The following is a 72089-nucleotide window of genomic DNA, read 5'->3' as shown; positions in this document are numbered from 1 at the left end:
TATGACTTGTTGCACTATGTATGCACAAAGCCAACATCTCGATGATATTGTCATATTACTAAATTAACAGTTTACAAAACGTTTTGATTTTTTGAAATACTAAGGCTTTTCTCCCTCGGGAATAGATTAACCTAGCTGTATTTAAAAAAACCCAACTTTTTTTGAATTTTGGTCCTCAATGCTCTTCAACTTCATACTTTATTTGGCCCTTTTGAATATTTTGGATTCTAGCGTCACTGATGAGTCTTTTGTACACGAAACGCGCATCTGGCGTAAATATAACATTAATCCTGGTATCTATGATGAGTTTATTGCATGAGGCCAACATCACGATATTGGCAAATTATACTTATACTATTTCTTAATCGAAATATGTCTAAGATGTGGGTAAGTATTATTGACAGATGTAGATCGATTGTAGTTGATTAATTATATTTCAGACCAAGGCTCCCAAATAGCTTGATTATATAGCATCACATGAAATTGGAACTCATTGCTTTTCAAAATAAGTTTTTTGTAAAATGTATATTCCGTTCGATCTATAAATGCCAATGTGCATGTGTGTATATATTGCAATTACATCTTAGGGAATTAGTTTGCAGCTATGCGAATGCGCGTTTTGCTTTATCTTATAGGTAGAACTGTTTAGGTCTTAGTGTTAAGTTATTGTTCCCTCAATAAAAGTTTTAATATTTAGTCTACAATTTGTTCAATCCTCTAGATCGAGAATTGTGTGTATTGGTTATATGTCAATTACTGATAAATCTCCGGTCTTTATCGACTCAAATTCTAGTGTTATAGATAGAGGTTTGGTACATGTGTCCTTGATTAGAATCTTTGAATGCACTATCGAAGTATATAAGTATGAAAATTAATTTCTTTATTTTCAGATAATATATTAACGATCCTTGAAATAGATTCACTGATTTTCTGTGTTGTATGATTTACTTTCTTGTAGTGATTACTGTTTAAGTGATTAGTTTCTGCATTTATACAATTTAATGTGTTAACCACCACAGGGGTGATATATTATCTGTCTAAGATTTGTAGATGCAGTCATTGTGTATACGATTATTGAACACTTTCTCCTCTGAAAGTATTAGTTTATGTCTGAACTGTGTAACCTTCAATTAGGAATTTGCTAAAAAAAATATCAATAATGTAATATCCAAGATCATTGTGTGTCTCGTTGTCAAATATAAATCCTGATTATTCGTATTGTTATTAGTTCTACCTGCATTGTTTTTTTCTAATTGAAACTGAACACCTTCAGATCGGTAATTTGATAAAAAGAAAATATTTTCATAACACAACACTAAAACAAAATGATAATCTCAATTTCTTTATTTTCTGATAATATTTTTACAATCCTTGAAATAGATGTACTGATTGTCTATGTTCTATTATTTATTTTCTTGTACATTTGTAGTGATCACTGCATTAATACAATTTGTTGTGTTAAGCATCACAGAGGTGTTATCTTATCTGTCTAAGATATGTAGATGCAGTCATTGTGTATACAATTTCTCCTCTGCTAATGTTATTTTGTGTCTGAACTGTTTAACCTGCCATTTTGGAAGTTGCAAGTTAAGTATCAATTATGTAATATTCAAGATCATTGTGTGTGTTTCGTTCTCAAATATAAATCCTGAATATTCGTATTGTTAATAGAGGTCGGTCATTTACACACGTATCAACCGAATCCTATACGTTGACGTATCCGCATCTGCAGATATATCAAAAAACAGTATGTGATCCCGAGCTTATAAATAAGACCATGCTTCATTTTAAAAAAAATAAATGGAATCTCTTCGAAACAATTAAACATACACTTTCAATATTTGTTATAGTGGTGTTTTGTACAAAAATAACGGGTTCTATCAACTTCTTTTACATGCCCTTAAAAAGTAGCCGATGTAGGGCAGGTTCACGAATATCGTACACAATCCTTTAAAAATTCAGTTAAAAAAATATTTCAAGATCTTACATGAAGAAACATAAAAAAATCAAATGTACTACTTATATACTTGTAAGGAACTTGAATATTGTTCATTTGCGATTTTATCATAAAGGGTAATAGAAAAGTACTGAGTATCACTCTATTTGTCAAATAACAATTTGGTTCTACGTGTTATACGTGAGCACTAGTTCATAGACAAACAAACGATTTTACCGTATTAACTCCTGTCATGCCTGTAAACTGTTCAAACTATCCGGAATATCTTTCAAAGTCGGGTTACATGTTCCAAAAACAATCGATATTTCCTAATTGTTTTGTAAATTTCTGCATTAGAAATTAATCAGTCGCCAATTTACATTATTGAAAGTACATAAAATTAAAACTCGGGATCACATACTGTTTTTTTGGTATATCTGCAGATGCGGAAACGTCCACGCATATGATACGGTTGATACGTCTTTAAATGACCGACCTCTATTATTACTACCTGTATTGTTTTTTTTCTAATTGACACTGAACACTTCAAGATCGGTAATTTGATAAAAAGGAAATATTTTCATAACACAACACTTAAACAAAGTGATATACTTATCTCAATTTCTTTATTTTCGGATAATATATTAACAATCTATGAAACAGATTTAGTGATAATTTCTGTGCTGTATTCTTTATTTTCTTGAAATGATCACTGTTTAAGTGGTTAGTTTCTGCATTCATACAATTTAATGTGTTAACCACCACAGGGATGTTATCTTATCTGTCTAAGATATGTAGATGCAGTCATTGTGTATACGATTATTGAACGCTTTCTCCTCTGCTAGTATTAGTTCGTGTATGAACTGTTTAACCTTCAATTAAGACTTTGCAAGTTATGTATCAATAATATAACGTTCAATGCCTTGTCTATGTTACGTTCTTAACTACAATTCCTGATTATTTGTAGTGTTTCTAGTACTACCTGCATTGTGTTTTCTCTCATTGAAACTAAACATCACAAGATCGTTAATTTGATTAAAAGGAAGTATTTTCATAACTGTTACAAACTGATATACTTATCTAAATGAACGGATAAAGATTCCAGTGGCTCCAATGCTTTGAGTATCGTTGCTCGTCTGGCGTATGTATTAATTGAATTCTATGAGGAGTTTATTTGGAGCGAATTGAGACATATGGCATATAATTTTTCGTAAGTATTTTCTATTTTTTCCATCTATAACTTTTTGTATAATTCACATGTTTTGATATGAAGAAAAACAAGATGTGGTATGATTGAGACTGAGACACCTATTGACCAGAATTCCGATTACGTGGATATAAGCAATTTGAGGTCTTAACATGGCCTCAAACGAAGAGAAAACCCGTATATTATAGCTTTTGAGGTCCTAAACCTTTTGAAGGTGCAGCATTTCAAATATGACAACTGATGGTTTTATTTGATAGAATGAAAATGTACATAAAAGAAATAACAGACTTTTGATTTAAAAAAAAGTCTAATGAAAATTGTGGCCAAATTGTTCATGTTTGTGAACGCTCAACCCTCCCTTAATCACGGACATTGATGTAAAGCACTAAAAGGTATCATTTTCTTTGATTTGTTTATGACGGTTTGTTCACGACTTATGTGTTTAGAACGTGCTCATTGTTTTGCTATGGACCCCTGACAAAAATTAAAAAAAAAAGTGATTTTCATAGTAATTTCATATTGTAAACTTGCAGAAACGTAACCGTATATTCCATTATCAGAAAGAGAAACAAAATTTAACAAAAACGTATTTTTATGAATTAATTTATAGGTATGCATTTCATATATATACAGCGAACATAACTTATTAGTTTCAAGGGCAATAATTAAGAAATAATTCATGGACGCCAGATTGTTGGAAATTTACACATGACCTGGGCCATGATATTCGAATTTTATCCTGAGCGTTAGCGAGGGATAAAATTAATGCATTTCACGGCCCAGACCATGTGTAAATTTCCAACAATCTATGGCTTCCATGAAATATTTCGATTCTATGAGGACAAATACTGTCATTAAAATACTGATGCGATGGTTGGTTTGGTGTGTGTGTGGCTGATCTTTTTTTACTCCCTGTTGGATAAAGCTCAAATATCTTAATTAATCCGTAGCTTGCATGGGCAATTTCGTGAATAACCGCTAGAAAGAAAAACTTAATTCACCCAACATTTGCCATTTTTAATTTACATGATTTTCTCGTAAGCTTCCGTCAAATCCATAGTTGAAATTTCGTAACTAAGGAGCCGCCATGTTGACTTGTTGAAATGAGTAAAGATGCAAATAATGCAATAGAATAGAAAATAAAACAAAACCTACCTCAAAAATCAGTTTTAAAACAATATCATACAAATTTCGATGGTTCACGTAACAGAAAACTTTCAACTTTAGCGGTTTCATTTGTATGACGTCATGTTTTGAAATGACTTAAATGCGCCAAAAAAAAAATAATAGACTTTCGCGGAATTTTATTTTATTTTTATTTTGATGATTACTCCGAGCTCTTGTGCATTACTTCTTTTTATTATGCATCCGAATAAGAATAACAGTTATTTTGTCTTTTTTTAATTGCACTTTTTAAAACAATAAAACCGGCAAATGGTCTGCAAATAGGTTCCAATATATGTAGATTTACATGGGAAGTATATTGTAACAGCCATTATTATGTATATCTCTGAGTCTGCGCTAAGTATAGATACATTATATCGATAATTTTATCACAGTGTTGTTTACAAAACGAAAGGAGCACGTCATATTAGAATTCAAACTATGTACAGACATATTGCAGGTTTTGACATAACCTACACAATTAGAAGCTTTATGTTTGTAATACGTAAAGCCTTAAAAGAAGCCGTAGGGGAAGGGGTCTTGTTTTCGATTATTAAGATTTATTTGTGTGTTTTAAAGGTTGCTTTATTTTGATTCTATATGTTTCAAATGTCACTACCCTTTTAATATGAACTTTAAATAATCAAGTTTAAATTTAAGGGATGTGCCATTTGTTGTATATAGAATCAGGATAAGTCTGATATCTAATTTTGCTATTTACTGCTGTATAGGTTTTGAATTTTTTTTCTATTATACAATTGAGAATGGAAATGAGGAATATGTCAATGAGACAAAAACCCCATCAAAGAGCAAACAGCTGTCTGTTTGTTTTGCTCATATTTTGGTATCCATATAGCAAAATTATATACGACTGTAATACAAGGGAGAGGTTTAGGTAGCTTTCTAACAAGTTTTAATCCACCATCTGCTTAACTAAAAAATGTCTGGATCAATTTTGGAATATGACTTGTTTTCCAATCGTTTATGTGTAAAAAAAAATCATCATAGATACCAGGATTGCAATTTTATATTTGAGCCAGACGCGCGTCGTGTCTGCAAAATACTTATCAGTGACGCTCTAACCAAAAAATGTTAAAGCCCAAATTTCATGGTGTTGCAATTGATGAAGAATTTTCTGTTTTGAATTTCCTTTCGAGCTCGATATTATTTCTTTCCTATTTGAGTATCCAAAATACGCTTAATGGTACCAAATATGTGGAGTGTATGCAAATGTAGCAACAATTTATATTTAACAAGATGTATTGCAGTAGTTTTACCGCTGTGTTGAAGACCAATAAGTACCTTCTGTTGTGTTTTCGCTCTTTAGTCGGGTTGTCGTCTGTTTCTCAATTTTAATAGGAAGACTATTCTTCCAAACTAAAATATATACAACTTGCGTTAAATGATAAATATATATAGTAATGCATGTGATAATGCATCATGTTTAAAATCTATTTTTGTAAGCAAAAAGGTTGTCCTTGCAGTTCAATTTAAGAGAAGCATAATGTGTAGCGTATGGTACAATTTACACCACTGGGTCGATGCCACTTCTGGTGGACATTTCGTCCCCGATGGTATCACCAGCCCAGTAGTCAACACTCCGGTGTTGACATGAATATGATTGATGTGGTAATTTTTTTCAATTCTGTTTACCGAACTTTGATATTTTCGAAAAACTAAGTTTTTTCTTATCCCAGGCATAGATAACCTTAGCCGTATTTGGCACAACTTTTTGGAATTTTGGATCCTCAATGCTCTTTGGCTTCATAGCTATTTTGACATGAGCGTCACTGATGAGTCTTTATTTGACGAAACGTGCGTCTGGCGTACTAAATTATAATCCTGGTACCTTTAATAACTTTTGTATATGAACAGCATCATATATCATATGTACATCAGTCATCACTCTGCACTTTATTGCACTACAACGACGTTTCATATATGAAACATACGTTCTTCGTTTTAAACTTTTCTGATAAATGGCAGCTACAGAGACACGATAAGTGCTTTTCCCAATATAATATGGTGTACTAGTAATGTCTTTTTAAGAATGGTTGTTCTCTTAACATTTACTCACTATTGGAATTAGAGAACCATATTTAAATTAACCTAGAGTTTAAACGCGAAATATCAAAATAGGAATGAATACGTGATATAAAGTTGCTATCAAACTGCACATTAGCTGCGGAACCGTAGTTCTTAGGTCCTTATGTTATTATTTGACTATTTGTGGACCATAGAGCTACGACTTTTTCCTATTTCAAAACGTGCGGAATTGCGACCCAGGTTCAGGGGTTGAGGTCATAAAACTTTGCTCAGTGCTTAGAGCACGAAGTTCATGCTCGAAACAAGAAATCCAACATTTTGATTGATTGATTTTCGAGTACGAGTACAAAAAACTGACTCGAAGGTTTTATGACCGCAAGTCCAGGTCGCACTTATTTCCCCCAAAAATATTGTTTATATTCCATGCAAAGCTTGTCAGTGTATATAGTTCGTTTATATAATTATTCATTCCCTTAACACTATTATCTTATTATTCCCATTTTTATACATTCTCCGCCTATTTTGTTCAGCCATTTTGAATCTCGTCGTGACGTCAGGAAAAACAAGGAAAAGTAACTCTAATGTCCTCGATCTCCTATGTTAAAAGTGAGGAACGCCTACGAAAAACAAGAACAGATAACTCTTATAGGAAAACACGTGTTAGTTTGTTAACTTATTTCTAAGCGATAATCGAGTGATTTCAATGCTTTAATTCACACGAAATATTTTAATTACTTGGAAGAATTATTATTTCCGTTAGTAATTTACTTTAATTAATAGTTATTTCATTCAAAAAGTCATCAAATCTAAATAAATGACAACGTAAACAAACCAACACGTATTTTCCAACAAGAGTTATCTTTTCTTCGTTATCGTGACGTCACGAGGAGATTCAATATTGCTCAACAAAATTGTGCAGAATGTATACAAAATGGGAATCATTAGATAACAGTGTTAAGGAAATGAATATTCAAACATAAATAGGTACGTCATATTCTAGAAAAATATCTCACGAAACGAACTATATTCATTGACAAACTTTGCATGGAATATAGACAATATTTTTATTTGGAAATAAGTGCGACCTGAACCTAGGTCGTAATTCCGCACTCTTGGAAATAGGGCAAAACTGTAGCTCTATGGTCCGCAAATAATCAAAAAATAACATAAGGACATAAGAGCTACGATTCCGCAGCTAACTGCACATGCTGAAAATTATCGAAGCCTAAAATCAGAAATTAACACAATGCCAACACACCTCGAGACATGCGTCCGGTATTTCACTTTAAACCACTGCGGTTTTGTTTGTTTGTCTTATTTGGAAAAGAAATGCAATTTTCTTTTTTTACAATTTTTCTTTTTTACGATTTTCGGAATTCAGTATTTTTTGTGATATTACTTTTTAATTCAAATTTAATGATCAAATGCTTAAAGGCACGAGTCATTATAATATATATTTATCAAGTTATAAGTACATTTCCTTCATTACAGGTAGCAATTTTAAAAGTACTAGTACGTAGGTCTGGCGTATGTATTAAATTGTATTCCTGGTATCTATGATTAGTTTATTTGGAGCGAATTGAGACATATGACATATAATTTTTCGTAAGTATTTGTTATTTTTTCCATCTATTACTTTTTTCATAATTCCCATATTTTGATATGAAGAAAAACAAGATGTGGTATGATTGGGACTGAGACAACTATTGACCAGAATTCCGATTACGTGGATATAAGCAATTTGAGGTCTTAACATGGCCTCAAACGAAGAGAAAACCCATAGAGTATAGCTATTGAGGTCCTAAAACTTTTGAAGGTGCAGCATTTTAAATATGACAACTAATGGTTTTATTTGATAGAATGAAAATGTACATAAAAGAAATAACAGACTTTTGATTTAAAAAAAAAGTCTAATGAAAATTGTGGCCAAATTGTTCATGTTTGTGAACGCTCAACCCTCCCTTAATCACGGACATTGATGTAAAGCACTGAAAGGTATCAGTTTCTTTGATTTGCTTATGACGGTTTGTTCACGACTTATGTGTTTAGAACGTGCTCATTGTTTTGCTATGGACCCCTGACAAAAAAAAAAAAAAAAAGTGATTTTCATAGTAATTTCATATTGTAAACTTGCAGAAACGTAACCGTATATTCCATTATAAGAAAGAGAAACACAATTTAACAAAAACGTATTTTAAGAATTAATCTATAGGTATGCATTTCATATATATACAACGAACATAATTTATTAGTTTCAAGGGCAATAATTAAGAAATAATTCATGGACGCCAGATTGTTGGAAATTTACACATGGCCTGGGCCATGCTATTCGAATTTTATCCTGAGCGTTAGCGAGGGATAAAATTAATGCATATCACGACCCAGGCCATGTGTAAATTTCCAACAATCTATGGCTTCCATGAAATATTTCGATTCTATGAGGACAAATACTGTCATTAAAATACTGATGCGAAGGTTGGTTTTGTGTGTGTGTATGGCTGATCTTTTTTTACTTCCTGTTGGATAAAGCTCAACTATCTTAATTAATCCGTAGCTTGCATGGGCAATTTCGTGAATAACCGCTAGAAATAAAAAACTAAATTCACCCAACATTTGCCATTTTTAATTTACATGATTTTCTCGTAAGCTTCCGTCAAATCCATAGTTGACATTTCGTAACTAAGGAGCCGCCATGTTGACTTGTTGAAATGAGTAAAGATGCAAATAATGCAATAGAATAGAAAATAAAACAAACCCTACCTCAAAAATCAGTTTTAATACAATATCATACAAATTCCGATGGTTCACGTAACAGAAAACTTTCAACTTTAGCGGTTTCATTTGTATGACGTCATGTTTTTAAATGACTTAAATGCGCCAAAAAAAATAATAGACTTTCGCGGAATTTTATTTTATTTTTATTTTGTTGATTACTCCGAGCTCTTGTGCATTACTTCTTTTTATTATGCATCCGAATAAGAATAACAGTTATTTTGTCTTTTTTTAATTGCACTTTTTAAAACAATAAAACCGGCAAATGGTCTGCAAATAGGTTCCAATATATGTAGATTTACATGGGAAGTATATTGTAACAGCCATTATTATATATATCTCTGAGTCTGCGCTAAGTAACGATACATTATATCGATAATTTTATCACAGTGTTGTTTACAAAACGAAAGGAGCACGTCATATTAGAATTCAAACTATGTACAAACATATTGCAGGTTTTGACATAACCTACACAATTAGAAGCTTTATGTTTGTAATACGTAAAGCCTTAAAAGAAGCCGTAGGGGAAGGGGTCTTGTTTTCGATTATTAAGATTTAGTTGTGTGTTTTAAAGGTTGCTTTATTTTGATTCTATATGTTTCAAATGTCACTACCCTTTTAATATGAACTTTAAATAATCAAGTTTAAATTTAAGGGATGTGCCATTTGTTGTAAATAGAATCAGGATAAGTCTGATATCTAATTTTGCTATTTACTGCTGTATAGGTTTTGAATTTTTTTCTATTATACAATTGAGAATGGAAATGAGGAATATGTCAATGAGACAAAAACCCCATCAAAGAGCAAACAGCTGTCTGTTTGTTTTGCTCACATTTTGGTATCCATATAGCAAAATTATATACGACTGTAATACAAGTGAGAGGTTTAGGTAGCTTTCTAACAAGTTTTAATCCACCATCTGCTTAACTAAAAAATGTCTGGATCAATTCTGGAATATGACTTGTTTTTCAATCGTTTAAGTGTAAAAAAAATCATCATAGATACCAGGATCGCAATTTTATATTTGAGCCAGACGTGCGTTGTGTCTGCAAAATACTTATCAGTGACGCTCTAACCAAAAAATGTTAAAGCCCAAATTTCATTGTGTTGCAATTGATGAAGGATTTTCTGTTTTGAATTTCCTTTCGAGCTCGATATTATTTTTTTCCTATTTGAGTATCCAAAATACGCTTAATGGTACCAAATATGTGGAGTGTATGCAAATGTAGCAACAATTTATATTTTACAAGATGTATTACAGTAGTTTTCCCGCTGTGTTGAAGACCAATTAGTACCTTCTGTTGTGTTTTCGCTCTTTAGTCGGGTTGTCGTTTGTTTCTCAATTTTAATAGGAAGACTATTCTTCAAAACTAAAATAAATACAACTTGCGTTAAGGTAGCACAATACAAAGATTTTTCATCCCCAATCAGACATCTTTAAACTGATGTAATTCTACTCATCTTTCTTTAAATTTTATAAATGAGGTACCAAAAGAAAGAAGAAGGATTAATCTTTCAAATTGTGATAATTTCATTATGATATAAATATAACATAACTAATGGTTATGTAATAAGTTACCATATTGTGATGTCCATACTTGAATGAATTTAGCTTCTTTGTTATTCATAGCATCCCACAATACTGTATAGATTCTTGCACAATACAGTTTGACCTCTAAAACTGTGTCTCAGATTTTTCCTATTGTATTTCATTCTCTCATAAATCGTCAATGAAGTTTGCAACATCAATTCATACGAAACCACTAAATTCAATTGGGTATAAAATTTGTTCTATTGATGTTTTTAGAAATCTGAGACACAGTTTTGAAGGTCAAGCTGTGTTGTACAAGAATCTATAAAATATTTTGGGATGCTATGAAGAACAAAGAAGCTAATTTCATTAAAGTGTGGACATCACAATATAGCAACTAATTACATAATAATTAATTATGTAATAATTATGTCATAATGAAATTATCTCAATTTGAAAGATCATTCTTTCTTCTTTCTTTTGGTACCTCATTTATAAAATATAAAGAAGGATGAAATGAATTATATCAGTTTAAAGTTGTCTGATTGGGAGTGAAAAAATCTTTGTATTGTGCTACCTTAAATGATAAATATATATAGTAATGCATGTGATAATGCATCATGTTTACAATCTATTTTTGTAAGCAAAAAGGTTGTCCTTGCAGTTCAATTTAAGAGAAGCATAATGTGTAGCGTATGGTACAATTTACACCACTGGGTCGATGCCACTGCTGGTGGACATTTCGTCCCCGATGGTATCACCAGCCCAGTAGTCAGCACTCCGGTGTTGACATGAATATCAATTATGTGGTAATTTTTTTTTAAATTCTGTTTACCGAACTTTGATTTTTTTGAAAAACTAAGTTTTTTCTTATCCCAGGCATAGATAACCTTAGCCGTATTTGGCACAACTTTTTGGAATTTTGGATCCTCAATGCTCTTTAGCTTCATAGCTATTTTGATATGAGTATCACTGATGAGTCTTTATTTAGACGAAACGCGCGTCTGGCGTACTAAATTATAATCCTGGTACCTTTAATAACTTTTGTATATGAACAGCATCATATCGCATATGTACATCAGTCATCACTCTGCACTTTATTGCACTACAACGACGTTTCATATATGAAACATACGTTCTTCGTTTTAAACTTTTCTGATAAATGGCAGCTACATAGACACGATAAGTGCTTTTCCCAATATAATATGGTGTACTAGTAATGTCTTTTTAAGAATGGTTGTTCTCTTAACATTTACTCACTATTGGAATTAGAGAACCATATTTAAATTAACCTAGAGTTTAAACGCGAAATATCAAAATAGGAATGAATACGTGATATAAAGTTGCTATCAAACTGCATATTAGCTGCGGAACCGTAGTTCTTAGGTCCTTATGTTATTTTTTGACTATTTGTGGACCATAAAGCTACAAATTTTTCCTATTTCAAAACATGCGGAATTGCGACCCAGGTTCAGGGGTTGAGGTCATAAAACTTTGCTCAGTGCTTAGAGCACGAAGTTTATGCTCGAAACAAGAAATCCAACATTTTGATTGATTGATTTTCGAGTACGAGTACAAAAAACTGACTCGAAGGTTTTATGACCGCAAGTCCAGGTCGCACTTATTTCCCCCAAAAATATTGTTTATATTTCATGCAAAGCTTGTCAGTGTATATAGTTCGTTTATATAATTATTCATTTCCTTAACACTATTATCTTATTATTCCCATTTTTATACATTCTCCGCCTATTTTGTTCAGCCATTTTGAATCTCGTCGTGACGTCATGAAAAACAAGGAAAAGTAACTCTAATGTCCTCGATCTCCTATGTTGAAAGTGAGGAACGCCTACGAAAAACAAGAACAGATAACTCTTATAGGAAAACACGTGTTAGTTTGTTTACTTATTTCTAAGCGATAATCGAGTGATATTAATGCTTTAATTCACACGAATATTTTAATTACTTGGAAGAATTATTATTTCCGTTAGTAATTTACTTTAATTAATAGTTATTTCATTCAAAAAGTCATCAAATCTAAATAAATGACAACGTAAACAAACCAACACGTATTTTCCAACAAGAGTTATCTTTTCTTCGTTATCGTGACGTCACGAGGAGATTCAATATTGCTGAACAAAATAGTGCAGAATGTATACAAATGGGAATCATTAGATAACAGTGTTAAGGAAATGAATATTCAAACATAAATAGGTACGTCATATTCTAGAAAAATATCTCACGAAACGAACTATATTCATTGACAAGCTTTGCAGGGAATATAGACAATATTTTTGTTTGGAAATAAGTGCGACCTGAACTTAGGTCGTAATTCCGCACTTTTGGAAATAGGGCAAAACTGTAGCTCTATGGTCCGCAAATAATCATAAAATAACATAAGGACATAAGAGCTACGATTCTGCAGCTAACTGCACATGTTAAAAATTATCGAAGCCTAAAATCAGAAATTAACACAATGCCAACACACCACGAGACATGCGTCCGGTATTTCACTTTAAACCAATGCGGTTTTGTTTGTTTGTCTTATTTTGAAAAGAAATGCAATTTTCTTTTTTTTTAAATTTTTCTTTTTTACGATTTTCGGAATTCAGTATTTTTTGTGATATTACTTTTTAATTCAAATTTAATGATCAAAGGCTTAAAGGTACAAGTCATTATAAGATATATTTATCAAGTTATAAGTACATTTCTTTCATTACAGGTAGCAATTTTAAAAGTACTAGTACGTAGGTCTGGCGTATGTATTAAATTGTATTCCTGGTATCTATGATGAGTTTATTTGGAGCGAATTGAGACATATGACATATAATTTTTCGTAAGTATTTGTTATTTTTTCCATCTAAAACTTTTTGTATAATTCCCATGTTTTGATATGAAGAAAAACAAGATGTGGTATGATTGAGACTGAGACACCTATTGACCAGAATTCCGATTACGTGGATATAAGCAATTTGAGGTCTTAACATGGCCTCAAACGAAGGGAAAACCCATATATTATAGCTTTTGAGGTCCTAAACCTTTTGAAGGTGCAGCATTTCAAATATGACAACTAATGGTTTTATTTGATAGAATGAAAATGTACATAAAAGAAATAACAGACTTTTGATTTAAAAAAAAGTCTAATGAAAATTGTGGCCAAATTGTTCATGTTTGTGAACGCTCAACCCTCCCTTAATCACGGACATTGATGTAAAGCATTAAAAGGTATCATTTTCTTTGATTCGTTTATGACGGTTTGTTTACGAATTATGTGTTTAGAACGTGCTCATTGTTTTGCTATGGACCCCTGACAAAAATTAAAGAAAAAGTGATTTTCATAGTAATTTCATATTGTAAACTTGCAGAAATATATCCGTATATTCCATTATCAGAAAGAGAAACAAAATTTAACAAAAACGTATTTTTATGAATTAATTTATAGGTATGCATTTCATATATATACAGCGAACATAACTTATTACTTTCAAGGGCAATAATTAAGAAATAATTCATGGACGCCAGATTGTTGGAAATTTACACATGGCCTGGGCCATGATATTCGAATTTTATCCTGAGCGTTAGCGAGGGATAAAATTAATGCATATCACGGCCCAGGCCATGTGTAAATTTCCAACAATCTATGGCTTCCATGAAATATTTCGATTCTATGAGGACAAATACTGTCATTAAAATACTGATTTGGTGTATGTGTGGCCGATCTTTTTTTACTCCCTGTTGGATAAAGCTCAAATATCTTAATTAATCCGTAGCTTGCATGGGCAATTTCGTGAATAACCGCTAGTTAGAAAAACTAAATTCACCCAACATTTGCCATTTTTAATTTACATGATTTTTCTCGTAAGCTTCCGTCAAATCCATAGTTGAAATTTCGTAACTAAGGAGCCGCCATGTTGACTTGTTGAAATGAGTAAAGATGCAAATAATGCAATAGAATAGAAAATAAAACAAAACCTACCTCAAAAATCAGTTTTAATACAATATCATACAAATTTCGATGGTTAACGTAACAGAAAACTTTCAACTTCAGCGGTTTCATTTGTATGACGTCATGTTTTGAAATGACTTAAATGCGCCAAAAAATATGAAAAAAAAATAATAGACTTTCGCGGAATTTTATTCTATTTTTATTTTGTTAATTACTCCGAGCTCTTGTGCATTACTTCTTTTTATTATGCATTCGAATAAGAATAACAGTTATTTTGTCTTTTTTTAATTGCACTTTTTAAAACAATAAAACCGGCAAATGGTCTGCAAATAGGTTCCAATATATGTAGATTTACATGGGAAGTATATTGTAACAGCCATTATTATGTATATCTCTGAGTCTGCGCTAAGTATAGATACATTATATCGATAATTTTATCACAGTGTTGTTTACAAAACGAAAGAAGCACGTCATATTAGAATTCAAACTATGTACAAACATATTGCAGGTTTTGACATAACCTATACAATTAGAAGCTTTATGTTTGTAATACGTAAAGCCTTAAAAGAAGCTGTAGGGGAAGGGGTCTTGTTTTCGATTATTAAGATTTATTTGTGTGTTTTAAAGGTTGCTTTATTTTGATTCTATATGTTTTAAATGTCACTACCCTTTTAATATGAACTTTAAATAATCAAGTTTAAATTTAAGGGAATGTGCCATTTGTTGTATATAGAATCAGGATAAGTCAGTTATCTAATTTTGCTATTTACTGCTGTATAGGTTTTGAATTTTTTTCTATTATACAATTGAGAATGGAAATGAGGAATATGTCAATGAGACAAAAACCCCATCAAAGAGCAAACAGCTGTCTGTTTGTTTTGCTCACATTTTGGTATCCATATAGCAAAATTATATACGACTGTAATACAAGTGAGAGGTTTAGGTAGCTTTCTAACAAGTTTTAATCCACCATCTGCTTAACTAAAAAATGTCTGGATCAATTCTGGAATATGACTTGTTTTTTAATCGTTTAAGTGTAAAAAAAATCATCATAGATACCAGGATTGCAATTTTATATTTGAGCCAGACGCGCGTTGTGTCTGCAAAATACTTATCAGTGACGCTCTAACCAAAAAATGTTAAAGTCCAAAGGACAAGGTATGATAAGAGGCGTTTTTGGCCCCCTTCCCAAATAAGTTTATATATACATCATTGATAGCCTTAGTATAGAAACTATTCAAAACTATGATTTTTTTATGTTCCGATGAAAGGAAGGTTGCCTAGCAACGGTTTAAATAGATAGCCAAATTATCACATATGCATGGCTTTCTCATTACACATTAGCATAATTAAAAATAATATTGTTTGTTTAACACTAACTTGAGTTTGCAAATGAAAAGTCACTTCAATTTCAGTTTTAAAAAATGCTTAACAACAACCTAGCAACAAAATTTTTGCCTAGCAACGGTTCAAAATTTGTAATTTCGGCCATATGAGGTATAGATATAGCAATTTTTAAAGATTTAGCTACTGTAAATGATTTTTCTTTTATATATATGATGTCTGAGTCATCATTTTTTTTTCTCAAGAAAATGAAATTGACCATAGCAACCTAAAAGTTGCTTAGCAACAGCCAAAAAAGATAGAAATTAAATTGAACTACAAAAAAAAAAACTTTTGATTTTTAATTGTACAAATTAGAGTAAAATCAGGTTAGTCAGATTAATACATGCAAGAATAACTTGAAGTTAGAAATGAAAGCAAGTCACTTGTATATCATGCTGATAAAAAGATTAGCAACCAAAATAGTGCTTAGCAACGGTTAAATAATGTTGGGTTTTTTTGTAAACCGAAGTAGGTTTTTGGCATTATTATTATTTCTTGATGATGTAAATATTAAATCTAATGCTGTTACCAAAAACAGGGTTGAGATCTCAAAAAAAAAATGTTTAACCCCGCCGCATTTTTGCGCATGTCCCAAGTCAGGAGCCTCTGACCTTTATTAGTGTTGTATGATTTTTAATTTTAGCTTCTTGTGTATAATTTGGAGTTTAGTATGACGTCAATTATTAGTGAACTAGTATACATATTTGTTTGGGGGCCAGCTGAAAGTTGCCTCAGGATGCAGAAGTTTCTTGCAGCATTGAAGACCCATTGATGGCCTTCTGTTGTTGTCTCTTTGACACATTCCCCATTTCATTCTCAATTTTAGTATTAAATAACAGATAGCTATCAAAGAAATGGTCGGTTTATTTAAAAAAAAAAGGATAAATACAAATCATATTGTCACATAATAATTAGTAAGTATAAACATAAGTTAATAGGTAAAATAAACAAGCATGTGTCTCCAGTATAGTTTACCGTGAAAATGGGGCAACATCTCTAATTTGGCATTAAAATTAGAAATATCATATCATAGGGAACATGTGTACAAAATTTCAAGTTGATTGGACTTCAACTTCATCAAAAACTACCTCGACCAAAAACTTTACCATGAAGCGGGACATATGAACGAACGGACGGACGGTACGACGGAGTAACGGACGAACGAACAGACGGACGCACAGACCAGAAAATATAATGCCCATAACTGGGGAATAAAAAAACTTTAAGTTATAAAAGAAGTGGCGCACTTATTATTCATAAATAATAGTTGAAGTTATGAATATAGCATTTCACATTTACATGATGATTACCGGTACATTAAAAAACGCAAATGGATTAAAACTACTATTGAATATTCAGTATCAGATTTATACAGTATGTATAGCAAATATGCATAGCCTACACAATGTCATTGTTTGTCACTTAAAGAATCGTACACTGTTAACTTTTTAACACTTAACACAATATTTTAAAGACTGAAATGCTGAAAACAAAGTTCAAAGTTTAAGATGCGGTCAGGGTTTAAGACGTTAAAAACTCATTAAGATATGTAGACGAAAGAGACATGAACATCTTCAAGCTTCTCTAAATATTCATTATTTCTACGATATATATCCTGAAATTTGCACATTGATCGCCGGTGTATAGTATCATGTGCAATCATACCACATCTCCTTATCTTATCCAAAATGTTATGCTTTTTTTTTTAAATGAAACAGTTGTTGGCAAGTAGTATTTCATGAAACCCCAAAACATTCGAATTTGAATAGAAACGTAGACATACTTCATTAATGGGTCTCGGTGGCCGAGTGGTCTAAGAAGTTACTTCTGTAATCACTAGCCAGTCAACACTGATGTTGTGAGTTCGATCCCCGCTGGTGCGGGTGCACTCGTCTTCAACCTTAATTTCTCCTTTCAATGTTGATCTATTTATTGTTTTCATTCTGAATGTCTCCACTTGCGGGACTGAATGTCAAGTCAAAAGGTTTCAACTTTCAAGATTTACAGCCGATTTCATTGAGTGTGAAGCCAAAGGTAAAATCTTCGGTAAGCTTGCTTGTTAGCTGAACCGTGAAGTCATTATTATGTAAGGTTTTCTACCGTCCTTTCGAAGTAGCATAGACCATCAGACAGATAGATTAGTAATCTGCTGGACTAGTATATTCTTAAAGGAGGGTAGTTAACCTGACCTAACAATGACTTTATGGTTCATCTAACAAGCAAGCTAACTAAAAATATTACCTTTGACTTCACACTCAATGAAATCGGCTGTAGTATTCACCAAGTTCAACCTTTCCGGTATTGAATAAATATTTTCAAGAAGTTAATTATAAAAATCTTATTTATTGCATTAGGGATATAAAACTGTAGTACTAGTAGTGCAAGTTGTGCCTACAATAGCAAGCTAGTGAAAGGGAAAACAAGTTCAACTACCGTTTTTGGTGAATATTCAACAACTACCCTAATTGTTTTTTAAGAAGCAAGAAATATTGACTAAGTCCAAAAATCTGACATTTTTAGAATATTTGAAGAATAATAGAAATCCGAATGGCAATGCATGCTTCAATTATGTGTACAATAAACCTATTAGGTGTTAAAGCTGTATCTCCAAAACTGTAGGAGGATAACCGACTCTTTATTTTTATAGCTTGTACCAAAAATACCGAACATTTAAAGAAAATTTTATTGAAAAATCAAAACCCTGTAGACATACACACCTCTATTATAAATAAAAAGCTGTGTAGGTCAGAAAGTGAAGGAGATAGCTAGACGTATATGTCCGGACAGAAACAGACGAACGGACGGATGGATGGACGGATCTAAATAAACGAACGTGCTCGACATTTTGTCCCGTGAGGGGAGGGGGAATGTGAAATAGTATTAAGAGGACATAGTGTACATGTACATTAAACAGCTAGGTAAGAAGTACCAGTGCACTCCAGGAATCGGTATAGGTTTGGCATGAAATTTTGTCACTTACATAGAACTCCAGACAAAACAAAATACACATTCGAAATGGCAAACAAATACACATGTTTTTTTAGCGCATACTTCATAAGTTTGTTTGCCATGGGTCTTATCCAATTTGTATTTATGCAAGGAAAATATGTTACAAGTGATTTTACTATTCTTAATTCAGTCTGTAAATATAACTATTAAAGTATGGACATTGCACTGGTGAAGTTTTAAACCTATAATGGTAACAAATATTGTGCAAGAAATGGATATAATACATAAATCTATTTTTCTATAGATGGTTAAATAGAAAATTTCAAAGTGCAAAATATATACGTTTTAATGAAATGATTTTCTTCAGAACTACAAAAAGAGTTTGAATATATTGAGAATTTATTATAAAATTCATTCGTAAGATTTCGTTGAATATTTGAAAATTATAATGAATAAAAATTAATTCACCATATTTCAAGGGACACAACTCTATTTGGCTGCACAGTGTTCATTATGGGTCTAATTTCACGTACAACATATTTTTTAAGAGAGTGACATGTCTTGATGACTGGATATGACATAAAACAATCCGTACGTGATATTCTGATCAATTATGGATCCCGGAATGATTTCGTACCCGTGCCGTTCACTGTGACGTATTATAATGACTTGTCAAAATATGTAAACAATCGGATTATTTTTCAAATTTTTAGACATGAGCGCCAACGTAGACCACCATGATATTTAATTATGTGAAAGATACATAAGAGTACAGTTGATGGTTGAAATTTCAAGATGGTCTACGTTGGCGCTGATGTCAAATTTTGTCTCCGAACATGACGAAATTGTAGATTTTTTACACTTTTCGTCGTTTAGGGCTTTTCAAGGTCTCAGTTTGAACATATTTGAGTACATAACACCTTAAAATAAGATTCTACATGGACGAACAGATACTGCAGTTCATTACACAGGCGTGATGGGTTTCAACTTCAAAGTTTTAAAATTTTTGAAAAAGGGGGGCCAGAAACGGCCCTTATCATACCTTGTCCTTTCATTGTGTTGCAATTGATGAAGGATTTTCTGTTTTGAATTTCCCTTCGAGCTCGATATTACTTTTTTCCTATTTGAGTATCCAAAATACGCTTAATGGTACCAAATATATGGAGTGTATGCAAATGTAGCAACAATTTATATTTTACAAGATGTATTGCAGTAGTTTTCCCGCTATCACTACAAACCATTAAAGTCTGAAATGGCCTATATCTGTACTGGACTGTACTGATTTTTACTCGACCAGTCTGAATTGGTCTGACTTTTACTTGACATTACTCGACCCCAGTCTGAACCATACTTGACTGTACTGAATCGTACTTGACCCTTATTTTTTCTGTTGAAAATAGTCTGAACTATTACTCGACCAGTCTGAAACAGTCTTAACCCATTCTTGACATGTACTCGACCTATTTTTCCAGTCTAAACCATACTTAACCAAAGGTCTGAACAATACTCGACCAGTCTGAATCATACTAGACCAAAAACCCTATACTTTTTTTAACTGTTTAAATAAATTTAACTGACATATATAACAACAGCCAACAAAATTTATAAAAGATTTTAACCTTATATAAGAAATATATCTCTGATTATATTTAGGATAAAAAAAAATATTATATATAACTTATATAAAAAAAAGGGATAAAATTAAATAAATGAATAAAATTATTTTTCTGATTAGTGGTGAAATATAAAGTATAACCTCTGCTTGGGGCAAACTCATAAATAAGGTCACACCTGGTCAGAGGTATTAAATTCTAAATAACATTGATTCAAAATTGCAACATCCTGTTTAAATTAAGTAACAAGGCCTTTCAAATATACATGTATGTACTAGATAAGTAATACACGAATTTAAGAAAATAGGGCTTTCTTTTTACCTGTAAAACACACATGTACTGAGTTAATTAGAACATATTAAAGTGCTTTATGTATGGCATGTTAATTTGACAAAAAAATACTTAAATTAATTTAAAATTTTTTTACTGTTACTTTGGAATACGTTTCCTTTTTTAAAAAGGTTATCAAGGATTGCTAGGGAAATTCTATTATAATGATTATATTAAATTTTTGGTTTAATAAAACAAAACAATTAAGCTCCCATTTTTTTAAAATTCATTAAGTTGTTTTATATACTATTTTATACATATCTTAATAAAAAAAAACATTCACTGCATTAAGTCAACTGACAACATAAATCTATACAAGGCTTAAGTTAATGGTGAAAATAGTCCAATTACCATAAAATACTTCCGAAATATTCATAAAATTAGAATAATATTGAAAATATTAGTCACAATTCATTTTTTTAGATTATTTGATCAGCTTGTTTTATTTATATTTTAAAAGTTGATATATATTATTATGTAAGTGTTGACTAATATTGAGTTGAAGTTATATTATGATTGATTATTGTGGAATTTTAATTTCAAAACTGTATTGAATACATTTTTTATTTCAAGTTGTTGTTTAAATTTCATTTTTATTAAAAAAAAAACTAAATTGATATAATTCAGTTAATAGATACAAAGGATAGGTCTAGTTTGGTTAAGACTTAGTCGAGTATGGTTCAGACTAGGTCGAGTATGGTTGAGACTAGGTCGAGTACGGTTCAGACTTGGTCGAGTACAGTTCAGACTCGTATAAAACGGTTAGGTACTGGTCAAGTACACATTCATACTGTTAAGTATGGTTCAGACTACAGTCGAGTATTATCAAGTAAATCTCAGACGAATTCAGACTGGTCGAGTAAAAATCAGTACAGTCGAGTACAGATATAGGCCATTTCAGACTTTTAATGGTTTGTAGTGTATGTTGAAGACGAATTAGTACCTTCTGTTGTGTTTTCGCTCTTTAGTCGGGTTGTCGTCTGTTTCTCAATTCCAATAGGAAGACTATATTCTTCCAAACTAAAATATATACAACTTGCGTTAAATGATAAATATATATAGTTTTGCATGTGATAATGCATCATGTTTACAATCTATTTTTGTAAGCAAAAAGGTTGTCCTTGCAGATCAATTTAAAAGAAGCATAACGTGTAGCGTATGGTACAATTTACACCACTGGGTCTATGCCACTGCTGGTGGACATTTCGTTCCCGATGGTATCACCAGTCCAGTAGTCAGCACTCCGGTGTTGACATGAATATCAATTATGTGATCATTTTTTTTTTAAATTCTGTTTACCGAACTTTGATTTTTTCGAAAAACTAAGTTTTTTCTTATCCCAGGCATAGATAACCTTAGCCGTATTTGGCACAACTTTTTGGAATTTTGGATCCTCAATGCTCTTTGGCTTCATAGCTATTTTGATATGAGCGTCACTGATGAGTCTTTATGTAGACGAAAGGCGCGTCTGGCGTACTAAATTATAATCCTGGTACCTTTAATAACTTTTGTATATGAAAACAATCATATCGCATATGTACATCAGTCATCACTCTGCACTTTATTGCACTACAACGACGTTTCATATATGAAACATACGTTCTTCGTTTTAAACTTTTCTGATAAATGGCAGCTACAGAGACACGATAAGTGCTTTTCCCAATATAATATGGTGTACTAGTAATGTCTTTTTAAGAATGGTTGTTCTCTTAAAATTTACTCACTATTAGAATTAGCGAACCATATTTAAATTAACCTAGAGTTTACACGCGAAATATCAAATTAGGAATGAATACGTGATATAAAGTTGCTATCAAACTGCATATTAGCTGCGGAACCGTAGTTCTTAGGTCCTTATGTTATTTTTTGACTATTTGTGGACCATAGAGCTACAAATTTTTCCTATTTCAAAACATGCGGAATTGCGACCCAGGTTCAGGGGTTGAGGTCATAAAACTTTGTTCAATGCTCGAAACAAGAAATCCAACATTTTGATTGATTGATTTTCGAGTACGAGTACAAAAAACTGACTCGAAGGTTTTATGACCGCAAGTCCAGGTCGCACTTATTTCCCCCAAAAATATTGTTTATATTCCATGCAAAGCTTGTCAGTGTATATAGTTCGTTTATATAATTATTCATTTCCTTAACACTATTATCTTATTATTCCCATTTTTATACATTCTCCGCCTATTTTGTTCAGCCATTTTGAATCTCGTCGTGACGTCAGGAAAAACAAGGAAAAGTAACTCTAATGTCCTCGATCTCCTATGTTGAAAGTGAGGAACGCCTACGAAAAACAAGAACAGATAACTCTCATAGGAAAACACGTGTTAGTTTGTTTACTTATTTCTAAGCGATAATCGAGTGATTTTAATGCTGTAATTCACACGAAATATTTTAATTACCTGAAAGAATTATTATTTCCGTTAGTAATTAACTTTAATTAATAGTTATTTCATTAAAAAAGTCATCAAATCTAAAAAAAAATGACAACGTAAACAAACCAACACTTATTTTCCAACAAGAGTTATCTTTTCTTCGTTATCGTGACGTCACGAGGAGATTCAATATTGCTGAACAAAAAAGTGCAGAATGTATACAAATTGGAATCATTAGATAACAGTGTTAAGGAAATGAATATTCAAACATAAATAGGTACGTCATATTCTAGAAAAATATCTCACGAAACGAACTATATTCATTGACAAGCTTTGCATGGAATATAGACAATATTTTTGTTTGGAAATAAGTGCGACCTGAACTTAGGTCGTAATTCTGCAGTTTTAGAAATAGGGCAAAACTGTAGCTCTATGGTCCGCAAATAATCATAAAATAACATAAGGACATAAGAGCTACGATTCCGCAGCTAACTGCACATGTTGAAAATTATCGAAGCCTAAAATCAGAAATTAACACAATGCCAACACACCACGAGACATGCGTCCGGTATTTCACTTTAAACCACTTCGGTTTTGTTTGTTTGTCTTATTTTGAAAAGAAATGCAATTTTCTTTTTTTACAATTTTTCTTTTTTACGATTTTCGGAATTCAGTATTTTTTGTGATTTTACTTTTTAGTTCAAATTTAATGATTAAATGCTTAAAGGTACAAGTCATTTTAAGATATATTTATCAAGTTATAAGTACATTTTTTTCATTACTGGTAGCAATTTTAAAAGTACTAGTACGTAGGTGATTTATGGTGTATTAATAAACATCAATTGTAATTTAGTTTTATAAAGTTTATTTCAGGATAATAGTTTCGTATGAAAAGTTTGAAGTACATATCTTAATATCATCAATTTTATTTACTATTTTAAAAAGTAAAATCACAAAAATACTGAACTCCGAGGAAAATTCAAAGCGGAAAGTTCCTAATCAAATGGCAAAATCTAAAGCTCTATCAAATCAAACGAATGGACAACAACTGTCATATTCCTGACTTGGTACATACATTTTATTATCATTGATTATGTAGAAGATGGTAGATTGAACCTGTTTTATAGCTAACTTAACCTCTCATTTGTATGACAGGCGCATTCAATTCAATAATATTGACACCGATGAGTGAACAAAACAAACCGACACAATGGGTTAAACAACCCCACATTTAACATATTTATTTATATTTTTATTTTAGACACACATGTTCTTATTTAGCTTTAACGTGCAATTCGTATTATCCTGGATCTTATGTATGAATTAAAAACAAAAAGAAACAACACTTAAGTTTGAGATACTCAAATATACTATGTTAGTGAAAAATCAATTGATCACAAAAAATAAATTGATGAAAAAAACATCATTATTGAGAGCCAATATACCATCAAATTATATAAAAGTGGTATCAAAATGTTTGTATCGGATGTTGTTTCGATGGGACTTTGATGTATTTTGTCATACACTGTAATTTGTATCAATGCAAAAACAGGTCCGAGGTTAGAGGTGCACAATTAGTTCCAATTGGAATTCTGATAACTTGGATATATACGAAATCTCAGAAGCAAACACTAGTGCAAGCTAGGAAAAATTCAAATCCATTTATTATATAAAGTAGAATCAATTGACCTGGTCTTTAAGTTGTTGTTACAAAAAATGACCGAAAAGAGTTTAGACCTGTTGATGACCTTCTGCTGTTGTCTGTTTTATGGTCGGGTTGTTCTCAATTTAAAAGGATAAAATGATTCACAAAAAATTTAAAATTTGAAAAAAATCAATACGGTAAGTCTTTATTTTTAAATTCTGACTTTTAAACGCCTATTTAATTAGGACGCAATTTATTTGTCAAGATGAATCAGGTGGGGTTTTATTCTGGGAAAATCAGGGATGCTGAAACAATAGTCAAATACCCCAACCAAATATTCATTTCAAGGCGCATATTGTTTTCAATATTTATTTCACAATGGGACTAAATTAACCTAAGGTATATCAAAATAGGAATGAATACGTGATATAAAGTTGCTATAAAACTGCACATTAGCTGCGGAACCGTAGTTCTTAGGTTCTTATGTTATTTTTTGACTATTTGTGGACCATAGAGCTACGAATTTTTCCTATTTCAAAACGTGCGGAATTGCGACCCAGCTTCAGGGGTTGAGGTCATAAAACTTTGCTCAGTGCTTAGAGCACGAAGTTCATGCTCGAAATAAGAAATCTAACATTTTGATTGATTGATTTTCGAGTACGAGTACAAAAAACTGACTCGAAGGTTTTATGACCGCAAGTCCAGGTCGCACTTATTTCCCCCAAAAATGTTGTTTATATTCCATGCAAAGCTTGTCAGTGTATATAGTTCGTTTATATATTCAGTTCCTTAACATTATTATCTTATTATTCCCATTTTTATACATTCTCCGCCTATTTTGTTCAGCCATTTTGAATCTCGTCGTGACGTCATGAAAAACAAGGAAAAGTAACTCTAATGTCCTCGATCTCCTATGTTGAAAGTGAGGAACGCCTACGAAAAACAAGAACAGATAACTCTTATAGGAAAACACGTGTTAGTTTGTTTACTGATTTCTAAGCGAAAATCGAGTGATTTTAATGCTTTAATTCACACAAAATATTTTAATTACTTGGAAGAATTATTATTTCCTTTAGTAATTAACTTTAATTAATAGTTATTTCATTCAAAAAGTCATCAAATTGAAATAAATGACAACGTGAACAAACCAACACGTATTTTCCAACGAGAGTTATCTTTTCTTCGTTATCGTGACGTCACGAGGAGATTCAATATTGCTGAACAAAATAGTGCAGAATGTATACAAATGGGAATCATTAGATAACAGTGCTAAGGAAATTAATATTCAAACATAAATAGGTACGTCATATTCTAGAAAAATATCTCACGAAACGAACTATATTCATTGACAAGCTTTGCAGGGAAAATAGACAATATTTTTGTTTGGAAATAAGTGCGACTTGAACTTAGGTCGTAATTCCGCACTTTTGGGAATAGGGCAAAACTGTAGCTCTATGGTCCGCAAATAATCATAAAATAACATAAGGACATAAGAGCTACGATTCTGCAGCTAACTGCACATGTTGAAAATTATCGAAGCCTAAAATCAGAAATTATCACAATGCCAACACACCACGAGACATGCGTCCGGTATTGCACTTTAAACCACTGCGGTTTTGTTTGTTTGTCTTATTTGGAAAAGAAATGCAATTTTCTTTTTCTTACAATTTTTCTTTTTTACGATTTTCGGAATTCAGTATTTTTTGTGATTTTACTTTTTAGTTAAAATTTAATGATCAAATGCTTAAAGTACAAGTCATTATAAGATATATTTATCACGTTATAAGTACATTTCTTTCATTACTGGTAGCAATTTTAAAAGTACTAGTACGTAGGTGATTTATGGTGTATTTATAAACATCAATTGTAATTTAGTTTTATATAGTTTATTTCAGGATAATAGTTACGTATGAAAAGTTTGAAGTACATATCTTAATATCATCAATTTTATTTACTATTTTAAAAAGTAAAATCACAAAAATACTGAACTCCGAGGAAAATTTAAAGCGGAAAGTTCCTAATCAAATGGCAAAATCTAAAGCTCTTTCAAATCAAACGAATGGACAACAACTGTCATATTCCTGACTTGGTACATACATTTTATTATCATTGATTATGTAGAAGATGGTAGATTGAACCTGTTTTATAGCTAACTTAACCTCTCAATTGTATGACAGGCGCATTAAATTCAATTATATTGACAACGATGAGTGAACAAAACAAACAGACACAATAGGTTAAACAACCCCACATTTAACATATTTATTTATATTTTTATTTTAGACACACATGTTCTTATTTAGCTTTAACGTGCAATTCGTATTATCCTGGATCTTATGTATGAATTAAAAACAAAAAGAAACAACACTTAAGTTTGAGATACTCAAATATACTATGTTAGTGAAAAATCCATTGATCACAAAAAAAAAAAATTGATTAAAAAAACATCATTATTGAGAGCAAATATACCATCAAATTATATAAAAGTGGTATCAAAATGTTTGTATCGGAAGTTGTTTCGATGGAACTTTGATGTATTTTGTCATACACTGTAATTTGTATCAATACAGAAACATGCAGGTCCGAGGTTAGAGGTGCACAATTAGTTCCTATTGGAATTCTGATTACTTGGATATATACGAAATCGCAGAAGTAAACACTAGCGCAAGCTAGGAAAAATTCAAATCCATTTATTATATAGTGTAGAATCAATTGACTTGGTCTTTAAGTAGTTGTTACAAAAAAATGACCGAAAAGAGTTTAGACCTCTTGGTGACCTTTTTCTGTTGTTTGTTTTATGGTCGGGTTGTTCTCAATTTAAAAGGATAAAATCACTAAAAATTTAAAATTTGAAAAAAGTCAATACGGTAAGTCTCTTTTTTTAAATTCTGACTTTTAAACGCCTATTTAATTAGGACGCAATTTATTTGTCAAGATGAATCAGGTGGGGTTTTATTCTGAGAAAATCAGGGATGCTGAAACAATAGTCAAATACCCAAACCAAATATTCATTTCAAGGCGCATATTGTTTTCAATATTTATTTCACAATGGGACTAAAAATCCATTCATGGCGTAATGCCTGTTTTATTAGTAAGAATAATTTTAACATAAAACTATAGTGTTCGGTGTGTTGGTTGTGTGTTCTTTTTTATTATCATTGACCTCATAGTCTTGCTATAACTATCCATCTACAATATTAAAAATAGCTGTTATCAGTAGTTAAATACAAAATATCCCCGTCTTCGTTCATCAACATGATTAATGAGATATAGTTCGACAGCTTTATGGTAGTCACTTCAATCAATAATGGTATTTTGTTTAAATTTTAGGACTCAATTGACCCTAAACAGGAATCACTGCTTTTTAGAAACACAATCTTTTGAAGTTGTCGAAACAAAGGCCCTACCTTAAATTGCCGCTTAAATGCTATTATTTGTTTGTCAGTATCTAAGCTTTATCATTATATTGAATTGGAACATTTAGTATTTAAATTTACGATCTAATCGTTCTATATATATTGACTGTCATTTAATTTAGCTACTATCTTAACCACTGCGGATCGATAATTCTGAATGGAGATATTTAATGCATCTTAAGAGTTAAAAAACCCAAACACCACCATATTGCTAAACAATTTGCCGGATGAAAAAGTTAACAATTTGGATATAAATTTCAAAACGGATGTATAATGAACAATGACATTAATTATAATTCCACCAATAAACAATAAAAACAAGTAAAGTTTTCACGAGGTAAGTGCTTCATTTGTATGCAATATTTTCAAAAGTAAAATAATAAAAATATCAAACTTCAAGGAAAATTCAAAGGGAAGAGTCCCTTATCAATTGGCAACACCAAAACCTCAAACAAACGCATGGATAACAACTGTAAAATTCATGACTTGGAACAGGCAATTTCTGATGTTGAAAATTAAAGATTAAGCCTTGTTTTATAACTAGCATAACTTCTAACTTGTATGACAGTCGCATCAAATTCTATTATATTGACAACGATGTGTGAAAAAGAAAATCAAACAGACATAATAGGTAACAAATTATTTTTAAAGGCTCCTTTCAAATCTAACAATAAGTTAATAAATAAACCAATAGAATGAAAGCAACGAATTATATATTAAGTGTACTACATTTGATTCACCTCATCGCTATGTGTCCCCTTTTACTGGACATCACAAAAGTTTAGTTGAAATTGTGACGTAATAATAGAAAATATCTGACACCACAATGGAAAATTAATTACTGTATGACGTCAAAAACTCAAGTTAGACAGATGTTCAAATCTATTGGAACATATTTTCAAATAGCGATGAGGTGTATTGAACCTTTGTTGTTTAATTATTCGTCTCCAATCTACGTAAATTGAATGTAGTTTACCTTGTATCCTATACGTGTATGATGCACTTATAGTGATTCAGATTATAATACAATGTTGACTGTTATACCCCATTTTCTGATGTTTTTAACTGAACAAAGCTGTCAATCTAATAGAACTCAACGCGTTTTTGAAACAAGTTATAGGTTAGGTAAGCTATCAAATCAGGAGTAACCCACACTTTTCTACACAAGAAATACATTTACCACGTAAGGAATAATAAAATTTTATTTCGTTCGTTAGATCTGTTTGAGCTCTTGATTTTGCCATTTGATAAAAAAAACTTTCCATATTGAATTTTCATTACAGTTCAGTATATTTGTATTTGGAAAAGGATCAGCTTAAAAGTCTGACTATCAATAACGATTAGTCAAATAAGGTTACTGTCACACCGTAACTATTGTAAACTATAGAAAATTTAATTCAGTTATCTTTACAATCGTCACAAAGTTACATTGATGTCGTATAAACTATAAATGAATATATTTCACAAACCAAGCCTATTTAATATATAGTTTCTTCAACAATAAAATACCGATAAGGACAGATATGCCAATCACGGTACACTTTTGTATTGAGATATGTTTTAAGAATGGACTTTGAACTTTACGATGTTTGTGTAGGAAGGTTTAAATGTATGGTTATAATTTTTGCAGGGTTTGCGAGTTTTATTTTAAACTTTATTTTATAACTTATGTATACTTATGACGCGTGAGAAAATGAAATGTCATTGAAATGGCTAAATTTGATAAATATTATTTAACCGTACATAATGGTGGGTTTTTAACAATTGAATCAATTTATTTCATAAACATGCAGTTTTTTTTTAAGAATCTGAGTTTTTATTTAACGATTTCGGTAAACATTTATAAAAAGACTCATCCACTTCAAAAATGTTTTCCTAATCAATTACGAATCAAAAAACGACAGATATGATTAACGACTGACATAGTAAGCAAATGTAAGCATTTTTTCATATTCAAAAAAGTGAGAGCATCTCAGATGGTTAGTACTAGATTTCATTACATTTAATATATACTGAAGACAAAAAATGCAGCTACATTGAAACTATAGGTTTAAGACAGTACCAGATAATGCATGAAAAATGTAAATTCTTTCATGTTTTTAGACGAATGTTTCTTTAGAAAGTTACTTGCGCAATGTAATTTACCAATCCTATAAATATATGTTATAAGCTTTGCATCAACATATTATTTCAATTCTGTCTCAGATCACGGACGGTTTAAGGGTGTTAAAGAAAATGTAACAAACAAATTACTAGTATAAACATGTATATCATTAAATCCAGGTCATGCATCCATCTAATTATTATATGTAAACGATAGGGAACACTCTGTATCTTCTGTATCTTGCACATAGTTTACAAATTGGAATGTATTGACACAATTTAGAATACAAAATGTTCGACCTTGTAAGACTTAACTATTATGGTCAAAGTAAACAAAAATGTACATAAAATGGATATAACCCTTTATAATGTAGGTGCGTCTAACGAGCGTTTATCATGCACAATGAAATCAAAATTATTTGACAGCCAAATATTTATATATTTAAAAGCTTACGTGTGAAGCGATGTGATCAAATGGGAAAACATTTTAAGATGTAGATCCTGGTTTGGACCCTTAAACTGCGAGAGTTCAAGGAGTTAAAAAAACTATTATTTGTTGAATCATTTTTCAAATGTCTGAACGTCGTATTAAGGAGTGAAAGATTAATTCATGCTTATAGTCTTAAATAAATAATTATTCCAATATATAAGTAATAAAGTTGGTCGACCTGGATACGTTATTAAATTTAGAATGATTTTGAAAAGATATTTGGGTGAAAGACAGAAACTTCGTTAGGTATGTATGTTGAAATAAAATTGAGAATGGAAATGGGGAATGTGCCAAAGAGACAACAACCCGTCACACAACAATACAAACAGTAAACCTCAGATAGAAGAAGTTCGAGTCCGATGTCAGAATAGGTAACAAAAGCGTACCATTTGACTCAAACACCATAGAAAAGCTGATAAAAGCAAACTTTTCTAACAAGTATTCCATGAATGGTGGCGCTAAAATATAAAAGGAAGAAAATCAAGTTAAATACGTATATGTTAGAAGCGAGACACTAAGAATTCGTTATTTTTTCCCAAATCTCTTAACTCCTTTGACATGATGGTTTTTGTCTTCTAGATACCCCCTGGAGATGTTTTTGTTTTTGGTGAAATTGACAACTTATTCAATATCTGTTTTAAAAATGTTAAGATATGCTTTTTATGATCAAAACAATTGAACTTTTACTATTTTTGTTGATAAAAAAATCACTTTTTACACTTAACTTTTTTATTTTGTTTATTTGGGCTATATCAATTCAAATAGGTTATCATTACATATTTTGGGTGACTGGTCACGTCCTGTTCGACTTTAAATTCATAAAACTAAACACATCTGTGTTAAACTAAACATTGAAATGAATGATAGCTCTCTTTAAAGACGTAAAAAATATACTGATCTTGTAAGTTTGTTTTATCAATTACCGATATTATCAAAACGTGCTCATCAGATACGACAACTTATTCGGTAAGTCTATAGAGATATATGAATCCGGTTTCTGCTTATTGTAATTTAAAAATATATATAACCGATACATGCAGAGAGACTTAACTAGATCATCTGCGCATGTGTTTACAAATCAACACGCATAATGTTCAAAGATAAAATTTTCTGTGAGTGTTTGTCGAAAAAATACCTACTAATCAATTTTCGAGTCTTTTTGTCGAATTTGATAGATCGGTACCCGGTGATAAAAAATCACTGATCACATGAAAAACAAAAATGGATAAAAGGGAGATGTATATTTTTTTTATCTTTATAACCCATGTGTATTCATTTATTGATTAAAAGCTCATCAGAACAAATGTAAAAAGCTTTGGAGAATAAGTTGTATTCTTTCAAAATTGATTAATACTATAATCTTTTCACCTTTGTTTACATTTTCGTTAATTATGTATTTTCCATCGTATTAGTGCATTGGGGTTGATAAATTGTCAAGGTTAATACCATAGCATACGGAAAAGATGTTGCGAATACAATAATTTGAAAAGTAATATGCATGTAGGTTATCGAATTGGAGATAAAGGATACTACAGATACAGTAAAGTCGGCTTCATATCTTGACTTACATCTAGAAATTGACAATGAGGGTCGGTTGAAAACAAAACTTTACGACAAAAGAGATGATTTCAGCTTTCCAATTGTGAACTTTCCATTTCTAAGTAGCAACATTCCAGCATCACCTGCATACGGGGTATTCTCCCAATTTATACGATATTCCCGTGCTTGCATTTCCTATCATGATTTTCTTGATAGAGGGTTACTGCTCACAAGGAAGCTATTAAACCAAGAGTTGAAGTTGAAATCATCCCTTCGTAAATTTTACAGACGCCATCACGAGTTGTTGACCGTTATGGAATAACCGTTTCACAAATGATATCGGATATGTTCCTTACGTCGTAACTACGATCCCCTTCTCTTTCATGAATGTGACCTACCGAATTAGACTATTTACAGGATTTGTAATCACATAAGCAACACGGCGAGTGCCACATGTGGAGCAGGATCTGCTTACCCTTCCGGAGCATTTGAGATCACCTCTAGTTTTTGGTGGGATTCGTGTTGTTTATTCTTTAGTTTTCTATGTTGTGTCATCTGTACTATTGTTTTTCTTTTTGTCTTTTTCATTTTTAGCCATGGCGTTGTCAGTTTGTTTTAGATTTATGAGTTTGACTGTCCTTTTGGTATCTTTTGGCCCTCTTTTAAATAAAATAGAGCAGTTTCCTCTAGAACAATGTATGTATACGTGTGCTATAGTTAATCTTCGCCATTGAAATCCATCATATAACATTACGTTGTTGTAAAATACAAACGGTCGGATGCCTTTGATAAGTAAAATCCTGAATGTGCCAAGAAATATGTAATCAGTTGTTTATATTAATCATACAATTTCTCTATTTTGAAACGCTTCTTCCCTTTTAAAGTCATGATCATTTCTAGTAAATGTACCTTGTAATGAATTATTCTATAATAGCATGTGCATGGTCAGACTGTAATTAGTTGATATTCGTTAGTTCATGTCTGCCAAATATGTTGTATCATCAATCAAAGAGTTATAGCTCAGACATATAGTTTTAATTTTTCCTTTATTTCTATTGTGTATGTCGGCTTTGTTTTACGGAAAAACGAAAGGGGTTTTCCTTATTGACGAAGGCTGAAGGCCGTGTGATTACCTGGAACTGCTTATTTCGTCGCGCATTGTCGCGATTTGAACTCTGGTACATAGCTTTTCCATTCGCAACTATATTTTATCCTCGTATTTTGATATTTATAATAAGTAGATTTTTATAATATAATGATATCAACCGGATCATAGTTGTATCATTCAAGTCTCTGGTACATATCTATTTGATACACCTACATTTGATTGTCACCAATCTATGTAGTTAAAGCAATGCTACATACTTCAGTGATAAATCGCTTTAATCTCATACATCTGGTAGTAAGTAATATGAGAAAACGATTTGCAATTATGTTATTTTAGTTAGGAGGTATTCTATTTTGTTAAGTAGCAAGTAAAGACTACTTATTATGAAATATTAACATTGTTTATGCAGAAAAAATGTGTTATACGTTTAGCGTAATGCAAATTCTTAAATGTCTTAAAATAGATCTGGTATCAATTAGTAATGTAATTACAGTCAATAAATCAATTATAAAACTCTCTTTCACAGAGATGATGTGTTCCCCATGAAATCTTTGACTTACCCTTTTTAACAACATAGATTGGTTATGCATAGATTTTGTTTGCATGTTATTTAAAAATTAACAATGTTCTTGTGATCAGTAATCGGGTATGCATGATGACACCACCTTAATTAATAGGTAAATAGATATTTATAAAAGTTAATGAAAAAGTCCATGTGTAGAGATAAAAAGACAGATAAACAGGGGTAAAATTCCGAAAAAGAACGAAATCAGTACACATGAATAGAAAAGATGTGAATATTTCACTTCATCTACATATAAAATAGGTTTTTTGTTACGATACACAAAGGGGCGCGAGTGATTCAATTGACTAACCTGTCGATAACTTTATTGTTGAAACACTCTGACTACTTTGGTTTAATGAAGGAGAACATAACAGATTCCATCATTTCATCTCGTTGTTGATGATAATACGTAATTATAAAGACAATTGGTCTTTATTTGACATTATTTTGTCTTCAAAATGCCTGACAAATTCAGCTATAGTAAATGGCGCGTTAACGGTTAATATATTCTAAAACGATAGTGCAAGTATTTTTGTGTAATTATCATACGTGCTAGCAAATTCTGGTATTCATCTCGTTACTAAAAATAGATTGTTAATCGATATGTTGTTATTAATAGATGAATCTAGATTTCAAATGTTCTAATGGTTTTGTAAAAAATCTAAGGTTTGTTTGGGAATACATATCATAATCATAAGTAGATATAGTAGTATATTAGTGTGAACGTTTTATCAGTTGAATTTAGCTGGTTGTTTCAATGTAGTATTTACTTTGCATTTAATTTGAAATACTGTATATACTCTGTCTGACAGCATCTTTTTTGAACATGTTAAAAAAAAAAGTTAAAAAGTGTCTTTCAGGTAATTTATTCATTAAAGTTAAAGATTCTATATTTTGTAAATAAAAAGATGTGACAGGTTTGCTAATGAGACCACTATTCTCAAGAGATCAAATGACATAGAAATTACCAACTATATACTGCCTTCAATAATGAGCAAAGATCATACCGCATATATAGCGAAAAAGGATCCCTAAATGACACATGTAAACCAATTCAGATGATAAAAATAGCAGCCTTATTTATATACAAACAAATAAACAAAAAACAAATATGTAACATCAAATTACAGTCTACTGAATTAGTTTAATTTATTGACAAAACTTTAAGGAATAGCTGGTCCTCAATGCTCTTCAACTTTATACATTTTTTGGGCCTTTTTTAGATTTGGTATTTGAGCGTCACTGATGTTTTTTGGAGACGCAAATACATAGTTTTAATCTGGGTATCTACATCTTAGATGAGTTTATTTATGGTGCCTAAACCGTAAAGTAAATATATCAAGCATTAATTATGTACCTTTTTTACAGAAGAAGGCTTTAAATTAGTTACAGTCAATGCATTTGCAATCATGCATTCCAAAATATCATTTGGCTGAATAAAAAAAATTCTGTTGAATATGATTGTGTAGAAATAAAGTTTTTGGTAATGAAAATGCATAACGTTTAACATGTTTAACTATCAACTGATTTGAAAGGTTACAAAACAAAATATAATTTGAGAAATAAAGGCAATAGTAGTATACCGCTGTGCTAGTCATAAATTGATTTAACGGAAACAAATCTGGGTCGCAAACCAAAACTGAGGGAAACACGTCAACTATTAGATGAAACAACAAAATCAATAAACAAACAATCATAAGGAAAAATGCTGGATCGCACCTGTTTTTTGGCTGACCAAACCTTCCACTTATAAAGCACCCAGAGTATTATTTAAGATGAAATAAAACATAATGTCATTATTTTCATTTCCTTCATTGCACAAGTAATAATATGCACTCTGAGATTCGATAACATAACAGGTGATTAATAGTAAAACAACTTGAGATGAAACAATAGGTCATGGTTTCTATTAGTTTAACTAGTCAATACATAGCAGAACCTTTTAATGATTCGAACAGAACATGTGCTGTTGTATTTGTCTGATATTTGAATGGCTGGAGATTACAGGGATACTCACAGAGCTCACATTGACTTCAAGCAAAACTATAGATTGTTCGATTGATTTTTGTTTTCTTAACGAATTATTCAAGCAAGTTGAAAACAAGAACATGAACAAATTAACAGATTAACAATAAATGTTAGGAGTTTTCAGTCGTGCAGATGGATAAGAGATTTAACATCCCAGCTCCTTTATTCTACCAGGGGTGATCACCCCTACAAAATCAGCCCAGATAGAGTTTCCTTGTTCTGCATGCTATCCATTTTTCTGTAACATTTTGGCGGGAATGTTAAATTCACAATAAAACTTAGAAATATGTATACGGAAAAGACTAACTTTCAAAATTTGTGTTGAGAAAAAACAGTGTCTATGATGGGATTCGAACTCAATACATTTAGCAAAAACTCCACAAACCATTACATTTTTAATTCGTTCCGAATTGACATTGTCTGGGTTTTTTTTCTATTAAATTACATACTAGTGCATGTAGCTTTTAAGAGCTGCTACTTAAACATACTATAAACGATAAATAGTTTATCAAAGATAACAACAAACAACTCATCTGAGCTGAGCAGATGACATCGATAATTACGCAAACATAATTGTAAGATCGTGTGAATATCTTGGGTCTTATAACATGATTATACAATAATTATTTATAAAACCTTTTCCTGTTTACACAACATTATAAAGCGGAACAATAACACGAGTCATGATTGCCTAAACATCACGAGACTTATATCTCATTGAATACTTGAATACTTGAAATGTGTCAGAAATGATACTTGTATTTTTTTGTCTTTATTCATTGTATTAAATTTGTTTATCTCATATCATTTTTCATGCATGATATATAAAAATTTAATGATGTACATTCAAGGTTCGGGAAAAAAATACTTTAAATAAAGGCAAACAAAATATAGTAGGATTGTCGTAAACTCATTACGATTTATTGACCCTGCCATTCATTTTAATATTTTGCAAACAAAATGTGCTTTTCGTATGTGTACAAAACAAGTAAAAATAAACGAATCATTGATTAAATGTTTGAACTCATCAGTGACGCTCGAAACAAATATATGAAAACGTCCATAAAAAGTACCAGTTTGAAGAGTATTGCCCATCTAAAATTCCGAGAGGTTTTGTAAAATATGGTAGAGATGATCTTTTTCTAAGGTTAAAAATCTTTAGTTAAATACTCTGAAATATTCAAGGTTTTGTTGAATGAATGTTTAAAAATATAATGTGTTCTTTTGTATGAGAATTTAGGTTTACAAATATTTTTCGTTAAATATTTGTATTGTTTAACCACTGCTTAATATACACTGCAAACACTTTATACATTTATAATATCTCCACTATTACATAATACGATAAATGGCCAAGGGACGTTACTATCTGGTACATGTTTATATAACGCGTTATCAAAAATAAAACTCAGCATGCAACGTTCATTTGTATTACAAAATAAACATGCATATGCGAGTATAGATATAGGGGTTTGTGCATTAATTCAGATTCAGATTAGACGAAGAAAAGAAAGCAAACGAGAAAAATGAAATCCCTTGTTAATGATTATGTATTAACTATATCGCATGAAATCATGTGTATGAAATATGTATGTAATGTATATGTCTTAGTATTACGTACTTGTATTGTGAAATAAATCATTTTCAAAGCCTTTTATTTCATTCAATTGTTGATTTCAGTTACATATTCCAGTTGAAAGAATTGTTTGACACATGCTTCTTGGTGTGATTGAAAAAGAACATGTGTAAATCGTTATTAACCTGAGGGATTTATATTTTCAGTCTAAAAGGAGTCCGGCAGAAGTTTGGTGAGTAAATACTATTCCTCTATAAGTACCTGCTGACATAGTGAATCTTTATAAACATAAAATATGATATACATTGTTCATGTAAATAGCAAAAAAGACGTCCTTTAGGAGCATTCATATACGATGTGGTCATTACAATATTTATGCCAATAACTTGATAAAGCAATTTATAAATATATTTTATAATAATAAAATACGATAACAAAAAATGCATTGGTCGTGTTCTACGGTGGTCTAGGTCCTCGGTAGGCGTTGGGGTGGTGTTACTGCTATTTAAAATTTTAAAAATGTTTTTTTTGCATTTTAAAGCTTCTTTTAAGCTTTTGGATTAGTTTTTATTGGTGGAGGAGGCCGGAGTGCCCAGAGAAAACCACTGACCTTTGATAGAAAAACCGAAAATCCAAGTCAATTAAGATTCGAGTCGAGTGCACCCGCGGTTTTCAAACTCACAACCTCAGTGTTTACTGTCTAGTGATTACAGTAGTACCTACAGAGACAACTAGGCCATCGAGCCCTCCTGTTACTGTTAAAAGAGAGGAGTTTGCGACTGTGAAATGAAAACATAAAGTTTTACAAACACTCTATTTTGAAATCGTCCATATGTGTTAATATAAGGCAAAATATTAAGATATTAAACAAACATTCTATTTTATGTAGCTCTTTAATCTCAAAGATATGCTGGAACTATCTGAAATTGGGGTTATAGAAAATGAAATTGCCTGCAAATTTAGAGGGCAAAATATTTTAAAGTAAAATACGATTATTTTTGTAAGATGTTTTTATTTTTGCATTATTGAAAAACAAGATATGTTGTAATTCGTGCGTTACCGGTCCTGGTATTACAGAAATTAAGTTTAACTTCATGGTGATAATGTTTTATATGGCTTGCGAGAAAAGAGGGAGCCAATTCTTTTGTTTAATATCATTTCCATTACTAGATGAACTCTTTTACTATACTCCGATGTCTCACATTATTTACGGGTTTATAGGCTAACTTGATCCCTTCATATTTGAACTGATACAGTAATTATGACTACTTGACATGGTTCAAAAATTTTATTTGTATGTACTGTCTGTAAAAAAATATGTACTAATGTTATCTATTAAGCAGTTATCGAGGATGTCATAAGGAAGATATTTCCATTCAAATATGTATTCCCTAGATCAACATACTCGTGTTGATCCTATGTCCAACAATCGCACACATAATATTAAAAAAACATCTTCTTAACCCTAACACTTTGACGGAAAGTTAATGAGGACATATCAAGCGTATTACCAATTTAATAACAAATATGATTATGTATGTTCTTTTTGTCTTTTATAATGCGTGTATTGTATTTCGTTAGAGACATATATCACCATATAGATAAAAGTTATTTTGTAAAAAGTGTATATGAATCTAAACTTTACTTGTTCCAAGGCTTTCTAGTGTGTCAAAAGTAAAGAATTATAGGTCAAAGTACCGTATTAAACACGGACCATTGGTTCACACAGAACAGGCAGCTAAAAAGGCAACCATTTTCGGTACCATTAAAACGTCTCATCCCGACAGGAATCTGATGTACAGTAGTTGTCGTTTATTTATGTAATTATATGTTTTTCTCTTTCTCGGTTTTTTTTTGTAGATTAGACCGTTCGTTTTTCCGTTTGAATGGTTTTGCACTAGTAATTTTTTTACCCTTTATAGCGTGTTGTTCGGTGTGAGCAAAGGCTCCGTGTTGAAGGCTGTACCTTAACCTATGATGTTTTACATTTATAAATTGTTATTTGGATGACGAGTTGTCTTATTGGCACTCATACCACATCTTCCTATATCTATATGATCATTTGTTAGTGCAAAAACGTTCAAACAGAACAACCAATGGTATAATCTTAATAAAAAATAGAAAGGAACACACTTATGAACTACATCAACAAACGACAACTATTGAACAACAAATTCCGGACTCAGGATAGCTGCAAACAAATTAAGCGGGTTGAAAAGATTTAATAGGTGCAATTTTATACCTAACCTGAAACAGCAGTGAAAGAATACTTAAAGTGAGTCAGAATTAATAAATACCGTCGCTTTTATTTCATTAAACCAAATATCAAAACATTGTTATATATGAAGTGTGTTTATACAATGATTAAATATCAATGAAACATATTTGCTTTATTGTATTAAACAGATTAGGTTAACAAAACTGATTATTCAGCAAACAAAACGTCTGCTATATCTAAGTAAATCCGATAGGATTGTAAATTACATAATAGAGTTTGGCTTATATTGTTTGTTACAATTGATTTTATATTCTTTAGTAGTTTTTAGTACTGATTAGAGGTAATTTTTGAATGTTAACGTTTATTTGAACTTTGTTAGGTACACATACATGTAGAGTTATAAATCTGTGTGATTTTGGTTTAAAGAGTTTACATGCACATACAACGTGTTTGTTATTCAATAAAATCAATACACCTATCGCTAACGTTGTCGAAATCAATACACTGCAAACCATATGCATTCAAGTGCAAATATATGTGTGCACCAGACAATTATATATATTGAACATTTTCTCGTTTGTGGTAGATAATCTTTTGTTGCGATAGACACTTAAGCCTTTTAGAAGATTTTACTGCTAATTGTAATGCTTTTGTATATGTTAAATGAAGTTTCGAGGGGTAATATTGAATACAGCAAAGATTTTACTTTTTTTAAGTAAGCAAAATCGCAAACAAACGCTAACGTGAAATTCAACTTACCTTTTTTTATTGTTCCATTGTATTTTGTCTTTTCTAATGAGTTTTTTTTTTAAATATGTCTGTTTGGTTTATTGTTTTTGCTTAGGTTGGTACTAATTTAACTTCAAATTAAGCCTGTTATAACCTTTTGATTTTAGAATATTTTATGATTTGAAAAGTTAGAAATGAACAGAAATATCTGTTCCATCTCCGTTCTTTCAGATTTTGTTTATTTGCGGGTATACGAGGAAGTTAAAGAGTCAACAATCAAGTTTACACACAAATAACTTCTAAAATAAATATGGAAATCCTTAAAGTTCTTTTTTTGCTAGACAACAGTACAGGGAAATTACTTTATAAAATCACGATCTATTGTTAATGATTTACTAGACTTCTCAATGAACAAAGTTAGTCTTCGTCTTGGTTCAAGTTTTGAGTTAGGATTCAAAAATGTGAACTTTCCATTTTATGTATGAACAATCCAGAAAAGCCTGCAAATAGAGTTTAAATCTCCTTGTCGATACGAGATTTCAGGGATTATGTTTCTCGGTCTATTTCTGATATTTATTCTTACATACTTTTGATTTTTTAACCCTACATGCTAACATTGCCTATGTAAATTTTAAAATTGTTTGCATGCACATTGAACGACAAATTTATGTGACGTATAAAAAAAATTCTGACGTAAGACACACAAATCAATGAATGTGTTTGTATATAGATGTTTTTGTGTTCTGTTAAATTGTCCCCTTTTAAAATTGTTATACGATGATGACTGATGTACCCATATTTTGACTATTTTATTTATTGTGTCTGTTTAGTTTACGCATCAATGTAAATATAACGGAATTTGAGGAGACTGTCATCAAAGTGAGAGGGTTAGCGCTATAAAACCAGGTTTAAGGTGGCTCGGGACTATTCGACTGCGCATATTTTCACGCATGAATTACAAAACTATTTGTCGTAATTTATTTTAATATTTTGATTGATTAGAAATATTAAATCATTGTAGTTATATGACTAATAGAATATTTTCGTTATTATCGGTATTTTTTAAAGGGTCAAAATGACATTTCACCCATTTTTACCATTTTCCCGCCAAAATTTGGGTTGTAAGGCAAAATATTTCTTTTTCCTTATCGGTGACCTATGTTTTTTATTGGCTCATTCTTTGAAGCTGTATTCCAGCTTTTCATATTACAGATTTGGAACAATTGTCATAGAACGTTTTTTTTTATATTCCGAAAAAAATATATCAACACCTCTATTTCCCCTATCATTTCATTGAAAAATGGTCCCTTTTACATACCTGTTTAAAAGTAAAATATCGAGCTTAAATGGTCCGTGACCCCCTATTTTTTTTCGACCAATTTGATTCATTTTCTTTAAAGAATAAAATAACCAAAAATACGGCACTTCTGATAGAAACTTCGAATACGCCCGAGCCACCTTAATCCACCATTTTCTACATTTGAAAATGCATGTACCAAGTCAGGAATATGACAGTTCATGTCCATTCGGTTTTGATGTGTTTTGTTATTTGATTTTGCCATGTGATTATGGACTTTCCGAATTGATTTTCCTCTAAGTTCAGTATTTTTGTGATCTTACTTTTTCCTATCATGTTGTCCTTGATAGGTGGTTCCTGCTCATAAAAGCTATAAATCATGTGTTCTAGATGGTGAAGTTGTACCTTATACGTGTTACGCACGCCATAACGAGTTGATTTACAATGCATGTATCAATAATTTGATTTTGGATGTAACGCGCGTTCTGATTTGCTGAAGTTTTTTCGTTTATGGGCTCTATTTTTTCATGTGACCATGACGTCATCAACGCTCATTTCATGATTAACTCCTGTTTAAAAAGGTATACGAATTGATTTATAAAGAATTCCTGTTATATTTGTTTTTGATTATTCGAAATGACATAAAAAAATGCCTTTGTTGATTTTCCAAGATATAGACAAGCCATTGAAGTTACCAAGAAAATCAAAATGAATAATGGTTTGCGTAAAAAAAAAGATCTCTTGTGTCTATTTCTTTCAAATAAACTTGTCAAAATACTCTTTTCTTGAAAATTTGTTTAATCTGATTAATAATTCCATTATTTGTTTGATTGATTATTTTCACTCCTGTAAAATTCCTAACATCAAATTATTCATTTTACATATAGATTCAAAAACCGATTTCGACTGTAAAACGTTCACAGATGATCTCAATTAAAAGCTGACTGAATCTTCAATGTGTAGGGGCCACTTTATTGGTTTATATATTTTCATCTTTCTGAATCAATATCAATGACATTAATTAATTCAAGGTCATGGTCACTGCATGAGGCCAACTAAACTTACAAGTTACTTACGCTGTTGTTGTTCGCTACTTATGCAAATAAATCGATCCGTCTATTACGCTGTATTGTTTACAAATGTCTACCAGATCACAGTGCTCGACAAAATTCTACTTCTCATGAACCTTTATCACTCTGAAATTGCATTTTATAAGAGCAGATTGAAAATCCCACGGGAAAAGATATCGTTTCTTGTAATAAAGAGATACACCTTCGTGCATTTTTTTGTAATCTCAATAATCTTGTGCATCAATTTTTTAAATAAATTTCCATTTATTACTAGACCATTTGTTAAACATGACAATTATTGCATCTCTTAAATGCATTTTGTCCGGTTTATTCCTGTTTCCAAATTTAAAATCTGCTGCAAATACTATTATAACCTCATTTGAACTACTAGCATATTTTTAATTATTTAAAAATGATTTACCTTCCATTTAATTTTTAATTTTCTTTCAATCTCGTTGTATTTGTACGTATTACAAAGCCTTATCAATTTTTGTTTTATACAAATAAAATACGACATTGTTTGTTATTTGTTTATATCGTATGCAATCACGTACATTTATACTTAATAGTGGTAGATATTATGGACATGATTGTGAAAATCAAGATAAAAGCATTAAATTTGGTATATAGGTTGACGAAATGTTAATTAAAAGAAATCAGCTGCTGGCCATAAATTTTTTTTTCTCTTCAAAATAGCCACTGCTCATTTGGAAATGGCGTCATATCCAATTGGCTACATTTCGTAAATCCTTTTAAAGTTGTTTTCATTGGTATAAATATTGATTTTGTTATCAGTAAATTAAAAGCTTACTAAATATTCCTAGTATGTTATATGTATATACATATTCATGGATCTACAATATGTCGATACCTGTAACTTGGCATTGCACAAGGTCATGCTTTTCTCTTGTTGTTTATGACGTCTTCACATTAAATCAATTGGATGTTGGATGTGTACGGATTGATAATTTAGTTTTAGTTGCATGATTTTTTTTATTAGTTGTTAGTGGCTTTGAACTAGCTGTCAGATAACTGCGAGTACTCTCAGATCTGTTCATTGTGTCTTTATGTGTCGGGATGTATAAGTACGGGCCACGTCCACTTGTATTTTTGTCCATCTGATGAGTTAAGCCTTTTTCAACTGAATTTTAAGGTTCGTTGTTATGTTGTACTGTTATACCACTGTCCCAGGTTAGGGGAGGGTTGGGATCCCGCTAACATGTTAAACCCCGCCACATGTTTTATATATGTGCCTGTCCAAAGTCAGGAGCCTGTAATTCAGTGGTTGTCGTTTGTTTATGTGTTACATATTTGTTTTTCGTTCATTTTTTACATAAATATGGCCGTTAGTTTTCTCGTTTTAATTGTTTTAAATTGTTTTATCGGGGCATTTTATAGCTCACTATGCGGTATGGGCTTTGTTCATTGTTGACGGCCGTACGGTGACCTATACTTGTTCATGTCTGTGTCATTTTGGTCTTTTGTGGATAGTTGTCTCATTGGCAATCATACCACATCTTCTTTTTTATATTATAGGTATAATCCGATGTAAGTTTTGATAAAATTTCAATTTAAGTTCCTAAAGAACGACAAAACAATACATACATCAAGTAAAAAGTTACTTCTGGTTCCAAAATAGCGGCAACAACGTGGAAAATGTCAATTTTATCATTTCAGTCAACTTTACAAGAGATATCAATGTCTTTGTTCAATTTAAATGCATATATACAGGTTGCATATCTTATAATTATCTGAAAATTACCAATATATACACAAACATGTACACGGAAGGCCTGAACGGTAGCATTTACTGTTACCCACACAGCTTGATTTCTTGCATTCAGGTTTCAATCCTGAAACCAGGATGCAACGGCAGTCAAAGAAATCCATTTTGGTTTCCAACTGTCATTGTTTTTAAATTTTCCTTTATTTAACTAAAGGAAACATCGACCTGTCGAATGCATAAGCCAGATGAGCCCAAACATATCCACCTTGATATGCTTCTCTTTTGATGTAATCCAGAAGATAACCTCCCGTTAGTCATAATAGAATCATAAAGCCGCTGCTTCCTTGCAGCCGATTTAAATCGTCCCTCGTTAACAGCAAATGTTGATGCTGCCATACATGATGCAAACAAATGCTTCTATGTTATCAATGTCTGTGTCTGTGTTTTAATACAAAAGCGGGACAAAAACGTCCGTTACATCTGGGAATACTTTCCATGTATGCCGAGCTGACCTCTTCACTTTACCATGAAATGCAGACACAGTGTCACGCCCATTAAATGCATGCTAGAAAGGAAGAACAACTAAACGAGGACCAAAGGAATTTGCTATGACATGTAGAGGAAGCAATAGAAAGCCTTCATTCCTTCAAAAACCTATTCACAATTTGTCCGCACCTTATCTGGCAAGTGCTACAATTTCTAATACAACTACATCTGTGTTGGTACTACTTAAAATTACTTTTTACAATCATTTTCAGCAGCATGCTTATCATGGATAATCATCCGTGTATCTGTTTCTTCATTGTTACAAGGAGAAAGCTGATAGGTATCCGTATTGAAATTGCAAAGAATACATTCACCTTGAGTAACATAAGCATTTTTATAAATCACTGAAGAAGCAATTATGTCGACAGATCCGTTTTGTTGTCATCTTTACAGAGAAAACTACTCCGAACCCTTGGCGTGTTACAGAACCAACAACTGTCATTCTAGCACCAGTAACTTTTTTTTTCTCGTCTAAGCCTTTAAATCATTCACTTAAGAAACATCAATTACAATGTCTACTCTTGGATACTTATCGTTGCAAGATTTTAGGTTAAAAGGCTTGATCATCAAAGATGTTGCCCCACGTGGTGGACTGGAATAAACTATTGCTGCTCCACAAACGACAAATGCGTCAGAATTTGGATCTGTAAAATGTCTCAAGTATACCCATTGCTGTGATTTAATACCACTGCTTAAATTGACATTCTGAGACAAAGACATTTTGGTTTTCATGGGGAAAAAATCTGTAGATCAAACTGACTACTTTGACAAGAAATTAAAGAAAATAAAAGAGTTCGCAATCACTTTTCAGGTTCTTCAGCTTTGCTTTTGACAAAACGGTTACCAGTTTCATTTCACACTTTTTGTAGGGAATTGTTCTTTTTTATCTGGTTATAAAAAGCAAATTCTCTTTCGTTAAGCATTTGCTTTAAAAGATCTTCGTATTGTTTGGACTTATATATATGTCTATAAATAGTTTGCGGATGCCCGAAATTGTTAAATCCATGTATATCATAACCTCAACAATGGTATTAAACAAATTCATAACGTCATTAAAAATCCAAAAGTGCTAAGTATAAAGTGAATAGTTAAAATGTTTTTGTAACATTTTTTGCCATGCGCAAACCCTTAACATGTCAAATATTCGTTTCTAGTATATATGTCACATGAAAAGAAGGTAGTCACCAAATCTGATAATATTTTATTATAAAACAAGTCCAAAAGAAATCGTTTTCAAGAAAAACATGTATTTTAAAACCTGGAAATAAACAGCTATTTTAGAAAAGGTGGTGGCCACCTTCTGATTATTTTTTTATGGCCAGCAGTTTTTTTTCGTAAAAAGTATATACAAATGATGCTTCGTGTTAATTTTCATGCTTGTATCATCATTTGCACAATTCTCTTACTTTGCATGTTAATATCTTCCATTATAAGTATATATAGTACCATAGTAAACATTTTGTATATATAAACTTCTGTTACCCTACTCTCAAATGTTGAAGATATACCGATTTCAAGAATTTTTCGTATAGTAAATGACCGTTTACAAAAATATGTATAGAACACAGTTACGGCTAGACTTTCAAATCCATTATTTTTCTTCTTTAATAGTTTCTATAGATTGTGATTTAACACTAAATTCATGGGTTAACTAGTCGTAATAATTGATAATTGATTTTCAACAGACAACTTTAGAATTGTTAAAAACACTTTTAAATGATTAAAATTGTACAGATTTAGCTATTTATTTAAACCATAATGGAACAAAAAAAGTTTTAATTGAAGATTGTACTTTGACCTATACTTGTCTACTTTTACATATTGTGACCTGGATTTGAAGTTGTGTTATTGGCACTCACACAACATATTATTATATGTATTATTTATCTTCAATATGATAATTGTGGTTTTATTGAACTTACGGCCCAATGACCCAATGCTAAAAGATTCGAGGTCTTTTCGACTGATATTTAATAAGGTAAACTGATATACAATTTATATCGCACAGAAAATGAGGGAAACAATTTAAATCATGTGACCATATATATAAAAATATCATACTATGGAAGCAATGATAATGTTGGTTTAAAAAAAAACAATTAACGATGCCTTTTACGATTTGAAGAGAGAAACGATAACAAGGAAAACTGTATATGGATAAATATTGTCCAAATTCTAAAGGGTTAGTTTTAAATGTTAGTTTTCAAAGTGTTCGGTACATTTACCAAATTTTGTTCATTTTAAGAAGCAAAATAGCATTTGTCTGGAAACATATATCATTTTACACCAACCTTTTGTTGCCAGCTATTTATTCGTAGACAACTTTTTTACTTGCTTGTACGTAAGTTGGTAGTGGAAATGGAAATTGGATTCCGTGTTATACACGGGGACATACATTCACAATCAGACTGCAATAATATTAATAACAGACAGAAGCATGGTATGAAAATGCAACACCTATCCAAAATATACCACCACATATAGATGTAAACAATTATAGTAGTAAGCAATATCCATAGTTAGCTTGATAAGGCTCCGACCCGGAACAGTGAAACGGTCAATGATATCTAACAAATAAACATGTTTTTCCAGACTGAGTTATGATCTTGTACACAGCCCATTGATATAGGTCAGACACATCGTACACAGTCTGTTACATGCCCGTTTTTCATTTCTACATGATTGATCTTCAATGTCGAGGGACCATCCGTTAAGAAAAATAATAAGATAGTCACGAAATATATCTATAAATCCAAAACCTAGCAAAACTTTATTCTTTTATGATGTAAAACATTGTCTTATTGAATGCATGGTACTGCTGCGTCTGTTCTCAGGAGAACGAAACACCTACCGTTGTTTTCTCAATGACAAGCACACAACTTTCCAGGTTCAATCTTGATATCATTTAATTTTGGATGTAACGCGTCTTCTGATTGGCTGACATTATTTTTTTATGAGCCCATAGACATAATTTAGTCATGTGACCGTGACGTCATCAACTTTTTTTCATGGTTTTCTACGGTTTAAAATGGAATTTAGAATTAAATTAAAAGAAATGATTAATATTTTTTCTGTCTTTTCCAAATAACATAAAAAATGTGGTGCACACTGTAAAATAACCCGCTACGTGCGTTATTCAGTGTGCACCAAATTTTTTATGTTATTTCTTCATAGACAGAAAAAATATTACAGTCATTCCTTAAGCAATAGGAATAACTAAGATGTCTTAAATGTTCTCGTTTACGTATTTGCACTTTTTATTAGACCTCTGTTGAAAGAACTCCGCAATTTATTTCCAAAATCCACATAGAGCAAGATATTGAAAATTCATTCAAGTTAGACATGATGTGTGCCAAATATGGAGCAGAATCTGCTTACCCTTCCAGGGCACAGGAGATAATCCCCAGAATTTGGTAGGTTCGTGTTGCTCAGTCTTGAGTTTTTAATATTGTGTTTATATTGTTATTTGTCTGTTGGTATTTTCTTTTTTAGCCCTGGCGTTGTCAGTTTATTATCGACTTATAAGTTTCAATGTCCCTCTAGTGTCAATCTTCTCTTTTTTTTTTAAGGTTCATAAGTTTATCTTTCGTTAATTGATGAATAAAAGATCAATCAACCTAATAAATACGAGAGAATAGGGGAATTCAAATAGGAACAAAACACGGTACACCGGAATGTGTTTATTGTCGTAGATAAAAAAAAAAAAAATTTAAATCATTTTCAATTCTCAACAAAAGTTTCCAAAAACGGACCTATTTTGATTAAGTTTTCCAATCTTTTTACATAGACGCCTTTCCTATCAAAATATAACTTTTGTTATTTTAAAGAACAAGATAATTAAAATTATTTAACTAACTAATTTACAGATGATCTCTAGTTGTGTTATTGTTGTCTGGAGAAGTTTTGTTTGTTATCGTCTTCAAATATAAAGTCTCAATTGAGATTTGTAAAACATTTGACTATAACATGTGGAATGCTTGGCCTATTTGAAAAGTTTAAATGTAGAGTTATCTTTAAATAAAGATTTAAAAGTCACACATGTCAAACGATCAGTCTTTTTATTTAAATAAATATACATATTTAACAATAGCCTTATGAACTGGCATTATTAATGTCAAACTGTGTAACATTAGTTAAGTATTCATACATTGTATTTATTAAGTTTTAATGTGTTTAAATCAAAATCAAGGGGATTTAATTCAATCATTGAAAAACCAGTGTTTATATGCAACACAGACAAATGCAAATGTAAAAAAGATCAATTGACATATTTCATATAAATGGATACCTCCTCATATCATTTCCATATAAACGTTATTGGAATGTTTTACTGCAGAGGTAATGTAGGGTAAAAGTTTATAGTATCTTTAATGTGTAGAAAAAATTTTCATCTTGACATTTTTAAAGTTTGCAGATCATTAATTGCTATTTGTAATGTAGGGTAAATTCATAGTATCTTTAATGTCTTAAAAAAAACTTTTTATCTGGTCATTCTTAGTTTTCCATTTACAATTAATAAATTGCTATTTGGAATATACATAGAAGGGAGTTGGGTTAATCGTCACTAAGACATAATTAACAACACTAAGCCTATGTTCCAAATTTAAGCGTTCAAAAGTGACATATTTGTTTTATAAAGAAAACGACAAGTTGTTAAATTCTGTTAATAAAATATTTTTGATAAATCTGCCAAAATAATACTTGTGAACACTCCAGATGATGCTTGTGTTAAAACCTTACTGTATTCGTAGTCATTCGACGTCTAACTTTTGTAAACTAGTGAATATGAGACAGACGGGGCAAAAGATACCATAGCGAAAATAAATGGACAACTCCACGACTAAAAGAGAAAAAAAAAACCAAACAGATAATAATAGTTCACAAGACACAAAGATAGAAAAACTAAAGATTAAGTAACACGAAACCTCACCAAAACTGGGGGTAATCTTAGGTGCTTTTGACGGGTTAGCAGATCTTGTTTCACATGTGGTATCCGTTGTGTTGCTAATGTTATTGCAAACCCAGTAAACAGTATAATTCGGAAGATCAAAGTCGTGAAAAGGGATGGGGATCGTAGTTAACAAACAAAGGCAACAAACAAATAAAATTGAGAATGGAAATGGGGAATGTGTCAAAGAGACAACAACCCGCCCAAATAAAAAACAACAGCAGAGGGTCACCAACAGGTCTTCAATGTAGCGAGAAATTCCCGCACCCGGAGGCGTCCTTCAGCTGGCCCCTAAACAAATATATACTAGTCCAGTGATAATGAACGCCATACTAATTTCCAAATTGTACACAAGAAACTAAAATTAAAATAATACAAGACTAACAAAGGCCAGAGGCTCCTGACTTGGGACAGACGCAAAAATGCGGCGGGGTTAAACATGTTTGTGAGATCTCAACCCTCCCCTATACCTCTAACCAATGTAGTAAAGTAAACGCATAACAAAATCTATATGTATCTCCCTCTATTAATGCATCGCTTACATGATACCATTACTTATTAGAAAACAATTACGAATGATGAATCTATACCTATTTCAATAATTTTGCAGAATGTATTGAACAACAGACTTTCCTTTTAAAACCATCAATTAAATGTTTTATGTTACAAAGACCAAAACACTTTAAATCGTTATTATATGATGTTCAAGTTTTGTTTGTGACGTTTGCCTTTGTTAAATTGCAATTGTCTTTTCATACTTGAAATATGAAGTCTGCATGGCAATTTGTAAAATGTCTAAGTAAAACATTGGAATGTTTTATATGTTTGAAAAGTATTGATACTGGGGATTCATTAATTATAGCTGGATACTAACTTTTTTGGATTTCGTGGGTACAGGGGAACCACAAATTTAAATGTTCAATGAATTACAAACTTTCTAAAGGGATGTATGCAGACTTAGCCAAAATCACGAAATTAAATATCCACGAATCTGCAAGTTTTCCTCAATCCACGAAAATTGGTACCCACGTAGATAAATTGATCCAAAGTATACATGGTACAGAGTCTTTCAGTATAAATGTTTGTTGACACATTTCTTAACAATTAATGTCAAAGGATTTAAATATAGCTGCACATATTTCAAAATAGCCATATGAACTGGCATTTTTAATGTCAAAATGTGCAACATCAATTTAGAATGCAGAAATTAAGTTTGAAACGCGTTTAAATCCTAATCAAGTGCAATTTGTTTAATCATTCAGAAACCTGCTGTTGTATGCATGCACGCAACGTGCATTTCGTTTAATGATGCAAAAATCTATTTTTATTAACATTCATGCGATACATACAAATACAATTGTGAAAGAGATCAAACGCTATATTTCAAATAAATGGACACCTTTTCGTATAATTTTCATGTACATCTGACAAACAATAGGCAGGTTTTACCGCAAAAGTAATTTAGGCTTAATGTACCTATCATGTCTTTTATCATACTTGATATCTTTTCATTTTTAATACATCCAATTTAAATAAGTTCAATTGCCATTTCATTATGAATAAAATAGGCGTGGGGTAAATGTCGATAAGATACAGTTATCAAATATCCATCTATGAGGGTGGTAAAGGTTTTTTCTCGTGCAACGTGTTTTGCCATTTTTATTTCATGTGCAGCCGTGACAAAGGTTCGTTATTCATCGTGTTCCGTGAAATCAGTAAAACGATCAACGTGGAAAACACTTTTAAATGTTCGTTAATCGTTATATGGCAATGTTATTTCGCTTTCTTCCGTGCAGATACCCCCATCCCTTTATGCCCCTCATCTCTACATTGAGTGTTCTATAATGTGTTAAAAAGTTTTCGATCAATCAAACATAATCCAAACTTCTGATAATTGTTCATTTACTAACTAACGTTAACCTTATCATTCATTATATTGAAATAATAAAATGGATTTGTAGACTAATCAAGATATGTTTGCTTATCTACGGCTTGCGTTAATCTCTCTACAAACGAAATGATTCAGAAGAATATCGACGTATTTAACTGTATATTTAGACGAGAGAAACTGCATGACTGTGTTGTTACTTATTTTGAAACAAAAGCATTGATCGATCCGCTAATATTATTTGATGTTTGCGCTGTAATTGATTGTCTATATATATTGCCCCATATTCTATGGTTTAGTTGTATAATTAAAGACCTTTAACATTAATTACAATTCAATAAATGGAATGTGTACAGAATAAAATAGAAGTAGGAAGATGTGGTATGATTGCAAACAATACAATTATCAGATATATGTTAAACAGACTAGAGCTGACTGTACAACTGAACAATTACCAAATATAAAAGTATTAGAAGCAATAAAGACCCCCGACAAATATGTCAAACACTAGTTTTAATATTTTTTTCTAACTTACAGATTTCTTTTGCAGATTACACAAATTAGTTGAAACTTCATGTTCATGTTATTTCAATATATGTTTGAACAACTTACTTTATCTTTAATAATAAAAATTAAATCAAATTATCTTAAGAAAAAAACAACATTTTTAATTCGGGTGATGGAACACTATAATGTTAAAAGTGTTATATACAAATAATCTATGTACACAAAGTTTCACAGTAGCCAATGGAAAATTATAATATCAATAGTGTGCTATATGTACACAGGTTTTACAGTAGCCAATAACAAATTCGGTTAATACAGGTGTTACTGTTGTGTACGATGAATGAACCTCTATTATAAATGAGAGTTGTCAACAATTTGTCTTATTGTACACATTATCATTTCATTTAGATTAAACTTATCTGCAATAGAGTCAAGATGGGAGAAGGTGGTCATGTTAAAGAAAAAGGAGGAATAAAAAAACGAGAGACGTGGAGTAGACGTTTTGACTTTTTGTTAGCATGTATAGGATTTTCTGTGGGACTTGGTAATGTTTGGCGCTTTCCTTATTTGTGTTACAAGAACGGCGGGGGTAAGTACAGTACTGTTCAACAAATTATGAATTGAACAGTGATGTTATTTAAAAGTAGGATTGCTTTTTAATTAAAAAATTACCAATGAAGTTAACAGTTTTTGAACCATGTCTGGATGTAGATATTTGATAATTTAACATGTAACTGTAAGTATTCTTATTTCATTACATACTTTGGAGTTGTAAAAAAATATGTAATGAACACTATAATTTTGCTATGAAACTATGAAAAAAAATCCAAAATTAAATGGCATCGTAGTAACAGCATAATCGTTTTCACATATTTCTTGATTTGTTTGATAAATTCACACTTGTAAATGCAATTTGGAAAAAAAGCTATGTTGTAACTTGGAATACTATGTTTTAAGATGTTTAATGTTTAGCATTACTTAATATTGTAAACATGATTACTGCATAAGAAAATGCATGTACTGAGAAAAAAGTATGACTGCTGGTATTCATTTGTTTGATGTGTTAGAACTTTAGGTTTTGCCATTTGATTAGGGACTTTCTTTTTTTGAATTTTCACGGATTTTTAGTATTGATGTGATGTGATATTTTTGTATCTTTATTAATTTTCATGATAATGATATAAAATCTGCCTCAGAATATATTCTTCCACTTAATCAACCGAACAGTACAACAATATCCTGTGGTTATAATGGCAAATCCAATACATGTGTTAACCTCGCTAATTATATAAGTAGTTAATGCATTCACATATGATATTACTGCTAGTGGGTTGTTATTCTCACCGGGTTATATCAGCTCAGTGGTCAGTACTTCGCAACTGACATCATTTGTAACCTATATCTATTTGTCATTCATAAACTGCCTCAGGGAAATTTGGCCGTTGATGAATTTGTATACTTTGCTGGTGTTATTTGTGTAGTACATTCTTTAAAGTTACAGCGTTTTTAGTACTTATGAACTGGCTTATTAATGTTTAGATTTGAGCTTGATCGATGAATTTATATTCATTACGCACCTTAGACGTACAAGATTTATAAAAGTGTTCATTTCGTTCAATATGAAACTGATTATAACATATTTGTTTTCATTTAACGATATTGAATTCAACCTTCCTTATGTAAAATACTGATTTTCCGTATTTGGTTACATCAGATAATGAACAAATTATAAAAGTAATAACATTAGTAAAAACACAACATAACCAACCACAAAAATTCAAATAAAACAGGTGTTAAGAAAACCGGATTTTCAATATATTATGTCTTTTACACTCATGTAAAGATATATTTGAAACATATCGTGAATCCATTGATAATAGAATTAAAAAAAATGAAAACCTAAGGTAAGTGTTGTGCACATGTTTCAAGGTTGAACCGTATCTCATAAATAAGTTTTATTTCAAAAGTTTTTTTTATATTTTTTTAAGAATTACTATACTTTTAATGAAATTCGTTACATCATGTATCTAATATAGCTGTAAATGTATATCATTTGAATTGCAATTATTCACGTGCGGCTTTAATTAAAACTCGACATCCTTGAATCTTGGCAAATCATCTGGACTTAATAAACCAACTTTAATGATATTTGTTTTACCTGCAACTGTATGTTCACATGTTACTATTGTTTCATATCAATTATCTTTATAACAATTTTGTTTTTTACAGGAGCTTTTATGATTCCGTACTTTATATGTTGCATTGTTGGCGGAATACCATTGTTTTATTTAGAAGTATGCGTTGGGCAATTCATGGGCGTTGCTGGCCTAAATGCATGGAAAATATGTCCAATATTTCAAGGTAATTTTGAGAATTTATTAAAAAAAAACAGCTTTAATGAACCTTTAGGTCTTTGTATTTATGCAATTTTTTACCCTCCACCCTGTAAATTTAGTTAGTTATGTATACCTTTTCTTTTTGCTTATAATGAATATTAGATTTATTTTAAGTATCGGATCAGGTATATGTTTCATAAATTTGTAACCAGTGTAATGGAATACTTATCTTTCCAAGATATTTGATTTTAATATATTCAAGATGTTACATATTTGTCTATTCAAGATACGAAATAGTTGTCTATTTAAAATATGAAATAGTCTATTAAAAATATGAAATACTTGTAAAAAATATTTGGTATTGATGCCCGAATTAAATTAAGTCGATTAAGTGAGAAACATTGCCTTTAAATAGCGTCTTAAACTTCTATGTTTTTCTTTTTTGTTAGGGATAGGAATTGCGTCAACCATCATCATGTTTTTCTCCAATACGTTTTTCAACGTTATCATGGCATGGGCTTTCTACTATTGGTTTAGTTCCTTTACAAGTGAATTACCATGGGCCAGCTGTGGTCATGAATGGAACAAAAACTGCAAAGATTATACAAAAGAAGATGGAAACTTTACAAATTCAAGTATGCATAATGATGAAATGGGAAACATCACTATTCCCTTTCTTTCTGCTTTGAAAAATACATCAAACCAGCTGTTTTCGGATCCGGTTACAGAATTCTGGGAGTGAGTGTTTATATTTCTGCTATATTAACCTATAAATAATAAGTATTATTGTATGATTTTTAATTTTAGTTACTCGTGTATAATTCGGAGTTTAGTATGACGTCTATTATCACTGAACTAGTATACATATTTGTTTAGCGACCAGCTGAAGGACGCCCCGGGTGCAGGATTTCTCGCTACATTGAAGACATATTGGTGGCCTTCGGCTGTTGTCTGCTCTATGGTCGGGTTGTTGTCTCTTTGGCACATTTCCCATTTCCATTCTCGATTTTATTATTTGATAGAATCGATTTTTTTCATGATTTTCAAGAGCCCAAAGTAATGATACATACGAATTAAAAAAAAAGAATTATAGTCTAAGTCAAACGCGTCCTTCTTAAACAAAAAAATATACACTGCATTTCATACTTTATATATCTTGACAAATAATATATCTCACTCAAAGATTCAAAAGAAATAATTGATATCTGCTTTTATAGTTCAATGATTCAAAATCATCGCAATGCGTTCTTGTTGATAAAAAATATAATAACTTTTTCAGAAATAAAGTCCTAGGAATTTCAGATGGTATTGATCAGCCAGGAGCTATAAAATGGGATATTTGTTTATGCTTGTTATTTGCCTGGATCGCCGTATATCTATGTATATGTAAAGGTATAAAGTCTTCCGGAAAGGTATGTAGATCTATAATCTTGATCGTCATAGTGATGTGTCATCTTGATCTCTAGATTGGACTATCATCTTGATCTTCATAGTATACTGTCATTTTGATCTTCATAGTATACCTTCATCTTGACCTCCATAGTATACAAACATCTTGATCTTCATAGTATACTATAATGTTGATCTTAATTATGTTGATATCATCTTGCTTCTCATACTGTTCTTCTATCTTGATGTTCAAACTGTTCCTCATCTTGATGATCATACTATACTATCATCTTTATTTTCGTTCACTACTGTAGATAAAAAAAAAAGGTAAATCTGTAGTAGATATAAGGCAGTCAGAACTCGGGTTTAAGTCGTATGAGACATAAATCTGTAGTAGATATAAGGCAGTTAGAACTCGGGTTTAAGTCGTATGAGACATAAATCGAAGACAACAAATGTTTAGCCAATACAAATTAAAATATTAGAACAGTAAATCGCTTCTAGAGCAAAGAGTTAAAATTATAAACGGTGGAACATTTTTGCTTCAAAACCAGTCATAAAAAAAACAGTATGATATGTGTTGCAGTCTTCTAAAAGGTCAATCAGCTTGAAAGTTTTTTTACTCGTAACTTTGCATTTAACTTTTAAATAACTAGCAAAATTTGCTAACAATGTATACACAACTCCTTTACAGTAACTGATTTCAAATTCTGTACATTAAACATGTTAAATAGGCTTCAAAATTGTATTATTATGTCTTGGTGAAGTTTTGACTGTATTCTTGAAAAGTAAGCATAAAACAGCAAAACATCAAAAGGAGTATTGCTTACAAAATTTCGTGCATATATTTATATTACATGTATAACAAATTCCAAATTCTACTTTTTTTTTTTTTTTCATATTGTCACCTTACGTTTTATTTACCTTATATTATAACGATGTGTGCGTCATCAACTTCAATCGATTAGAAAACTAACCGATAGAATTGGAGTTGAGAAAGGATATATGGCACGCATAACATGCATAAAAGAGTGGCAAAAGATACCAAAATGGCATTCAAAATCAAAAGACGAAAACAAACACCAGGCAAAAAATAGAACAAGACGAGAAACAGCAGTATACAAAACACAAATAAATACTGAACAAAAACACAACCAAACTCGGATGTAACTTCAGGTATCAGGTGCTCATAAAAAGTAAAATCACAAAAATACTGAACTTAGAGGAAGATCAATTGGGAAAGTCCATAATCACATGGCAAATTCAAATAACAAAACGCATCAAAAACGAATGGACAAAAACTGTCATATTCCTGACTTGGTACAGGCATTTTCAAATGTAGAAAATGGTGGATTAAACCTGGTTCTATAGCGCTTATCCTCTAATTTATCTATACCATTGCAGGTTATGTACTTCACAGCTACAACGCCTTATCTCTTTATGTTCATCTTATTGATAAGAAACTCCATGTTACCAGGAGCAATTGATGGTGTCATATATTACTTAAAGCCTAATCTAAGTAAACTTTCCGACATGCAGGTAAGTCGATGTTTTGTTTTGTAGTCCTGTCCTGTAATGTTGTCATTGTAATGTTATATTGAACATTGCCATATTAGCGGGAGGTTTTGCTAGCCACAAATAGTTATCAAAGGTACCAGGATTATAATTTAGTACCCCAGACGCGCTTTTCGTCTACATAAGACCCATCAGTGACGCTCATATCGAAATATTTATAAAGCCAAACAAGAACAAAGTTGAAGAGCATTTAAAATCCAAAATTCCAAAAAGTTGTGCCAAATACGTCTAAGGTAATCTATGCCTGGGATAAGAAAATCAACCTATAATTTTGTTCTTACAATGTCCCGTACCAAGTCGGTAAAATGGCGATTGTTATTCTATAGTTCGCTTCTGAGTGTGTTACATTTTAGTGCTGTGTTTCTCTTGTGTCGTAGTTCTCCTCTTATATTTGATGATGAATTTCAAACAGCGGTATACTACTGTTGCCTTTATTTGCTATAGAATAAGAATAAATGATATATATACAATAAAAAAAGTACGAATATGACGAATAATCTAAACATTATTGCTAAAACATATTGCCTTTTGGAGTTTTAGTTCTAAAATAAACTGTGGGAAACATTTATAATTTTTTATTGTCTTACGATGAATTTTAAACGAATACACAAAATAAGTCTTAAACGATCATTTGTCATAATTCCTTTAACTTGATGGCACCTAGTTTTTTGTCTACTAATGGAAAAACGGAGAAATGACACAGGAATGATATAGATTAAATACAAAGTGTATTAATAATTATGTATGAATTTGGCGGAAAGTACCGGCAAATAATGCAAATATTTCAAGCTTTGAAATGTGCGGCAGACAACTCAAGTTCACATTATAAATTAATGTTATTGTCAAGACAAACTTTCACATATACATAAAAGGAGGTATTTGTCTTGTTGTCCCTTGTTATTTGTATACAGCCTGCTTATACAATAGCATTCATTGAATAAACAGGTAAAACAAGGCTTTTATATAACAGATTGACAATAAGTAAAAGTAAAACGGTATGATATGAAGATAAAAATATTTGAAAAATAAACAAAATAACAAAAAATGGAACATGAAATTGCAATGAACTATTACATTGATAATTTGTTTGTTATGATAACCTTCGATCTTTTTTTGTGGTAATGTATGTTTTTAACAGGATATAATTTGACGTAGTGTTGCAGTTTACATGTGTTATGTAAGGAAACATAAGGCACTTAACATAAGAACAATAATTGACGTCAAATTTATTTGTTTAATTTGAAAATTAAAACAATCTGATAATACTGCAAACAAAATTATTACGCATTTACACAGGGCAAATTGTTGTTAAAACCTTACCCTTATTGTGATAATGTATCTTTATAACTGGATAAAATTCGACACAGACTTTACCAAAAAGAGTACAGCGTTATACATACATCCGATACTTAATCTTAATCATTCATTAAATCATCTTTCGCAAACATGATATCTATATAAGAGGGACGAAAGATACAAGAGAGACAGTCAATTTTAGACATCGAAAATAAACTGACTACGCCATGGCTAAAAATGAAAAAGACAAACAGACAAACAATAGTTCACATGACACAACATAGAAAATATAAAGAATAAGCAATACGGACCCAACCAAAAAATAGGGGTGATGTCAGATGACCTCAGGTGCTCCGGAAGGGTGAGCAGATCATGCTCCACATGTGGCACCCACCGGGTTGTTCACTAATAAATGTTCACTATATGCAAAATGCAAGTGTCCAAAGTTTCTTACAAAAGACATATATATCATATTCTATTTGGTTCGAATGAAAAATAGTCAAAATGTCTATTTAAAGTACATGAACCTTGAGAGTTCATGCTTGGTATATAGATTCAGAGACAACACTGAGTTATATGAATTTGGTGTGTTGCATCATAACATGAGGAACGAAACTGGTTTCACTAGATACACAGACACTGTTTTCTCTTTTATAATGCAACATGAGATCGCAAATCTATACTTTTGTGCGATATGGTTTTTGGATTTTTATGTTCGTTGTATTTTCTTATGCACACGGTTGCTTATTTCTCGATCTGTAAAATATGATTTTTGTTTCCCTATTGTATTATTATTATTATTTGCATATCTAACCTGAACCGTAACTCATAATTGTCCTACCGGAGGACAGTAAATCACAAACCTGTGTTTTATATGGCTCATAATGCCTAGTCGGTGGTGTGTATACTTTGAGCTTTGTGTACTTTTGTTTTTATGTTTTGTGTTGTTGTGCCATGGGATTGTGAGTTGGTTTTTGACTTATCGGTTTGGATATCCCTTTGGTAATTTTCGTCTTTTTTAAAAGTGACACAACAATCGTTTTAACAACAAATTTCTTTCAACAACACACAATCCTTTTCATTCGCCTAATTCTTTTAATATTGTCCTTCAGTATACAATTGAGTAACAACGTACATTAATGACTAATATATTATTGTTAGAACGTTCAAAAGGTGATGACGTACCCTTGGTGATTGATTCACTAACTTAACGTTGTTGTTTAAATGATATACATGCCATACAAATGTGGCAAGAACATTAATTTTGTTGTAATAAAAAATTATGAAGGTCACAAGGTTACATTGCCCTTGTCTTAAACTTTGATATGAGTAAACAGCAGGGTGTCAATATTTAGAACGTTTTTCTGTTTTTCTTTCTAAAAACAAAAACAATATACAATATATTTATGATGATATTGTTTTATAGATAAGACAAAAAGAGGAATACAATCATGAAATTTGTAAAACTGAAAATAAAAAAAAATATATCCTTTTGTCAGGCTATACTCATATGTAAAACATAAAACATTGGCCAAAAAATGTTTACCAGCAATAAGACTCATTCTGTCTTCCCTCCACTTTTTATATCAGTATAAATCGAGTATGACGTACCTATGTGGTTAAGTGGCTTATATATTAATGTTAAAATGTTTTAAAAGGAAGAAGGACGTTTGACGAAAGATTCAATTGCTTAAAGTCGTGGTGTAAATGATATGCATGTGTCGTTTTATTTTTTGAACAGTATATTATTTTGCCAATTGTAGTTATCGATTTCCACAAGTTATCTTTTTTATTGTCTCATAAGGGACAAATTAGAAAATGTTGAGTGCAAGTAAATCATCGTCCATCTTCCATTATTCTTATCTATATTGCCGATCAGTATACAATTGAGTAACATCGTACCAGTACGATATTTTTTATTAATGTGTTTATTTATAAATTACATTTATTTTATGGTACTTACTAAACTCTGTTGTTTAAATTATATGCATGCCATATAAATTTAGCAAGCACATTCATTGTGTTGTAATAAAACATTTTGAAGGTCATGAAACGCATTGCCCTTGTCTAAGACTTTGATATGAATGAACAGGTTGTAGTGAATTTAGAACATTTTTTTTGACAAAACATAAATTATCTATTTCTCATTTCAATTTTAAATCCTAAGTACGTCTGTAGATATATAGGTGCATTAAGGTCTTCAATTACTTTGAACTTGTCTGACTTAAAACATTGAAAAGTCTTTAATATTTAACAACTGCTGTATCCGGTACACATGATATAAATTTATAATAATTGTTGATAAAAATACAATCATGTTGATAATTTAAGAAATAATTCCTTCGTGTCATGCTCTATGCCCATTTTAACATGGGTAGGCATTATATTTGTCGATATTTTACACTGAGCGTTAGCGAGGTGAAAATGTGATAAAATGTAATGCCTACCCATGTTAAAATAAGCATAGAGCATAACATGAAGGAATTATTCCGATTCTAATAGGACAAATACAGTATTTTTTATAGGTCGAAGCGTACGAAAATAGCGTAAAAATATTAAGCTGTTCCCGTTTCCTCCTTGGGGAGTCTGTACATTACATTTCATATTTGATAAGTTTAAAAAATACGAGCAGGGTAAATATATGTTGTTCGATATAGCATTCATTACAAAAGTTTATATAAGATACTTGAATGTATATACTTTATAGAATAACGATTGAAATAACTTTCATATAAACAGTAAATGTGTGCGCATGTGTCAAACATATTTTGTGCTCATTAGAACACGGCTTTGTTTTCAAAGCGTAATAAGGACCTCATATTAGAATCGTAATTTTAATCCTCTGTTTATAATTTTCAGGTGTGGGTTGACGCTGGTTCTCAGATATTTTTCACCTATTCTATTGGAGTTGGTTCTCTCACAGTTCTTGGAAGTTTTAACAAGTTCAAACATAACTCCTACAAGTATGTTATTAAGCTAAAAATCCAAACTGAAAAAACTTTCACATAGGCTTGGAATGTCCCATTAAACCAATAGTACACAGTTAAACGTTTTCTGTGTATAAACCTCCTCTAAGAGGAAACACCTCTTTATGGTGGTGTAACCCTTACTTAAACGATTGTGTTCAGCATTTTAAAAACGGTACCGTTTATATTGTATAAGCATGAAGCGAAAATTTATATTGTAAGGTAGAAAACGTTATTTACAATGCGTTTCAATTTAAAACACGGAAAAAAACTTTATGCAATACTACTCCGAAAAAAATGCACTATATTTAAATATTTCGTATATATATATTTAAATTGATGAGAACATGTCAAGATAAATACTTTTCACGACTGTTGATATATGGGCGGCAACCAAAAAACATTAAACACATGTACTGTATGATTGATATGACAACCAGGAAATGTATCATAATTAGCATAAAAAGTATTTAAATGGAGGTGACCAAGTTTCAAAGGTAAATGAACTTGATAACATGAACAAAAAGTATGACTACATTGAGTGAGGGTCGCTAGTATATTTTAGAAAAATTAGTAATCATGGAAAAAACAAAATCATATTACATTCAGCGTATGAAATTCTTATATGTGAATATTCTTTCGATAATACTATCTGGTAACTTATGAATATTCATTAGATAATACTATCTGGTAACTTTTGAGATATTTGCATTAATGAACACATTTTGATATTTGTATTGAAAAGCAGAAGTTATATGTTGTAAATGTATTTAGCTATAATCTTTCTATTGTCATGTTTCAGCATATCGCAAAATTAAACTGGTAAAAGTCAATGTAAATCTTTTAAATGAATTTAAGTACACGAACATGACCTCACACGGTCAGGGAAAATATGCACAGGGCAGCGAAAAAAAAAACCAATCGGTCGGACAATGTGTTCGTTTAAGGGCAGTTTCGAAATGTTTCTTTTATTCACAGAGACTGCATCATTTTCGCATGTACAAATACTGGGACCAGTTTATTAGCTGGATTAATCATCTTTACAATTTTGGGTCACATGGCCTTCGTACAAGATACTTCCATAGACAAAGTGGCGGAGTCAGGTTAGAAAAATCAGCAAAAACACAACAAGAACAATCAAAACTCTAAAAAGGACACCAAATTGACGAATACAACCTTTTTTACTGTTCGGATACTAAACATGTAAATGACAAGGTCACCTTATACACTTAAAGAGTATACGATAGATTTTGGCCAACGTACCGAGAGTATTTTAGCGAATTCCCTAAATTCTATCACATATTCCTTGTTCTCATTCTTGAACTTATCTTAATCATAAAAGCCTACTAGAAGTGATTATGACCCCCTAAACATACAAATAAGGATAAATATCCGTGTGGATATGAATGAACCGAACAATATTGATTGGAGTCATGAGAGTAACTATCTAAAGGTTTTATGTTTTTGCTGGTCATGGAAACTGGTAATCACGGGAAAAGTTAAGCTTAAGCCCAAATAACTGTTACACATAGCCTTTTTACTGACTAAAATATGTGTGACAGTTTTAACTACATTTTTCATTTTGTTTCAGTAAAAGAAACGTCCTTCATCATGTCCAGAGCTATTCTATAAATTCATGCACAGTAACACCACATATTATCATCTTTACATCTTATAAAAGCATGAACTTAAAAGTTAAATGCAACAATTTGACTTCTTTTATAAAATCTATCATTAGAACTGGGTATTCACACATACACAGTGTAGTTTTTTAAAATCTTAAATTGCCCTACATATATTGAAAGGTTTTGTACGGCTGGTGTGACTATTATATTTGTCACTTTTTTTATTACATTTTGAAGGGGGAAATGCTTTAATTTTTTACTTTTCAAATCTTCAGAATACAGTTTCTATTTATAATTAAAGAAAAATAATACACATGATAATGAACTTTCAAAAACAGTTGTAAATGATTTAATCAATTAACTATTTAAAATACAGCTATTCATTTTACTTTCATTTAAGAATTTATCAAGTACGTTTTAGATTATTTTAAATGCAGCGATTAATTTTACTTTCATTTCATCTTTTTTTTTAATATTTTAAAGGCTTATGGGGGAACTAAAGGATATTTCATGATAATACTGATTTTTGTTCTAACCGTTATAACGTACATTATACAGGACCTGGACTAGCTTTTATAGCTTACCCTAAAGCCGTATCGATGATGCCAGGTGCTCCATTTTGGTCGGTTCTGTTTTTCTTTATGGTGATTCTACTTGGATTTGATAGCCAGGTATAAACATTTATATGTATTGCAACACTGCTTTAAGAAGTGTCGTGCTTATTTCTTAATTTCCTTTGGGCATGATAATAACCTTCTAGATCGACTTCCCTAAGGTTTCCATTTCATCAATACATACAAAAATATACATATAAACCATTTCGGCATTACAATACAATTTTGAAAAGTTTGAAATGAAAAGAAAATGTTACTAATAAACTCATCATAGAAACCAGGACTAAATTTTGTATATACGCCACACGCGCGTTTCGTCTACAAAATACTCATCAATGACGCTCGAATCAAAAAAAGTTAAAAAAAAAAAAAAAAAAAAAAAGCCAAATAAAGTACAAAGTTTAGATAGATATTCATCTACTTTTCAAATATTAATATAATACTGTATTCTTACTCTTATTTACGATCATGGAATCTAGTAATTATGATTGGTCAATTACATAGTTAGTCGCACTTAGTTTAATGCGGTTCGAATATAATAGACAAATTATGGTGATAATGAATGTACCAAGCGAATATTGCATACCACGAGCAATTGTTATTCAGGTAAATGCATGATATACCGCCATTTACGATTATACTATTGCAGTACACAATCAGTCTAGTTATTTGCCAAAGTCTCCAAATTTGTAGACAATTTTATTAGTTAGACTGTGTATTTATATTTTAAGAGTTAATGTGTATCCTCGTTCTCTCCATGTATCTCTGTTATGATAATCATTCCTAATAAAATAAACACAGAAATTAGTGTTTACTGAACATGTTAAACAACCTCTCAAATTAAAATGGAAATGTATGTTGGCATTTAACGCAATGAAATTATGAGTATGTGTAATTATTTTCTTTTCATGCAATGATTTTTATCTCTGTTGTAAAATCAAAACAACTGATTTTCGATCCTGAGTACGTATTTGTTGATTGAATACACGTTTTGAATGTTTATATTCGACAAGAATGAGAGCTGTATAACAATTTAGTTGAACTGGCTGTTAACCCTTGTCAGTTCATTTTATAGTAACATTTCTTAACTAATACACATTCTCGATGTTCTTGGTCTGGAGAGTGTTCATTTATAATTCAATTTGACAGTATGTGTCAGAAACACTTTAGACACTAAACAATCGATAGACACTATATCCTGCATGTATGAGTATGTAATGTATATTCCCCTACTAGTTATTGATCCAATGTTAACCATATGTATTACTATATTAATCCTAGCACTATCAAAAATCCTTTAAAATGACACCTGTGTGTTTTTTTAGTTCGTCGGTGTCGAGGCAGTTGTTACAGCAATAGTTGATCAATGGCCAAGTGTTTTAAGACGGAAATATAGAAAGGAGGCGTTTACAGCGTTTATTTGCTTTCTGAATTTCTTACTTGGACTCTGTATGGTGACACATGTAAGTCTCATAGTAAACAATGTCACATATATGCATTTATATATAGCATCAACAACAAAAAGTAAAATCACAAAAATACTGAACTCCTAAAATTCGATCGAAAAGTCCCTAATCACACAGAAAATCAAATGACAAAACGCATCAAACGAATGGCCAACAGCTGTCAAGTTCATGACTTGGTATAAGCATTTTCAAATCTGGTTTTATAGCGCTAAATATCTCACTTGTACGACAGTCTCATCAAACTGCGTTATATTACAACGATGCGTGAACAAAAACAGTCATAATGAATAAAATAGTCAAATCGTGGAAGATTAAATAAAATATCAGATGAACAAGATACAAAACAGAAGCCTACTCTCATAGATACCTATCACATGCTGGCTCATGTTCGTGTTTGCACATGAATCCTGTGTTTTTCAATAATAGGTGAAGCCGAGATAAAACATTGGCAATATTGTACGAAATTAGCAAATAACGATAGGGTTTACCTTCAGGATACATTTTAATTGAATTAGATTCATAAGAATAATTAGGCAAACCGGTTTCTATTGAACCTCAAAAGAACATCGATCCTCTAAAAAGCTTTGTATTGTCAACAAGGTTATATTACAAATCAAACAACCTAACACGAATGGTTGTTAAGTGATAAAAATTTCACTATTGGTCCATCGTAAATTGTTTTAAACCCTTTGACATGATTTAGTTTTTCCACAGTAGAGTTTGTAAGCTCCACATTACACGTTTATTTGTATTGATATTATATATAAACATTTTATAATAGCTGAAGGCTATATATTATAAATCATGTCCATTTTAAGACATATTGCAAAAATACTACTGAAAGTTCATTTAGTTGTAGCTTTGTTAACGTGTAATTGTCAAAATTGAACAGTTATATAATAATGCCTGCAATGTAAGGATAAAAATCGTTTATAAATTTATTACATATTACGGTCGTAAAAACCGGAGAACATAGCTAATTTCATGGCAAACACGATATACGACCAAAATCAAAGTAAACAAAATACTACATAAAAACTAACGACTAAGCATCACAAACATCCACTAAACCCTTAGGGTGATCGCATGCGATTCTGAAGCGTTACCAACATGTTTCACAAACGACGTTTGTAGTGATACGATGACTGTTTTTATATATAAGGTTCCTTTTATTCATTTTTTTTTTATCAATTACAGGGAGGTATTTACGTGTTTGAGCTTTTTAACTTCTACTCTACATGTATCATCATACTGTTGATTGGATTTTTTGAATGTGTTGCTGTTGCCTGGGTTTATGGTGTGTATTTATCTAAAATCTAATTCATGTTTCAGATACCTGAATATTTTTTTTAAAACATTACACAATACATTTTCTGTACAAGATTAGTAAAATTGTATAAAAATACTTTTTTTTAAATCATTGGTAATTAATCCAAATACGAAAAAAAATATTGGTTAAATTCTTTTCAATTTATTATTACTTATTCAGTGTATTTAATAAAACAGTTTAAAATATACATAATTCACATGAAAACATTCGTGTATATAACATTTGTATATCTTTAACGGCATATTCCTTATTTTTAATATTTTTCACAAACGACTTTATGCTTCAAAAGTTTAGATATTATAAAGCAAACACAAAAAAAACCAAAAACTTGCTTTATTAGATTAATGAAATTCCTATGCAAATGTCACCAGTGACACTTACAAGGTGATTTTGCTAGTCGAATTTTTGTTTCTGTTTTTCTTCGTTTTCCCATTACAGTAATTTTAGTTCGCATGGTGTTGATTCTGATTTTTATGCAAAATTACATAATAAACATGTATAAGAATAAGTAAAAATGGTATGATTGCCAATAAACAACTACACAAGAGACAACATATTTTAGAAGTCAAACACTTTAGATAATCGGACGGACTTTAACAATGAGCAAATTCCATTGCTTTTATTATTAACTACAGTACAATGCCAGAACACGAAATCATTTAACTTTTTGTGTAAGATCACATCAAAAATGTGTAAGCAAATTAACAAGACATGTTATCCAATGGTATACAATTTGTTAACAAAAAACAATACAAATTCAGAGAAAGCTTTACCTTTGATTATCAAATTCATTAATGATATATTTTTTGTATGAAGGAGTCAGACGGTTCTATGACAATGTTGAAATGATGCTTGGGCGCAGAATCAATCCATACATGGGTTTTTGCTGGACATTTTTATCGCCGATGTTTTGTTTGGTAAGTTTGGTAATCTTATGTTTTCGTTTTTCATTTATGCTTTTCAGACCAAATAATAACGTTTGCTGAAACCGACATTTTGTGAATGGTTTATTTTAAATGTCTTACACAAATTAATACCTTTATTCATGTTCATATAAGTTTAAAGCTTAAACTTTCCTTTTGTAAAAACACTAATATAATTGAGAAAATTAGTATAATGACAAGCAACTGTCCTATAAAGTTTTTTAAGCCATGGCGTTGTTAGCTTATTTTCGACTTATGTGTTTGAATGACCCTGTGCTATTTTCGTCTCTTTTTTTATTGGTGGATATTTAATTTCGTGGTTTTGGCAAAGTCGGCATACCTTCGTTTTTAAAATTTGTTATTCGTTGAACTTCAAAAATCATGATTCTCCTGTACCCATGAAATCAACGAAAATTGATATCGAACGAATATGAACGAATCCATGGGTGTATGAGAATGTATTCCAGAAATATACTAGTAACGTTGCTGTCTCAAGCAAAATAAATCTCCAACATTAAAACAAATTTTCACAGCTTCTATTATTTCTCTATTTTTAGGGCATGTTCTTAATGAGCATTATAAATTATTCAAACTTGGAGTACAAACGACCATCTGGTGTTTACGAGTATCCAGGCTGGGCAATAGCTATAGGATGGAGTATGGCCTCGTTTTCAGTCATGTTTATTCCACTCATGATACCTTTCAATATATGGCGGTATAAACTTAATTTTCAGGTAAGTGAAGTTTTACAATAGTTTTATATCTACTTAACTCAATACTAAAAAGTGTAAATATAAATATAATTTTGACATCTAGATGAATACACCTTTTATCGAACCACGAAGAATGAAAAATAACTGTCTAGAAGAAATTTTGTCAAAAATGTGTTCTTCTTTTCAATATATTTAAGCCCCACCTTGTTATCTTATTAACGTTGCCAAGAAATAAAAAAAACTTATTTACTTAAGAGTATATCGATTATTCAGAAGAAAAGTAATAAATGCATTAAAATAAGATAAATTGTGTACATAAATGAAAGGAAAATACTGTTTATTTGTTATAAAGGTGTTCAAGATTGCAATGAAGCGAAACACAATTAAATATGAAATGTTTTATTTAGCTAATTTCGAAATGACCCTATTGGTTTACAGTAAAATATATTCCTACTACGTAATCATAGACATGATATAAGAAGAGCACTTCGGTACAATTCTTCAAAATACTATCTAAGTCCAAACATTGCATTTTACTGTTAGTTTGTATAACCCATGTTCTGTAGTTACAACTCTACTAAAACGATAGTAAATAATAATAACAACAATTTATCAAAAAGTGAAATAAAAAAATACTAAACCCAGGGGAAAAATTAAAACGGAAAGTTACTAATCAAATGGCAAAATCTAAAGCTCAAACACATCAAACGAATGAATAACAACTATCATATTCTTAAATTGGTATAAGCATTTTCTTTTCCAGAAAATGGTGGTTTGAACCTGGTTTTAAATATAAAAAGAAAATGTGGTGTGATTGCCAAATTGATGAGACAATTGTCCACAAGAGACCAAAATGACACAAACATTAACAACTATAGGTCACCGTACGGCCTTCAACAATAAGCAAAGCCCATACCGCATAGACAGCTATAAAAGGCCCCGATATGACAATGTAAAACAATTCAAACGAGAAAACTAACGGCCTTATTTATATACATTTCAGCTTGGTAAACCTGTCACTTGTTTGACAGTCGCACCAAATTCCATTGAAATGGCAAAACCGTTGTGGAGAATATATTTAAAACAATTCTTTTTTATTTCAGACTTTACATTTACTTCTAAAACCCCAGGGATTACAAGCCCATCAGCTAAGACCAAAGGATAAAGGAGAAAAAAGTATAGGGAATTGTAATGCCAAATCGAAATGCTGTGATAACTCGTGTGAAGATCCATTACATAATCATTATGAAGAAGACATCTTAGAAACTAAACTAGCTCTACTGGAAAATGGTACAAATGCACATAATGGTATTAATGGTACCAATGGTTTAAAAGTTTAGAAACAGTTTTTGCATCGAATTTTTTAAATCTTCTACATATATGTGCCTTTTTTCGATTTGAGCAATTGTTTATAGAACGTGTACAGTTTTAGTTATTAACTGGGTGCTGTTATATCATGTACAAACAATTAACCTATAAAGCAGAGAATGTATAAAACAAATGACTAGTTTGATGACTGCTTTAACTGATATTAGATAGTTGACTTTTGACTGCACTTATCTGTATTTTAGTATCTACAACCATATTGGTTAATTTTTACTGCATATATTCTACATCGTATTCAGAATAAATGTTAGTTTTTACTTTATGCATGTTGCATTGCAGATTTTTTTAATATATATTCGGCTCTATCGACGTGCAATCTGTTAACTGTAAAGTGTTTACAACAAAAGTAAGCTTAAATGTAAGATAAATCATCCAAATCACGGACCGGTTGTAGTTAGGAAACATTCAGCATCACCAAACGGCCATGTTTATTTACTAAGGTAATGCAGTCAAACATACTGGTAAACCAAATAGAATTGAGAATGGAAATGGGGAATGTGTCAAAGCGAAAACAACCGGAGGCCACCAAAAGTGGTATAACAAAGACAACAATCTGAATGTTTTCTTTTTTTTTCGTATTCCAATTAGAATAGTTTTGGTATACGTTTTGATAAAACAGGCACTTCTCAGTTCTTTTTATTGACACCATTTTATTTTTTGAAAAACAGTACATTGGCATGGAAATGATTAAGAGTTCGGTTTTTTGTTAGATGTAAAACAAAATTACGTATTTTAGCACGTAACACTGATGGGAAAACTAGATCAATTTAAGAAATCACAAAGATATTGTAAAAGTACATTATTAACACTTATAATAAATACACGTCAAACATATAGTACACAAACTATGCAACAGATGTTAGCACATTAAGTTTCCATTTGCCTAGGTAATGTCATATATTCTTCTTTACGAAATATTAATATGATTAACATTGCAGCATAGATCAAATTTGTATGAGTGAAAAAGAGCCACTCTCCATCCAAGTTACAATTTATAAAAAAAAACCATTATAGATCAAAGTTCGGTAACCAAAACAAAGCCTTGCCTCGCACCGAACAGCAAGCTATAAAGGGCCCAAAAATGACTATGCCCATTTTCACTGAACTTTCGTGACGAGGCGAGCTGAAACCTGACAGTTTTGTTACAAAAGATCTTACACCAAAATACTAGTAGATTAAAGGCCAATGCATTACGAATTAAGTTAACCCTTCTTTCATTATTAATATCATTTGCCTGTACATGTGTATGAATTTTTCTATAAAATATAGTTAAAGACAACAAGAAACTCAATTTAGCCTAGATAACCTCAAGTGACCCTTTATTAGGCATTGAAGTTAAAAATATCGACTGTGTGAGACGTTGCTGGTTATACAGGTCTTTAATGGGTTGTAAAGGGTTTCCGTATAAACCAATTTTCAATAGTTCCTAATTAGTGCGCTTATATCAATCTTACTGAATACTATATTTTCTAAATGTATAAAATAGTTTCATCGATCATTGGTTCTGGTGGTCATACTTTTCCTTCTACAGTACGGCGACATCCCTTGCACGTGAAAGACACCCTTGTAGATTTTGGAAAAGAGCAGGCTAATGTCGTTACAAGGCAGCACTCGCACCCGCAAAGTGGAAAGGGATTAATATAAGTTGCAAAACTTGTTTCCCAATTCACTATAAATAAATATGTTTAAACTAATATGGCGATGTGTTTATTTTCGATATAGAGGAATATCAGAATACGTCGTTTATTTAATGTTAAACGATTTAAGGACGACAGACGACAATGACGAACATTTAGTGAGAAAAAAAATTCAA

General features: G+C 31.2%; 1 protein-coding gene across 6 annotated transcripts; it reads left to right on the top strand.

The window, feature by feature from the left end:
* Positions 1–13375: 13375 nt before the first annotated feature.
* LOC139499525 (sodium- and chloride-dependent taurine transporter-like) lies at positions 13376–70538 on the top strand. 6 transcript variants are annotated; one of them, XM_071288236.1, is made up of 15 exons: positions 13376–13489; positions 37833–37960; positions 53066–53246; positions 54887–55018; positions 55443–55731; positions 56273–56405; positions 57787–57921; positions 62113–62216; positions 63198–63322; positions 64403–64515; positions 65784–65921; positions 67122–67221; positions 68071–68171; positions 68735–68911; positions 69994–70538. In XM_071288236.1, the coding sequence occupies exons 3-15, from the start codon at positions 53093–53095 to the stop codon at positions 70228–70230; spliced, it is 1938 nt and encodes a 645-aa protein (XP_071144337.1). In that variant the 5' UTR covers positions 13376–13489; positions 37833–37960; positions 53066–53092; the 3' UTR covers positions 70231–70538. The 6 variants fall into 6 exon arrangements, with proteins under 6 accessions (XP_071144337.1, XP_071144341.1, XP_071144336.1 ...); XM_071288240.1 differs by having other exon boundaries at positions 13413–13489; positions 37935–37960; XM_071288235.1 differs by lacking the exon at positions 13376–13489 and adding an exon at positions 28518–28656.
* The last annotated feature ends 1551 nt before the right edge of the window (positions 70539–72089 follow it).

This window comes from Mytilus edulis, chromosome 12, assembly GCF_963676685.1.
Source record: "Mytilus edulis chromosome 12, xbMytEdul2.2, whole genome shotgun sequence".
In the NCBI taxonomy this organism is placed as follows: domain Eukaryota; kingdom Metazoa; phylum Mollusca; class Bivalvia; order Mytilida; family Mytilidae; genus Mytilus; species Mytilus edulis.
This window is presented reverse-complemented; position numbering and strand designations above follow the sequence as displayed.

Coding starts and splice junctions, on each gene's coding strand:
- LOC139499525 (XM_071288236.1), top strand. CDS start 53,093: ATGGGAGAAGGTGGTCATGTTAAAGAAAAAGGAGGAATAAAAAAACGA. Junction 55,732..56,272: donor CCGGTTACAGAATTCTGGGA/GTGAGTGTTTAT, acceptor TAACTTTTTCAG/AAATAAAGTCCTAGGAATTT. Junction 62,217..63,197: donor TTCAAACATAACTCCTACAA/GTATGTTATTAA, acceptor TTTTATTCACAG/AGACTGCATCATTTTCGCAT.